At 38.0% G+C, this 68,067-nt stretch overlaps 2 protein-coding genes across 2 annotated transcripts; one reads left to right on the top strand and one right to left on the bottom strand.

Moving 5' to 3' along the window:
• The first annotated feature begins 35,699 nt into the window (after positions 1-35,699).
• On the top strand, positions 35,700-36,927 carry DRT102 (DNA-damage-repair/toleration protein DRT102). The gene has a single exon (XM_078961503.1). It carries the CDS (start codon positions 35,817-35,819, stop codon positions 36,720-36,722), a length of 906 nt encoding a protein of 301 aa, XP_078817629.1. The 5' UTR covers positions 35,700-35,816; the 3' UTR covers positions 36,723-36,927.
• Positions 36,928-47,623: 10,696 nt separating this feature from the next.
• On the bottom strand, positions 47,624-48,829 carry LOC145002639 (uncharacterized). Its single transcript, XM_078961868.1, has one exon. It carries the CDS (start codon positions 48,827-48,829, stop codon positions 47,624-47,626), a length of 1,206 nt encoding a protein of 401 aa, XP_078817994.1.
• Positions 48,830-68,067: the final 19,238 nt, after the last annotated feature.

Below are 68,067 nucleotides of genomic sequence, written 5' to 3' on the forward strand. Positions count from 1 at the left end.
TGAGATTTTAAGGGGTCACATCGTGAGTGACCATTGACACGTTAACCCATATTTTAGAGTCTCATAATGTGACAACCGTCAAATTCTGGTCAATTCAAAGTCAAATAAAGTCAACAAGTCAAACCGGTCAGCTCAACTAACCCTTGTGTACTTGGACTTACGTTCAGTATTTACTAAACAACTCGCTATTCTAATAAGAAAACATGAATCGAAAAGTACGTACAACTAGATCTCTTTAACCTAAAAACTGTAGTACATGGCGAGCCAAACCGATAAAACAATGATGCATACTCATCGGGAGTGTGTAAGATCCTTAAACAAGGCTTAACAGAGTTTACGAACCATGCATTGCGATGCCGGACACTTACAACTGTCCCACACGGAACCTCTCTCAACCGTTTTCACTCTATCTCTCTCTATGTCAAATCTCTCCCAAATCCCTCCAAGAATGTCAAATCTCTCCCAAATCTCTCCAAGTATGTGAAATCTCTCTCAAATATCTCTCTGTATTAGAAATCTCTCCAAGAATGTCAAATCTCTCCCAAATCCCTCTAAGTATGTGAAAACTCTCTCAAATATCTCTTTGTATGAGAAATCTCTCCAAGAATGTCAAATCTCTCCCAAATCTCTCCAAGTGTGAGAAATCTCTCCCAAATCTCTCTCAAAAGTTTCCCGTAACTTTTTGGAATCATTCGGGTCATTCCGGCCCTTAACCGGGTCAAAAACGGCTCAAAACGGGGCGAAAACGAGAAAAAGGGGCATTAGGAACCGAAGGTCCTCTTAGGGACCAAGAGCAAGGAGGAGCCGAACCCTCCTGAGCCGAAGGTCCTCTCGGGGCCGAACCTCGCCCAGGAGGAACCGAAACCGAGAGCAAGAACCGAACCCGAGAGCAAGAACCGAAACCGAGAGCAAGAACCGAACCCGAGAGCAAGGAATCCAAAACGAACCGAAAGTACTGTTCATCAACCGAACCGAAGGTACTGTTCATCAACCGAACCGAAGGTACTGTTCACTACAGTTCGTTCGGTTCTGACCTTCTCGCCTTCTATCTCCGAACCGAGCCTCTGTTGGCTATGGGCGCGAGAACCGAGCCTCGGTTCTCGGTCACCTTACCTATTCCGCCTCTCTGTCTCTTCCCTTCTCTCGCTCTGTCTCGCGCCTCTCTATTCTCTCTTTCCCCCTCTCGGTTCCTTCCTTCCTTCCTTCCTTCTTCTTCCCTCTCGGTTCTGCCTCCCTCTCTCTCTCGGTTCAGCACCAGAAGGCCGAGCCTCGGCCAGAATTTCGCATATTTGCCACTTTTAGCCCATTTTTGATATTTTTAACATTTTAAGCCCGTTTTTCGTGATCTTAAAGCGGGATTTTCTCCAAAAATTATATTTTAACATAATAAACTCTAAATATTCATAATTTAAACATATTTTGATGAAAATCATTATTTAAATAATAAAAAAATCAAATGGGTGAATTATTAAAGGTGGAGTGTTGACTTTGCCTTATCCAATGTCACAAGCAACCACCCCACACCCACTCTTTGACTAACCACACCTCTCCACCTTACCTAGGTCACATCAAAGTCCTTTCCACCCAATTTACACTCATTCCCACGTTTTTAGAGCTGGAACAAACATCCTCTCTCCTCATTTTCTCTCATTTGCCCTCATTTCACTAAGTATCAAACACCACTTTCTCTCAAACTTTTCCCACTCCAAACTCAAGATTCAAGGCTGATCTTCACGTGTTCTTCCACTCTTAGTAAGTATAACTCATCCTCCTTATGATTATTTCACTTCATTCTACTCAAATCATGAATATCTTACACAAACTCCATCATATTGGCGTTAGAGCTTCGAATCTTCAAGTGATTCTTCAAGTGTTCTTGGGTTGAACACTTCTCTTCTTCAACAATCATCTACTGAAATCACTCAAGGTGAGTTCATACCCCTACATTTTCATGTTTCTCAAGTCTTCAGGGGGGAATACAAGTTAAAACACTAAGAACATAACTAAAATTTTCTAACAGCCTTCATCAGAAAAGTTCAACTCCATTCACGGACTGTTTTGGGCATCTTAAACATTTTTGTTTTCAAAACTGTACAAGGTTCAAATAGTTCAAGTTTTTAGCTTTAAAATGGCTACTTGCACATCTCCATACGATTTTTCTACAATTTATGGTGATTTTTACAAAACTGCCTATCATTTCAAACAACAATCCGGACCAGTCTGTGATTTTGGACTTTTTCACCCAAGTTGGAGGTCATTAAAAATTGTGATAAAAATTATGAGAAGACTAGACACATTTTTTGAACTCTCAGAATTTACGGATCTAGTTTTCGACTTCGTATGATTTTTCTATGATTTTTCCAAAAACAGGGCAGAATGGCTAAAGTTAGCCAACAACATGTAAATATCATAACACTTTGTATTATGTTGAGCAAAGTGTATAATCATAAGTTCTAATATTTGAATGTGTTTCCTTATTAGTTTATCATTATGAACTGAAACTAAGACATTCATATTAAATATTATTCATTCATTTTGGAACACGTATTATTTAACTATAAAAAGTATAGTTTGAATATATTTATAACACTAATACATTTCCATAAAAGGGTTCATACATATTATATACATTTTAGATAAACTATAATAGGTATAGTTTATGATACATCAGTCTACGCACTCGTACAAGAAGGGTACATTCATACAAGAAAGATTTCTATTCACACACATTTCACGTAAATTTGTTAATCTATGGTTTGATAAATTCACAACACTAATACATTTCCATAAAAGAGTTCATACATATTACATACATTTTAGATAAACTATAATAGGTATAGTTTATGATACATCACTCTACGCACTCGTACAAGAAGGGTACATTCATACAAGAAATATTTATATTCACACACATTTCACGTAAACTTGTTACCCTATATTGTGAGACTCTCTGTCTCTCTCTCCCCGTACGTCCGAGTGCGGGATATAATTCCTGGTAGTTATAATCAGAATCTCCTTGAGGGAGAAAGTGATACTTGTATATAGATCTATATTGGGATTGACACCCCACACCTTGCTGCTAGCTACAGTTGGACCTGCAGGTCTACGGGTGACAAATGTCATTTCATTTTTCGCGACACTGAGAACGTCGTGGCAGGTTCACATAGTCATAGTATGATTATAACGACTCACATAGGGATATAACAATCCATAAGTTTACGGGATTTTATTTTTAAAACCTAAATGAGTTTTACGTCGATTTAAAATCACCTTTTTATCTCTATGGGTACAAATACAAAGTGTCGGGTCTGTATACAAAGTTATTATGATATTAAAACTATACTTCCTCTAGAATTGTTAGACTTCAACTATAGTCGCTGAGCGTATATGTTTGAGTCATATAAGAATTTAGTCTTGGTTGGCCTAGAATTGGTGGTGCCCGCCTCATCTCCTGTTCCTCGTTGGGTTGTGGACCTAGGGCAGACCCACTATATTCAACGTTTTATCTAATTTAAATCTTATATAACTTATATACACTGGACGATTATAGAGGAACTCTACGGGTCATTCTAGGGTTCATTAATGCATCATATAGGAATATTTCTATGCACACTTAACTAAGAAAATATTGGATTTTCTGGAAATCAAACTATATCGATTTTACAAGGAAAAACGGTTTCTACTTCAAACAAAACTCTTATGAACTCACCAACCTTTGTGTTGACACTTTTTAAAACTACTTGTATTCTCAGGAAATCAGTGAAACAGGAAAACTTCATCGCTTTGAGGATGGGACGTTAAACCGTCAACAAATTTATTTTGTCATCATAATGTAATTTCTTTTGAAACATGTAAACATATACTTTGGTGTAACTTTTGAAATTATATATATGGTGGTTGTTTTTACTTTGAACACTATTATACACGTTGTTGTGATACTGTACATGAAGTCCTCCACCCCAGACGTTTCCGCCATCCTTGGTTTGGGAGTGTGACAGATTGGTATCAGGGCATTGTTTATAGTGAACTAAGTATATCGAACCACATAAGATATACAAACTATAAATGCATTGGGACTAAGGTCTCTGATTTTAAGATTTCAAAACCACTATACCTTTAAGAATAAATAACTTTTGTTAAAAGTATACATGCATGCATACATACTAAGGTCAGCATCATTTTAGGACAAAACAAAAGAAATGATTGTTGGATATCACAGGTAAGCCTGGGGATGTATGGTCAGTCTTGGGAGTGGCATAGCCTGATCAACTATGCTGGTCCGAGGAGTGATTAGCATATGCCCAAGAATGGTTGTGATGTGGCAACAAGTCTAAAAACTTACCAACACTACCACAATGAAATACCATAGGGGTATTTTGGCATTATTAAAAATTACATATGTGAGAACTAAATAGATCTTTATCAATAGGTCAATAGTTGCTTAGTGGATACATTAAAATTTTATGTATCCAGGACGTCATAGACTTAGAATCTGTGGATCTTTGCTCTACTTCCTGTTCTCGTTGGATTGGGGATTTAGAGTTAGGGTCGCTTATTCGAAGGTCTATCCTGTCCCGAATACACATAACTAGTATGCACTAAACAACTTGTTGAAGTACCTGATAAAGATCATCGTATAATTAGCTAATTAGTACGTTTGCTTAGTTATTTCTTATATCCCCATTTCTCGCGAAGATATCATGGCTGGATTCCACCCACACGACGACCCGTACTACCCTAACCACGACAATACCAAATGGCTCGGAGAGGAGCCAGAGAATGATTACCCAACCCCTGTGGATGGTCACCAAGCTGAAGGCTATGCTGACGGTTCTGACTCCAACCTTGAAGTGGAGAACTTAACCCCGATGACTCTTGTTCCGAATCCTAACCCTTGTCCAACTTTTCAAGGCTTGACGCCTCCTTGGGTAGAGTGCTCGGAAACCTGGAGCGAAGAACGAGACCAACATATGTCGTTTAATAGAGAACGAAGTTTCTACAACATAAACGAAGGAAGCTCAGCAGATAAAAATTTTCTAATCCTGGTCCATAGAGTTGCCCGAAACGAGATTCTGGGTAGAACAACTCTCCATAGTATCGCAGAGGTTGATGCAAATGCAAGAATATATACGATCCGCACCAATCGCCTTGAGCACACTCGTGAATTGTCTAAGAGAGACCCTGAAACCTTGCTGCGAGCACAGGCTGAAACACGAACCGAAGTTATAGAACTCTGAGTACACCAGAGGGTATACAAAAGGCACCTGCCTGATATGGAGTGGCAACTAGTTGAACTGAGGGTTCACCAAAGGGATGATCGCCGCTAGTAGTAGATGCCTTACTTCCTTTTCCCTGTTAACAAGAAATTTTTCTTTTCCCTATCTATGTCCTATGTGGCATTCTATATGAAACCATCTTGTACTGTAAGTACTTTTAGTTAGGCCTTGAGGCGGCCAAAACTCTCCTGCTCCGGATGTGATGTAAGACCCTCTCCAAGGTCAATTTTCCCCAATTTGCTACATCTTAAACATCAATGACGTCCTCAGTCAGAAGAATTCCATGACACTCTTTGTTCAAATACTTCCTGATGAGTCTATCTGAAGCCCACTTTAGTCAAGTTGTTGGACTAGAGTAATTTAGCTCCGGGATCGTTCCCAATTTCTTTCAAAGGTTGAATCATGTTATTCACCAACCAATGGAACCCGGTTTGAACGACAAACGTCATTAGATCATTCTCTGATCTTACTTCTACTCTATAGGTGGACAATCGAAATACATCTAGGTTCAATGATAGCCCTTACTAGGAATTCTAGTTCATCAAGAGGGATTAATAAGAATGTTATTTGTTATGATTTCCTCACATATACATTCCCCAGTTATATACAACGAAGACTTGGTAGACAATAGAATGTGAGATTTCTAACCTAGTTTCTTTTCCTCGTTGGGATGTGAAACTAAAGGAGAATCACACATTTTACTATCCGCCCAGTCTTGGTTATATCATAATGTGTATATGTTAAGTTTTCATGTATAATAACTTATCTTTAGTCAGAACCAAAATAATACAGAGCCAACCTTAGTCACTCACAATTTCCTTGTCTTTCGTATTACAGAGTCATGTCATCATACGGAAATAATCAGCCGAACAATGAAGCCCCTAACCTTCATATCGACGCCGCAACATTTCATGCCGCGGTAACAGTTGCTGTGACAGCTGTCCTTACAAACCTCCACACTAACGATGCAACCACGACTGACAAGGGAATTGAAAATTTCGATTGTTGTATCGACCTTGGAAGCCAACAAAGGACAACAGTCTCGGACATACAAAGTCGTAAAACCGAGAAGAGGAAACGAAATCGCCGAGCTCAAAAGGAGCGTCAACGATCCCAAAGACTTGCCATGCAACAGCAACAAGTGGCAACTCCTGCCCCTTCAGCAGCAGCACGACCAATTCCTCAAATCCCTGGCATCGGGACAAATCCTGCACACAAGGTTGATGAGAAAACCGGACCCCATAAAAGGAAAGTTTCGAAGTGGATGAATGAGGAGGGCACCCGTGTCCATGTAACTCTAACTAAACACCTCACTTCCACCACCAATGCTAGTGCAAGCCAGATATGTCATCAATGCGGCGAGATTGGACACCTTAGAAAGGACTGTCCAATCATAAAGAACTCTGGTGCAGACGGGAGGATACTAAGGATCACTACCGCAGGAGAAACCACTTCGGAACCGCCCGCAAATATCAGTACGTGTTTCTAACATCGACATTTAAATCCCGAATTTCTTTATATGCTAAATCTAGCATCGATTAAAGCATGCATAGTAGTAATCATGTGACATCGGGCGAGTTATTCCTCACCATAATCAAATTCTTGTACTACGAAAAGTCATCCCCATCTTTCCCCTAAATCCCTGGATTCCCATTCGAAATGCAAATTTCGGGACGAAATTCCCTTTAACGGGGGGATGATGTGACAACCGTCAAATTCTGGTCAATTCAAAGTCAAATAAAGTCAACAAGTCAAACCGGTCAGCTCAACTAACCCTTGTGTACTTGGACTTACGTTCAGTATTTACTAAACAACTCGCTATTCTAATAAGAAAACATGAATCGAAAAGTACGTACAACTAGATCTCTTTAACCTAAAAACTGTAGTACATGGCGAGCCAAACCGATAAAACAATGATGCATACTCATCGGGAGTGTGTAAGATCCTTAAACAAGGCTTAACAGAGTTTACGAACCATCCATTGCGATGCCGGACACTTACAACTGTCCCACACGGAACCTCTCTCAACCGTTTTCACTCTATCTCTCTCTATGTCAAATCTCTCCCAAATCCCTCCAAGAATGTCAAATCTCTCCCAAATCTCTCCAAGTATGTGAAATCTCTCTCAAATATCTCTCTGTATTAGAAATCTCTCCAAGAATGTCAAATCTCTCCCAAATCCCTCTAAGTATGTGAAAACTCTCTCAAATATCTCTTTGTATGAGAAATCTCTCCAAGAATGTCAAATCTCTCCCAAATCTCTCCAAGTGTGAGAAATCTCTCCCAAATCTCTCTCAAAAGTTTCCCGTAACTTTTTGGAATCATTCGGGTCATTCCGGCCCTTAACCGGGTCAAAAACGGCTCAAAACGGGGCGAAAACGAGAAAAAGGGGCATTAGGAACCGAAGGTCCTCTTAGGGACCAAGAGCAAGGAGGAGCCGAACCCTCCTGAGCCGAAGGTCCTCTCGGGGCCGAACCTCGCCCAGGAGGAACCGAAACCGAGAGCAAGAACCGAACCCGAGAGCAAGAACCGAAACCGAGAGCAAGAACCGAACCCGAGAGCAAGGAACCCAAAACGAACCGAAAGTACTGTTCATCAACCGAACCGAAGGTACTGTTCATCAACCGAACCGAAGGTACTGTTCACTACAGTTCGTTCGGTTCTGACCTTCTCGCCTTCTATCTCCGAACCGAGCCTCTGTTGGCTATGGGCGCGAGGACCGAGCCTCGGTTCTCGGTCACCTTACCTATTCCGCCTCTCTGTCTCTTCCCTTCTCTCGCTCTGTCTCGCGCCTCTCTATTCTCTCCTTCCCCCTCTCGGTTCCTTCCTTCCTTCCTTCCTTCTTCTTCCCTCTCGGTTCTGCCTCCCTCTCTCTCTCGGTTCAGCACCAGAAGGCCGAGCCTCGGCCAGAATTTCGCATATTTGCCACTTTTAGCCCATTTTTGATATTTTTAACATTTTAAGCCCGTTTTTCGTGATCTTAAAGCGGGATTTTCTCCAAAAATTATATTTTAACATAATAAACTCTAAATATTCATAATTTAAACATATTTTGATGAAAATCATTATTTAAATAATAAAAAAATCAAATGGGTGAATTATTAAAGGTGGAGTGTTGACTTTGCCTTATCCAATGTCACAAGCAACCACCCCACACCCACTCTTTGACTAACCACACCTCTCCACCTTACCTAGGTCACATCAAAGTCCTTTCCACCCAATTTACACTCATTCCCACGTTTTTAGAGCTGGAACAAACATCCTCTCTCCTCATTTTCTCTCATTTGCCCTCATTTCACTAAGTATCAAACACCACTTTCTCTCAAACTTTTCCCACTCCAAACTCGAGATTCAAGGCTGATCTTCACGTGTTCTTCCACTCTTAGTAAGTATAACTCATCCTCCTTATGATTATTTCACTTCATTCTACTCAAATCATGAATATCTTACACAAACTCCATCATATTGGCGTTAGAGCTTCGAATCTTCAAGTGATTCTTCAAGTGTTCTTGGGTTGAACACTTCTCTTCTTCAACAATCATCTACTGAAATCACTCAAGGTGTGTTCATACCCCTACATTTTCATGTTTCTCAAGTCTTCAGGGGGGAATACAAGTTAAAACACTAAGAACATAACTAAAATTTTCTAACAGCCTTCATCAGAAAAGTTCAACTCCATTCACGGACTGTTTTGGGCATCTTAAACATTTTTGTTTTCAAAACTGTACAAGGTTCAAATAGTTCAAGTTTTTAGCTTTAAAATTGCTACTTGCACATCTCCATACGATTTTTCTACAATTTATGGTGATTTTTACAAAACTGCCTATCATTTCAAACAACAATCCGGACCAGTCTGTGATTTTGGACTTTTTCACCCAAGTTGGAGGTCATTAAAAATTGTGATAAAAATTATGAGAAGACTAGACATATTTTTTGAACTCTCAGAATTTACGGATCTAGTTTTCGACTTCGTATGATTTTTCTATGATTTTTCCAAAAACAGGGCAGAATGGCTAAAGTTAGCCAACAGCATGTAAATATCATAACGCTTTGTATTATGTTGAGCAAAGTGTATAATCATAAGTTCTAATATTTGAATGTGTTTCCTTATTAGTTTATCATTATGAACTGAAACTAAGACATTCATATTAAATATTATTCATTCATTTTGGAACACGTATTATTTAACTATAAAAAGTATAGTTTGAATATATTTATAACACTAATACATTTCCATAAAAGGGTTCATACATATTATATACATTTTAGATAAACTATAATAGGTATAGTTTATGATACATCACTCTACGCACTCGTACAAGAAGGGTACATTCATACAAGAAAGATTTCTATTCACACACATTTCACGTAAATTTGTTAATCTATGGTTTGATAAATTCACAACACTAATACATTTCCATAAAAGAGTTCATACATATTACATACATTTTAGATAAACTATAATAGGTATAGTTTATGATACATCACTCTACGCACTCGTATAAGAAGGGTACATTCATACAAGAAATATTTATATTCACACACATTTCACGTAAACTTGTTACCCTATATTGTGAGACTCTCTCTCTCTCTCTCCCCGTACGTCCGAGTGCGGGATATAATTCCTGGTAGTTATAATCAGAATCTCCTTGAGGGAGAAAGTGATACTTGTATATAGATCTATATTGGGATTGACACCCCACACCTTGCTGCTAGCTACAGTTGGACCTGCAGGTCTACGGGTGACAAATGTCATTTCATTTTTCGCGACACTGAGAACGTCGTGGCAGGTTCACATAGTCATAGTATGATTATAACGACTCACATAGGGATATAACAATCCATAAGTTTACGGGATTTTATTTTTAAAACCTAAATGAGTTTTACGTCGATTTAAAATCACCTTTTTATCTCTATGGGTACAAATACAAAGTGTCGGGTCTGTATACAAAGTTATTATGATATTAAAACTATACTTCCTCTAGAATTGTTAGACTTCAACTATAGTCGCTGAGCGTATATGTTTGAGTCATATAAGAATTTAGTCTTGGTTGGCCTAGAATTGGTGGTGCCCGCCTCATCTCCTGTTCCTCGTTGGGTTGTGGACCTAGGGCAGAACCACTATATTCAACGTTTTATCTAATTTAAATCTTATATAACTTATATACACTGGACGATTATAGAGGAACTCTACGGGTCATTCTAGGGTTCATTAATGCATCATATAGGAATATTTCTATGCACACTTAACTAAGAAAATATTGGATTTTCTGGAAATCAAACTATATCGATCTTACAAGGAAAAACGGTTTCTACTTCAAACAAAACTCTTATGAACTCACCAACCTTTGTGTTGACACTTTTTAAAACTACTTGTATTCTCAGGAAATCAGTGAAACAGGAAAACTTCATCGCTTTGAGGATGGGACGTTAAACCGTCAACAAATTTATTTTGTCATCATAATGTAATTTCTTTTGAAACATGTAAACATATACTTTGGTGTAACTTTTGCAATTATATATATGGTGGTTGTTTTTACTTTGAACACTATTATACACGTTGTTGTGATACTGTACATGAAGTCCTCCACCCCCAGACGTTTCCGTCATCCTTGGTTTGGGGGTGTGACACATAATGTGAGAGTGGCTTAATGACCCCAAACCCTAATCTTCAGGTATTTAAGGGGATGAGAGGCTAGGGTTACGCATCCTCAGCCTCTCACACCCACTAAGCCTCTGGAAACCCTAGTTTTTTTTGTTATCATGAGTTATTGAGTATTTTGCTAGTGGAAAGGAAGGAAAAAGAGAGAAAAAGAAGTATCTTGGGAAGGAAGTTACTTAGGATCATCATCATCATAAGCCTTCATCTTGTTTGGACCATTGTAAATATCAAGACTCAAGCTTTATTGCATAGCTAGATCTAGGCTTTTGGTCCATTTTCTTATGGTTTGACTTGGTTATATTGGAGTAAATCCATAAAGTTAGCAACTTTATGGATTCAAATGGTCCTTTGAGTCTTATATCATTTAGATCTAGGCTCTGGTGGAGTATTATAGCTTTCATGAGGACTTGAGGCCATATTTCACTTTTTACCTAAGATGGTGAAGGGACATGCATGGTGCATGCATGTCCATAAAGCAAGCATTTTTATGAACCATTAGGGTCCCATTTAATTTCTGGAAAAGGTGAGATTAAGGATTGAAAGGATTATGAACTTTGAAAAGAAGTTTTTGGCTTCAGACCATTTTCACAACATGAGACACAAGGTCTCATGACGTAAGCATGAGTCACCTTCTGTGACATCCCCATTTTCATGGCCAGAAAAGATCGATTTTGTTTATGCTTTATAAAAATCAGAGTACCTCTTTTAGTAAAAATGTTGCGGAATTTGTTCCTAGTAAAACATGATAAATACGTTATCAAAGCATTTCCGAAGAAAAGTATTTTTAATTCGTTTTAAAACATTTGGGATGTCATCGTCAATACAAAAACATAAGCATAAACAGAACTTACATTTATTTACACTAGTGATCTACATCTCTTTAATCTCTCAGTGTAATGTAACTTCATCTCAACACCTGTAATATAAATAAACTGAGTGGGTCAGGTTGGGAAACCTGGTGAGTACATAGGGTTTTCAACCCACAATATTATTATTATTATGTTTAAACAATCAAACAATCGACCCAATTACCCATCCTCATTATCTTCTTTACTCTTAAGGATCTATCCTAAGAGTCATGTATCTCGCATTCCTTCATTCTGAAGTCCTTTGCTTCCAGAGTTATAGGATTGGCACTAAATCCATAGCTGCCAATGCTCGTTCGTAAAGCACTAATTCCATAGTTGCTGGGTACTAAATCCATAGCTACCAATGTTTATCTAATAGGTACTAAGTCCATAGCTACCAATTCCTAACAGGTACTAAGTCCACAGCTACCAATGTTTGTCCAATAGGCACTAAGTCCATAGTTGGCCGATGTTATTTGTTAGGCACTAAGTCTATAGCTGCCAATGTTTACTCACATAATATTTTATCTCTCATCATTTATCTACCCATATCATACCCAACATACTTGTATATTTAAAATATGTATACAGTTCAAATCATTTAAAACATGTATAAAAAAAACGTTCATCCATCATAGACAGCAAGTATTCAGATAATATTCACACATAGCATGTAGTTTATATAAAATACTTCATATCTATGTGTAAGATGAAAATAACTATGCACTCACCTGAGAAGGTGGTGACTCGGTACTCAGATAGCGTTTCGTTTACTTTAAAAAAATTTTCCTTCGACGAAACCTAGTATTATTACCACTACATTTTAGTCTAATATTTACCGTGACTAATTATTAGTCTTATTATTATTATTATTATTATTATTATTATTATTATTATTATTATATAAGCGTTTAAACAATACTTTCCAACCACTATGTACAGACAGGGGCCAGACATAAAGCACCGGAGGGCAGGACCATTATGGCGTATAGCACTTCTGAAATCCAACAACCCTATGCGGCCTTTTAAACCAGATTCCCCGTACCGCAAGTAGTTAAAAAGATATTATAATGACACTTATATAAGTCATAATAATAGCTCAAATATTTATTATAAATTTATAATAACAATACTAATTTGAAATATAAACTATATTTAAAATAGGGTAAGCATAACTTACTTACAATGGGATTTTAGCTAAGAGTCGGGCTCTGCAGGGGCAGAACTTCGTCGCTGAATCTTTCTAAGAAAGATTCGTGCAGCGCTTCAGCGCGCACCTTACTATACTAAAACTACAGAAAGAGAAGTCGAATCACGAGGGACCGAAATGCTCTGGGGATAAGAAGAGAAAGACTCTTGAATCAAGATAATGGTGCAAGAAATATGAGAGCCCAAGCCTCTTATTTATACTAATTAAATTTTCAAAAACTACCCTCCATAATTACTTAATGACCTTTTAGTTATATAAACAACTAAACACCCCTTTATAATACTATTTTAAATAGATTTAATGATATTTGTACTAAACTAATGTCGAAAGAACTCAACATTAGTCTTATAATGACTGCATCGCCGATACCTTTCTAATGATATATACATATGTGTGTGCGTATATATATATATATATATATATATATATATATATATATATATATATATATATATATATAAATATGTGTGTGTACGTATATATGATTTATACTTTATTTTAATACGTAAATATGTTATTATAATTTGTAACTCGTTAATACGAACTCCGTTTTTTGACGTTATTTATATCCACGTGTAGGTGGAGACGTACTTTACAACTTTTGTTTAGACTTCGTCGGCTAATTTTGACTTTATTTTTAAAGTTATATTTTTAACAGGCCGGGACAGGATTGGTCCGTTAAAATCTCATAACTTCTTCATCCGATGTCCATTTTCGTCTGTCTTTTTATCGTTACGCTACTAATAATGAGATCTTCGATTCTCGTTTAAGTTGTGTCGGCTAAAAACCGCTCGATCTAATATTTGAATTTTGGGTTGTACACTGCTAATCCGAAACTTCGAAAATCATAACTTCCTCATACGAAGTCAGATTTGAGCATTCTTTTTATGGACACTTTCGGTTTAACGTATTGTACGAATTTCGTTTAGATTGCTAAGGCTAAATCTCGCTCTATCGTAAATTCACTATTTACGTTTGCCAGTATCGTGCCGGTTCCGTCGCGAAACTTCGACGGGTCATAACTTCTTCGTTATAACTCGGATTTCGGCGGTCTTTATATGTACGAAAACCTTGTAACATATACTACAACTTGGTTAACATTATTTATTATAAATAATATTTTGCCAAAGAGTCATTTTCGACACTTATTGCCTCTAAATTGACTAGCCCGGATCTACGGACGTTACACCTTCCTTGCTTATTTGTCTGAGTCAGGAATGAGTCCCAGAATCGGATCGGACAGGTCTCACGACATGACCAATGATTGATCATGATGCAAGGTATTGTTTAGGGATTTTGGGACTTCATGGGCCACTAGTTTCTGTGTTTGGACCCATTTGGTACCTTGGGTGTCATTTAGGAAATTGGGCCTTCTTGGATTAGGCCCATGATGGGTTTTGGGCCTATTTAGGAAGATGGGCTACTATTGGGCTTTTTGTTGTTAATGAGCTAGGCCTTAGATTTGGACCAAGTAAAAAAGAGGGTAAAATGGTCTTTTACCCTAAGCATTGAGCAAGTAACTTAAATTCTTGATTATAGATTGAGATCCAATTATTAATTGGATATTTATTTGATAATGTTAGCGCGAGGATTTACAAGACCGACAAACTGAGATTTTATCTAAGTGATTCTTCAGCTTGAGGTTAATTTCCTCACTATGTTTAGCAGGTCGAAGGAACCAATATCGGATTTTGGTTTATTATGTTAGGATGCTAGATGTTTGCATGACTCTTGCATGTGTTATGCTTGTATGCTTACCAGGCAAGGCCCGAAGTCGGGCAGGTCCCGATGACTGTATTTTATGCTATTATCTTTGTGATTATCACATGTGTTTGAATGATTATATGTTTATATGTTTATATGTATATCGGGCGGGGCCTGATGCCTGGTGGATCCCGATGACTGACAGATCTGTATACCGAGCGGGGCTCGATGTCGGGCGGTGTCACACCCCCAAACCAAGGATGGCGGAAACGTCCGGGGGTGGAGGACTTCATGTATAGTATCACAACCACAATTTCAATAGTAATTTAAGCAAACACAACCAACATATATATAATTGAAAAAGTTACATCGCTTGTATGAATTTCATGTTTCAAAATCAATTACGATATGTTGACAAAATATGAAAAGTTTGACGCCTTAACGTCCCATCCTCAAAAGCACTTGTTTACCTGTTTAGTGTTATCCTGAGAATACAAGTTGTTTGGAAAGTGTCAACACAAAGGTTGGTGAGTTCATAAGCTTTTATTAATAAACTTAGTAGAAGTCTTTCACATGTAAATGTCGCGTTTGTTTCAGAAAAATCCGATATTTTCCTTGAAATCCGAAAAATGTAGCCTTATAACCAAAGACTAATATGTATAAGAAATCATCATTTCTTAGTAGAAATGTCGTGAGTTTAAAATGATATGGAAATTAAATTTCTTTATCAACCTAAAACCTACTTAGGTTTTATGAAACCCCGTAAACTTTATGAATTGTTATCTCCCTAGGTGAGTCGCTATAATCATACTATGACTATGTGAACCTGCCACAACGTTTCTCAGGCGTCGCGAAAATGAAATGACATTTGTCACCCGTAGACCTGCAGGTCCCACTGTAGCTAGAAGCAAGGTGTGGGGTGTCAAACCCAATATAGATCTATATACAAGTATCACGTTCTCCCTCAAGGAGATTCTGATTACAACTACCAGGAATTATATCCCGCACTCGGACGTACGGGGAGAGAGAGAGAGTCTCACAACATAGGTTAACAAGTTTACGTGAAATGTGTGTGGATATAAATCTTTCTTGTATGAATGTACCCTTTTTGTACGAGTGTGTTGAGTGATGTATCATAAACTATACCTATTATAGTTTATCTAAAATGTATATAATATGTATGAATTCTTTTATGGAAATGTATTAGTGTTGTGAATTTATCCAACTATACTTTTTATAGTTACATAATACGTGTTATAAATGAATGAATAATATTTAATATGAATTACTTAGTTTCAGTTCATAATGATAAACTAACAAGGAAACACATTCAAATATTAGAACTTATGATTATACACTTTGCTCAACATATTACAAAGTGTTATGATATTTACATGCTGTTGGCTAACTTTAGCAATTCTTCCCTGTTTTGGAAAAATCATAGAAAAATCATACGAAGTCGAAAACTAGATCCGTAAATTCTGAGAGTTCAAAAAATGTGTCTAGTTTACTCATAATTTTTATCACGATTTTTAATGACCTCCAACTTGGGTGAAAATGCCCATAATCACAGACTGGTCCGGATTGTTGTTTGAAATGATAGGCAGTTTTGTAAAAATCACCATAAATTGTAGAAAAATCGTATGGAGATGTGCAAGTAGTCATTTTAAAGCTACAAACTTGAACTATTTGCACCTTGTACAGTTTTGAAAACAAAAATGTTTAAGATGCCCAAAACAGTCCGTGAATGGAGTTGAACTTTTTTGATGAAGGCTGTTAGAAAATTTTAATTATGTTCTTAGTGTTTTAACTTGTATTCCCCCCCTGAAAACTTGAGAAAACATGAAAATGTAGGGGTATGAACTCACCTTAAGTGATTTTAGTAGGTAGGTGTTGATGAAGAGAAGTGTTCAACCCAAGAACACTTGAAGAATCACTTGAAGATTCGAAGATCTAACACAATTATGAGAGAGTTTGTTTAAGATATCCATGATTCGAGTGGAAATAATTGAGATAATCATAAAGAGAATGGATCATTCTTACCAAATGTGGAGGAAAATCCAAAGATCAGCCCTCAAATCTCGAGTTCTAGAGAGGGAAATTTAGAGAGAAAAGAGTTTGCTCTTTTTGGTGAAAAGAGAGGAAATGAGAGAAATGAGGAGAGAGGGTGAATATTCAGCTCTCCAAAAACGTGGGGAGGAGTGATGATTGAGTGGAAAGGAAATTGATGTGACCTAGGTAAGGTGGGGAGGTGTGGCTGGTCATAGAGTGGGTGTGGGAGTGGTTGCTTGTGTCATAAAGTAAAGCAAAGTCAACACTCCACCTCTTTGTACTTTACCCACTTGCTCTTATTATTTAAATAAGGATTTTTATGAAAATATGATTAAATTGAGAATATTTAGGGTTTATTATGTTAAAATATGATTTTGGGTGAAAATCCCGCGTTAAAAAAATTAGAAACGGGCCTTAAATGCAAAACTATGCGAAAACCGGGAAGAAAATGAGTTCCCAGCGAGACCTCTCGGTCCTAGGCCGAGGTTCGGTCCCTAGGCCGAGGCTCGGTCCATGCTGAGGTTGGAGTCGGAAGCGAAAGGCGCGAGTCAGACGCGAGAAGTGAAGGGCGAGGGTCCGGTCCGAAGGGTCAGTAGCGAGGGTGGGGTTCGGTTCGGGAATAAGAGGCGAGAATGTCAGAACCGAACGGACTGTAGTGAACAGTAGTGAACAGTACCTTCGGTTCGGTTAGTGAACAGTACCTTCGGTTCGGTTCCTCTTGAGCAGGGTTCGGTTTCGGTTAGTGGTGAACAGTACCTTCGGGTTCGGTTCGGCTCAGGAGGGTTTGGTTCGGCTCAGGAGGGTTTGGTTCCTCCTTGCTCTCAGTCCCTAAGAGGACCTTCGGGTCCTAAGAAGCTTCTCTCTTCTCGAGAGGTTTCGGTTCCTAATGTCTATTTTTCTCGTTTTTACCCCGTTTTAAGCTGTTTTTGACACGGTTAAGCGTCGGAATAACCCGAATGATTCTAAAAAGTTACGGGAACTATTTGAGAGAGATTCGGGAGAGATTTCTCACACTTGGAGAGATTTGGGAGAGATTTAACATTCTTGGAGAGATTTCTCATACAAAGAGATATTTGCGAGAGTTTTCACATACTTAGAGGGATTTGGGAGAGATTTGACATTCTTGGAGAGATTTCTAATATAGAGAGATATTTGAGAGAGATTTCGCATACTTGGAGAGATTTGGGAGAGATTTGCCTTTCTTGGAGAGATTTCTCATACAAAGAGATATTTGCGAGAGTTTTCACATACTTAGAGGGATTTGGGAGAGATTTGACATTCTTGGAGAGATTTCTAATACAGAGAGATATTTGAGAGAGATTTCGCATACTTGGAGAGATTTGGGAGAGGTTTGACATAGAGAGAGATAGTGTGGAAACGATTGAGAGAGGTTCCATGTGGGATAGTTGTGAGTGTCCGGCATCGAAATGCATGGTTCGTGAACCCTGTTAAGCCTTGTTTAAGGATCTTACACACTCCCGATGAGTATGCAACATTGTTTTATCGATCTAGTTCATTGATTAGAACTAGGGTTTAGGAAATTTTTAACACAAGACTTTTCTCAAGTGATATTTTCCCATTAATATAGCAAGTTATACAGTATGAACATAACACAAACCCTAATACACAAGGTTTAATCGAGTTGATCGGTCTTGACTTGATGACTTGACTTGACTCAAGATTGACGATTGTCCAGGCGGGGACTGATGATGAGTGGGTACCATTATGTGTTTATTATGTATGGTATGTGGTATTTTTGGGAACTCACTAAGCTTTTTGCTTAAGGTTTTCAATTTATGTTTCAGGTACTTCTTATTCGAAAGGGAAAAGCCCGAGATGATTGTAGTGTACACACCACCTCGTTCCGCATTTTATGATTACTTTGATGTTTCATGTTGTATTTTATACACTTTGTTCTATCTTGGTTTTATGATGATGTTTGGATTAAAGTTTTATTAATTTAAAAACGAAAAAAAATTGGTCTTAATTATTGGAACGTTACACATACAGTTGCCAACTTTATGGAATCCATCCACTCAAACTTTCCCAGACTTAGAGAAAAAAGCATAGAACCCAAGATCTTGAAGAACAACACATAAAGATTGAAACTTGAGGACTTACAATGGTCTAAAATATATGTAATGAGGTGGTGAGGGAACTTATTTTTTGGATCTGTGCTCAAGGAACACCTTCTTCTCCTTCAAGACACCAAAAGTCACCACTTAAGCTTCAAGAACATGTAAATGGACACTAGGGTTTTTTTGGGATGAAAGGGAGGTGATGGAGGCTGAGGGTGTGCAAACCCTGACCATCACATCCCTTAAATAGGGGCACTAATCCCAAAAATTAGGGATTTTACATTCTGGAAGCCACCACACCGTGGCCAATACCATGCCACGTCGTGGCACCCTAAATTAATGTGTGTTTCCATCGAGTACCACCATGTAGTGGCCACCACAAAACCTTATATTTAAGTCTTAAATTCCCAAAACCACAAAATTAATTATACCTGAAACTTGGTGTTACAATTTCACCCATTTGAACTATATTTTGTCCTTAAAATCTTCAACTAAAAACATGTATGGGTAGTGTTTACGCATCTCCGCCTCAAACACCCAAATCCACTTTGAGCCCTTCTGGTGTTGGCATTGCACCTTGACCAAGGTCACCACCTTGTTGCGTAAGGCATTTTTCTTCCTATCAAGAATGATGGTCTGTAACCTCTTTCTGATCTGCCAAAGTTACCACCGTGTAACTCTTATGTCGGATCTGTGCTGTCTGTAGCCCCTGTCTGCTAGATAAGCTATGTCATATGCAGCACCACCTTAGTGCTCTTCATGACCCTACGACCGACATCTCCCTAAAAAACTAGATTCCGACACCTCCTCCTATAATGAAGCTCATAATGAGGTGTGCCAATGTTGGAAAGATAATTTTTGTTTTACAAAAACTCAACTAAAGGAAGTTAGGAGTCCCAGCTCCCACCAAAATCAATAACACAAGCTCTTAAAATATCCTCGAGCTTCTGAATAGTCCGTTCACTTTATATATTTGTTTGTGGGTGATAAACAGTGAATCGGACATCTCACTTAGGAAAAATGGAAACCGACACACCGTAGTGAGCACATTCTCTCCCACATATATCGACCAATTTCTCGATCGACGAACTCTCCCAAATAGCAAGGGAGTGTGCACTCTTGTTTAAGCGGTCGACAATCACCCAAATAGCATCAAATCTCTTAGCCTTCCTCAGTAGCTTTGTGATAAAATCCATGGTGATATGTTCCCATTCCCACATGGGAATCTACAAAGGTTATAGCTTATCGTGTGACCTTTAATGTTTAGCCTTGACCTTCCAACAGGTCAAGCACCTCTCAACAAACCAAGCTATCTCTAGGGTGAATCAAGAACCTAGAATTATTTGCATATTCTAACAATTAAGCCTCACGTCTTGATACATTTTTGTGGCTCCAGGGTGAATCAAGAACCTAGAATTATTTGCATATTCTAACAACGACTAGCAGACTGGAACCCAAATTCGTCTAAATTGGGTCAATAACCCCTGACTGTCAGCGATGAATTTATCAATCTGACTCTTACACTCCACAAATCAAAGAAATTTAAAATTTTCAAAATCAACCATTAACCAACATTGTTTACAAATGGAGTCATTGTTTCAAAAACATTATTTCAAAATCAGAGTTTTCCCAAGACCCAGTGACATAACATAGGAAGATATGCACGATCATGACTTTACTTCCCACAATCCTTAGACGTACCTGAAACAATAAACTAAAAATGTAAGCCAAAGCTTAGTGAGTTCCCCCAAAGTACCAATACACCACATAACAAGCAAGCATACAAACATGAGTGTCCAATTTAACTGGACCACCTCGCAGGGCCTACAACCTATCCGGACCACTCTACGAGCAACCGGCCTAACTGGACCACCTCGCGGAGACTACAACCTATCCGGACCACTCTATGGTCCATCAAACTGACTGAACCGCCTCGAATTGCGTGCCTATCCGGTCGTCACTGGGTGTCTTGACCTACAACACAAAGCAGGACCCCATCAACCCAACACAACATGTTGACATATATATGCAACAAATAACATAAACACACATCCAACAATACAAATAACCATACGGATCTACTAAATAGCTACAACTATCATATCACTATCATGATCGGGATAAATAATCTAGTGGACCGGCATTGGTGCCCTCGACCTACGGGTACAGTGAGGAAAACTCACACCTCAGCCTAAATACAGTATGAATAATCCCTGATCCGATAACCGACTCTACTCAACTCCTAAATATCAAAACATTTCCCATTCTAAATTAATAACAGTTTTTCCAAAATACCCTTGGTTAAAACTGGTCAAAATCAACAAATCAATCTTGTCAACCTAGCCGAGTCAACTCAGGCCTAGTAAGTGGGGCATACTCGAGGTCCGAGGTATCGGCTTAACCTGCGTATGCGCAGCTTACTATTTGGTACGCCCAATGTACGAAGTAGGTTTCCTTCTTAATGCATTAAGTGCTTAATACTTGATCTTTTACGTCCAAATTGCAGATCCAAGTCCAAAATATCGTCATTGACCATAAAGTTTCCAACTTTATGGTTTTGCATGGCCAAAAAGTGCTCAACACTAAAAACCTTATCTACTTAACCCATTAAGACATCACAACTCTTGCATGGAAGGGATAGAAGGGTCAAGATCACATTCTTATGGTTCATAACAGCTCTATAATGGATACAGTTTCCAACTTTATCCATTAGAATGGTCCCAACAAACAAGATCTAGTCTTCAAGTCTCAAAGTGACCCAAAAATGCATCTTTTTCAACTTAATCCATTAAGTCCAAGTCACTAACCTTCAGATTTGAATTAAAATGATGTTTATATGGATAAAGTTTTCAACTTTATCCATAACAAGGTCACAGACTTTCATGATTAAAACTTTATGCACTTAAAGTGACCAAAAGCTCATAACACCCAAAACTAACTGGATCTAACAATTTCATCATCAAGATTCAAACTTTATACCTTTAGAAGAAGCATCAAGGTGAACAAAGTTTGGATCTACAAGCTCCAATGCAACCAAAACTTCTTCAATGAGCTCCTTCTTCTCCAAGGTGCAGAAGAACACTCCAAAGCACTTAAAATCACCTTCTTTTTTCTCACAAGTTCTAGGGTTAGGTTTTAAAGAGAGGGTGTTAGAGAGGTGGAGGATAAGAATGGAATGAGTTTGAGAAAATTAAGGAGCTTAAATAGGGCTCAAACCACGAAAATAGGGTTTAGTCACTGATCGTGTATGCCCTGAATACTCTTAGTATGTCCATCATACTAGGGATGCCCTAGTATGCCCAGCGTACTCCCTGTACGCCATGTGTACGCGACTAACCCAAAAATCGTCCTAACTTCAAACGGTCATAACTTCTTCGTTCCAACTCCGTTTTCGATGTTCTTTATATCTCCGGAAAGGTTTTGAAGAGCTCTACAATATTATTTAAATATCTTGGACTAAAAACTTCTCAATAAAAATTCATATTTCATGAAAGAACCCGACCTATGAGTTTTCTCTTTCTACCCTTCATCCCAAAACACAATTCAAGGGTAAACTCTCTTAATTATCATTACCTCCTTCCATATGGACTCAACTTTGCCTCCTTAAGGCCCAAAACATTACACAACCGAATCACGGTCCATGGCTCATAAATAGAAGGAAATAGGATGTTACACTGACCTTGAATCTTCTTATAACATCCCAAAAATAGTAGTAAAATTTTCATTTTTCAGACACTCAAAAGATACAACCAATTGTTCCAAACCAATCATAGTATAAATATTCTCAACATTAGAGTGAAACCAAATAACAATGCGGAATAAAATCAAGGGATGCTGTGTTCCCGAGCTCTTCCCTTTAGAACTGGAAGTACATGGAATTTTTAAACTACAAACCGTAAGCACAAAGCTTAGTGAGTTCCCCAAAATACCACAGGCCATACATATCAGCGGGCCTAGGCCCTCACACAAACAGGCCTAACCCTGCATACATACAGGCCCAACCCAACATACATATTGGGCCAGCCCAACATACAAATAGGCCTAACTTTACGTGCATATAGGCCCAACCCAACATACATATGGGCCCAACCCAACATACTAATGCAAGAGTCACAAAGACAACTAACATCATACACATTATAGTGAGAAAACTCACATGAATCATGAAGTCAGCAAAACCACAACTTACTATCGTGCAACTAGTGTTACAACACACATATCAAATCATACAAGGTCTAACCTTATCCTATACCCTGAATCCATCAAATCCACTAAAAGTCAACCATGCCAAAAAGTCGACGGTCAAAGTCAAAGTCAACAACCAACAATACCACCAGTTGACCATTATGTCGTGACCAGCCCTTGGTCATGTCGTGAGAACACTCTCTTCCCAATTCCAACTCGGTCTCGCACCAACTCAGTCACAAACAACTCAATTATCAGACACCATGACGTAAACCCTCCGTAATCACGTCCTAAAATCAATAGGACAAGATAATTGCGGAATCCTCCATCATCTGAGGTAATATCTTAATGATTTGAGTCCTTAATCTACTAAGTCTTCAACACCAAGTTTACCAGAAAGCTTTAAGGGACTCTAGAGGTTCATAAAATTGACAACTTTATGGACATGCATGCTCCATGCATGTCTTCTACCCAACCTAGGTCAAAAGCCAAGAAAATGACCTAAAACTCATGCAAGGTTCACAATCCACAACCAATCCTTAGATCCATGAGATGTGATGCTCTATGGACTCTAGAAGGCCATAAAGTTGCCAACTTTATTCCATCCATTCACTCAAATCAAAAATGATTAAAACAACTTAGATCTAAGCGAAAATCCATAAAGGTAGAAGCTTGAATCCTTACAAATGGTCAAGAATGTTATATCAAAGATGAGAAGTTGTTGCTTGCTTGATCCTTGCACCAATTCGCCTTATACTTCCTTCAAAGAGAACCAAAAGCACCAAAATGACTCAAAACCACCAAGACAGATTAAGGTTAGGGTTTCTAAGGTTAAAGAATGATGGAGGTTGAAAAATGAACCCTAAATCCGAGTTTAGGGAGCTTAAATACGAAGGAAACTCTAAAAGATCATGGGCTTGGGCTGCAACCCTTGTCACGTCGTAAACACATACATGTCACGTCGTGAACAACCTCCAGATACGCACTCTTCATTTTCTTGGTCACGCCGTGACACAAGATTTTTCCCAAAAATCATGCCTTTGACTCCTTTATGCCCTACTCTGATCTAATCTGGAAAACGGGTGTTACACTTCTCCTTCTTCCGGTTCTCCCTCTTGATTCCCTAGACTTGAGTCTCCCTGCTCAAATATAGAAGAGGTAAAATGATGGTCATCCTCAAACATAAGCCTCAAATAATAGCAATATCCGCCTTGCGACTCAAGGCATCAATGACCACATTAGCCTTCTCCAGATGGTAAATGATCCCACAATCATAATCCTTGACAACGTCAAACCACTAACTTCGGCTAGTCCATAAGATATCTCATAATATTGTGATCCATGAAGATGGTAAAACGGACCCCATAAAGATAGTTTCATCAAATCTTAAGGGAAAACACCACTGCCCCCAACTCCACATCGTGTATAGGATACCTAGCCTCGTGAGGCTTCAACTGCCTGTAAGCATACATAATAAACCTACCTCAATGCATGAGCATTGACCCCAAACTCGTGATCGAAGCATCATAATATACCATAAAATCCTCAATACCCTCTAGAAGGGTCAATATTGGGGCCTCACATAGTCTCTACCTCGGAGTCTCAAATGGAGCTTGCTACTCAAGCCCCCAACGTGTGACAATCGTCAATTTCTGGTCAAGTCAAAGTCAAATAAAGTCAACAAGTCAAACCGGTCAACTAAATTAATCCGGGTACACTAGGGTTTACGTTATGTAATTACTTACAACTCGCTATTCTAATGAGAAAACATAATTTGGAAAATTCGTATGTTTGAATTTCCTTAGCCTTAATAGTGCTAAACAATGAACCAAAGCGATAAAACACTATTTCACACTCATCGGGAGTGTGTAGGACACTAAAACATGGCTTAACGGGGTTTACGGACCTTGCTTTGTGAAGTTGGACACTCAAAAATATCACAAGCGAAACCTCTCTCGATCGTTTTCACTCTATCTCTCTCTATTGGAAATCTCTCCCAAATCTCTCTCGAAAGTTCCTATAACTTTTTGAAATCATTCGGGTCATCCCGACCCTTAACCAGGTCAAAAAAACTCGCTTAAAATGGGGCAAAATGAGTAAAATAGTATTAAGGACCCGAAACCTACTCTATAGGGTCGAACCCTCTTAGAGTCGAAAGTCCCCTTAAGGACCGAACTGCTGAGAAGCGAAACCCCAAGTCCGAACCCGAAGCGTTCGGGCCCGAACCTCACATGAAGAACCGAAGCCACCTTTGGTCTGAACTCTCATACCTTCGCTCCATTTCGATTTTGGTCTATGACCAGAAGGACCGAACCTCGACCAGGACTAAGAGGTCTCGCAGGAAGCCCAATTTTTCCCGGTTTTCGACTACGACTTCATTTTAAGCCCGTTTTTCATCATTTTAACGCGGGATTTTCACCCAAACCTTTATTTTAACATATAAGGCCCTATATTTATTAATAAACCACGTTTTTGGGGGTAAATCTTATCCAAGAAGAGTGGGTGAAGTACAAGAGGTGGAGTGTTGACTTTTCTTTAGTTCATGACACAAGCAACCACCCATACCCACCCCATGACCAGCCACACTCCTCCCACCAAACCTAGGTCATGTCAATGTACTTTCTCATCATTTCTAGCCATTTCCCACTTTCGTAGATCTGGAACATCCATCCTCTCTCCTCATACTTCATTCATTCTCTCATTTTTCTACAAGAATCACACCTTAAATTCTCTCATCTTTCTCTCTAAATTTCGAGAACTTCAAGGCATAATCCAAGGATTTCTTCCTTAATTTGGTAAGTATCATCATCTTTCTTATGATTATTACACTTCATTCTACTCTAATCATAGATTGCTTACACAAATTCCATCACATTGGTGTTAGAATCTCGAATCTTCAAGGCAATCTTCTTAGTGTTCTTGAGTTGAACACTCCTTTTCCTCAACATCCATCCACAAAAATCACACAAGGTGAGTTCATAACCCTACATTATCATGTTTTCTTAAGTTTTTAAGGGGGTGAATACAATTTAAAACACCAAGAACATAATTAAACTTATCCAACAGCTTTCATCAGAAAAGTTTAACTCCATTCACGAACTGTTTTGATCAACTTAAACACTTTGTTTTTCAAAATTGTATTAGGTGCAAGTAGTTCAGGTTTATTCCTTTAAAATGAATACTTGCACATCTCCATACGATTTTTCTACAATTTATGGTGATTTTTACAAAACTGCCTATCATTTCAAGAGCAAATCCGGACCAGTCTGTGATTATGGACTTTTTCACACAATTTGGAGGTCATTAAAAATCATAATAAAATTTATGAACAAACTAGACTCATTTCCCAAACTCTCATAATTTACGGATTCTGATTTGGGCCTTTGATGATTTTTCTATTAATTTTCTAAGAACAGTAATAGAAATGTTAACACTAGAAAAATGCTATCAACTTCATTTTCACCTTGTAACTTGTTGAGCAACGTGTGTATCGTTATGTGAATATATGTTTTTACAATACATGTCATTTCGTCTTGGTGTATTGACATACATCAGAAAACAAATGGATTATTTTACCTTCATAAGTATGGTAATTAATTAGTTGTTATATTACATGTTATTTCACCTTAGTAAAAGGTGTGTGTGTGTGTGTGTGTGTGTATATATATATATATATATATATATATCGATAAACAAAAGGGTTTTTACCTTCACAAATATAGTAGTTAACCATAATAAACAAAGTTATAAGTATTACATTTAAACGTTTTGATAAACTATAATATGTATGGTTTATGTTTCCATTAATGCAACAAACACATTTCGGAAGGTTTTATTCCCACAGAAAAAGGTTTTACACTCACGCACACCACACGTAAACTTGTTAACTTAAATTGTGAGACATTCTTCTTGGTACTCCTAGAGTACGGGTTAAAATTCCTGGTAGTTATAACTAGAGTCTCTTGTAGGGAGAACATGATAGTTGTGTATAGATCTATATTGGGTTTGACAAACCACACTTGAGCTGCATGCAACAGCTAGACCGGCAGGTCTGGGGTGACAAGCATCATTATCTTTTTCGATGCTTGAGAAACGTCGTGGCAGGTTCATTAAGTCATAGTATGGTTATAGCGACTCACATAGGGAGTTAACAACACATAAAGTTTACTGGGATTTTTTTTGTAAATCAAAAAGGGTCTTATGTCGATTTAAAATCACTTTTTATATCAATAAGTATAGATATTACTGTACACTTTCGGTCTTGGTATTTAAGACTACACATCATTCTTGTAAGGAAAATATTGGATTTTTCTTGGTAACACACAACACATAACAAAGAACGGTTTCCAAACTCTTTATCTAAAAAGCTTATGAACTCACCAACTTAATTGTTGACACTTTTTGAAAACTACTTGTATTCTCAGGAAATCAACGAAACCAAGTAACCACAAGCTTTTGAGGATGGAACGCTACGACGTTGAACAACTATTTTTATATCATGTCATGATCAATCATTGAAATATGTAATACTTGAAACCATGTAATTATTTTCTGATTATATTTATGATTGGTTGTAGTTACTTTGAGCACTATTATACTCGTTGTTGTGATAGTATACATGAAGTCCGCTACCCCCGGACGTTTCCTCCATCCTTGGTTTGGGGGTGTGACACAACGACAATGCACATTCTTCTTCGTCAAGCGAGTGAGAGGAACAACAATCTTAGGAAAATCTTGGATAAACTTCTGATAATAACTTGCCAGACCAAGAAAACTATGAATCTCAGATGGAGGTTTCAGGACCTCCCACTGTATACGCCTCGATCTTGGTCGGATCGAACACAATCTCGTTTTGATTGACAAGATGCCCCAAGAACTGGACCTCTCGCAACCTAAACTCACACTTGGATAACTTGGCACACAACTTCTCCTTCCTTAACACTCCAAGTAACTCTAGCAGGTGCTCATCGTGTTGTTCTCTGGTCTAGGAGTAGACTAAAATATCATCAATGAACACAATGACTGACCGATCGAGCATCGGCTTGCATACCCGATTCATCAAATCCATGAATGTTGCAGGTGCATTGGTGAGCCCAAATGACATCACCACGAAATCATAGTGACCATATCGATTTCAGAAAGATATCTTCTTCACATCCTCCTCTCTGACTCTCATCTGGTTATATCTCGACCTCAAATCAATCTTGGAGAACCAAGATGCACCTTGTAGTTGATTGAAGAGGCCATCGATCCTCAGAAGTGGATATCGATTCTTTGCAGTCAATTTGTTTAACTCCTGATAATCTATGCACATTTGATGAGAATTGTCCTTTTTCACAAACAAAATCGGCGTTCCCCATGATGAACTTCTCGGTCGGATGAACCGTGGTTCTAGTCCAAACCTTTTTGGACCAAATGATAATTTTCAACATAACACATGGACCATTTTTTCATTTTTTTCTTAAAGTAAAGATTTAAATAATTATAAGAATACATTCATTACCTTGCGATTTACATTTCAGTAAATCTTCAAAGCCTTCAATGGATCTTTTCTTACATGCAACAAAAGGTTTTGAACTAAAGAAGATGAAACCATATTCTTATCAATCATTATACACACCGTTTTACAAAATGATGTTTTTGTATGTTCGTTTGATAGTTCCAAGAACACAAGCACTCGAGCAATATGGTTACCAACAACAAAACAGTTAATGGTTTAATTGAAACTGTTGGTGACCGGTAAAGCCAAAGCCTCGTTAATTGAAACATATACGTACATTTAATGGTAAATGGGTAAAAAAGATTTGGAACAAATTAAAACCAAAATGTTGTGGATTTTAGCCCTTTAGACTGGTGGGTATGGGCACAACCGTTGAAGGATATTGTGCCGCCAGATCATCATCTTCTTAAAGGAAACAGATTTGGTGGTTGACAAGGAAGAAGAAATAGAGCAACTGTGTTGAGGTGAAGAAAACAGAGGAAGAAAATGAGAAGAACGCCTCGTTGCCACTCATTACTGTGAACATGGGAAGCCACATAACGCTCAAAAACGCCATGTTGGGGCGGTGTGCAGCCGTGGTAACAGCGTTTTTAGCTGTTTTCCGGTGTTCAGGTCATAAAAACGGAAGTGGGCGTTACCCACTCCGATTAGTCTTAAAATAATTGGTAACCTTTTGCTTTTCCCCTTTCTCTAACAACACGTCCACATACAACACTCATTCCATCCAATTTTCCTAAATATAATGGGAAATACTAATTATCTTTCAACTTACGATCACTATAAAAAACGATGATAATTGTCATCAATTATAATTAATTTTATTAGAGTATGACATTTATTATCATTTCATGAATTAAATGATAAATAGAAAAAAAAAATAGAAGGGTATTTACTTTCTCATATCGTATATAATAATATTTTTAAATACTTAATTACTTTTTATCTTACTTTTTAAATATATTTATTAATCTTATATACATATGTATCTAATAATGTACTTAGGGGCTGTTTTGCAGGATCTGAATTTTTAAGATCTGAATTTTTAAGAGGTCTGAATTTCTAAGAGGGTCTGAAATTTTAAGAGCTGAATGTTTAACATGCTGTTTGGTTGGGACCTCTGAATTGTTCTGCTGAATTATTAAAATGACCATTTTACCCTTCTGTTTTATTTTTTTAATTAAATTCATCTGTTTATTTAGAAAATAACCTAATAAAAATTCTTAATTATGTATTAAAAAATATATAAACACCATATAAAATTCAAATTTAGCATAAATCAAAATTAAACACAAATCCAAATCAAACATAAATATTTTTAAATCCACAATATCATACTAAAATCCAAATAAAATCCTACAAATCTAATTTCATCCCAATTGATTCGCAATCTGGTCACGTAAATTATCCATGTATTCATTTCCTTGTGAACCCCATTCCATATCGTGTACGTTTTCGACATCATTTTGTCCCCCTTGTGGTTGAGCATTGTTCTCCTCGAACGCCATAAATAACTCATCATGAATATCGCATTTCCTTATGAAATTGTGGACTGCAAAACAAGCAACGACTATATCTCTTTGCACTGAAAAAGGAAAAGGAGCCATTCGCTTTAGAATTGGGAATCTCGCCTTCAAAACACCGTAAGCACGTTCAATAACATTTCTGAGTTGCGCATGTGCATGATTGAATTTTTCTTCCTTAGTTAACGGACGTCGCCGTCGATAGTCGGCTAACCAATACCTCGTGTTGCGATAAGGAGTCATAAATCCACGAGTGTTGGTGTATGCAGCATCGCAAAGGTAATATTTATCTGTACACATCAGTAAAGGAAGTATTATATATAGAAATTTAATATCGTATTTTAGAATAATCTTAAAAAGAATTAAAAACCTGGAGGAGGGAACGGAAAGCCTGAAGTCGGGTTACATGCAACTTCTTTCAAAACTCGCGAATCATGTGTTATACCCTCCCAACCGGCCCATACGAATGTGAACATCATATCAAAATCACAAATTCCTAAAACATTTTGAAATCATTCACCTTTTCCTCTTCCCCTATAGCGAGTTTGTTGATCAGCAGGCACGACTGCATGTACAAGAGTTCCATCTAGCGCACCTATTGCTCCAGGAAAGATTTCTTTTAGCTTACGATGCCTCTCTGAGGAATTCACAGTTGCATTAGAATTCGTTGGCATTATAACTTCTTTTGCAAAAATCATCATTGCATTTAGCACCTCATGAAAGCATCTATGAACTGTTTCTGTGGAGTGTTGAAACCTTCGTTTGATAATCCTGAACCGTTTATTATGTGCTATAGTAGTTAAGAACATAGCCATCTTTTCTTCAACGCTTATATGCCTACTACTTTGCAACCAATTATTTCGTCTAAAATGATTGCATAAAAGTACATATGCTTCACGTGAAAGACGCATCAGGTCTTTACATTGTGTAGAAGTTCCATGTAACAATTCTTGTGTATGTTGATGACCACTCATTTCCGAATCATTATCAATTGCCCTTCCAATTCTGTTGAATGCTAGATTCAACCAATAGCAGCATAGTAACATGAAAAATGCAATTTCTTCATCCGAATCCATAAGCAATCTGTTATTTTGAAAATACATAACAATTATATTAACAACATATAATATAAAAATTCATCAAGCCATTAATATCAAATAATCCAAAACATCAAGTAATCCAAAACATCAAGTCATTAATGTCAAGTAATCCAAAAAAAAAAGCCATCTAGTTCAAACCAAACATCTAGTTATCCAAAAAAAAAACCATCAAAACATTCAAAAAATCTACTTAGCGAAACATTCCGTAATGTGCTCCAACAGTCTTGACCCAATTCTCACAAATAGCTGGATCAATGGTTAACCACACGTGCCTCTTATCCGCACTTTCACCAAAAAGAGCAACAGCAGTAGTGTATCTTGGATCAAATATTCCCCATCCTAATTTCTCAAATTTTTCCATACACGCATCCAAATTTGAAGAAGAATGCTTTTCCACAAATATTTTAGCAACTGTGGCAATATCTTCACCGATTTCAAGCAATCTTGAGTTGGATGCATCTTTACCCTTATCTTTACCCTTGTCTTTACTTTTATTTTGACTCTTTGCCGTATCTGTAGTCTTTTGTTTTTTTGATTGAGCGGATGACTCGTCACTGAGACCTACAGTTTCTTGTTGAGTGCAATCGATGTCATCAAAGTCATGCAAACTATAGTGGCTTGAGTCTTGAGTAGGACGGGGAAGGGTAGAAGTTGGTCCCCAACTATGCATGCATGTCGCAGTCGCGCCTTCAAACAACTGTGTGCAAAGGTCGGGATACGGTAATGGTGTGCGTCTCAAAGAATCCACATGTTTGTTTGACTGTTTGGAAAAAAATATTTTATTATTTAAAAACATGAAAATCAATTTTTTATAAATTAACAAAATACCTTCGCTTCTAGTTCCCATTCTTCTTTGGAAAGATTAAAGGTGTTGGTTGTTGAATTGTACACATTACCGGTTTTGTTTTTTAACTTCAAAAAAGCACCAAACTTTGACTTTAGGTAGTCATAACGGTTCTTCATTTGTTTTTGGTCGGCAATAAAGTTATGTTCAATTTTTAGTGTTTCGGCTACATTTCTCCAAGAAAGTGCTTTCAAACTACTCCCTTCCCGTCCATTGATCGTAACTTCACGTAAACAAGCTTCAAGAAATGTTTTCTCTACACCTTCTACCTTCCAACTAATCCTATCCTTCTTTTCTCCCATTTCTTTGATCAATTCAACAAAAAAAATGCATGTTTTAACAAGTTAAACATTGCAAAAACACATTTTCAACAACAATTTAAGCAACATAAAAGCACCTTGTCAAGAACTATTTCAACAACACAAGTGTACAATTTCATGATATAAGCAATAATATATATGATTTCACTGTAATATCAAACACAAATATGGATATTTCATGATAACAACAACATAACTAATGCACATTGTCAACAACTATTTCAACAAAACAAGTGTAAAATTCAATAAAACTAATGGATATTTCATGATTTAAGCAAGAATATATATGATTTCACTATAACATCAAACACAAATATAGATATTTCATGATAACAACAACAAAAATAATGCATATTAAAAATCCAACATCAACATTCGATCATATAACATTAAAATTGAACATATTACATCAAAATTTCATCATATTCCTTAAACACAATCAAGCCTACCATCAAAATTGAACATATAACTTCAAATTTTCATCAACGTTCGATCATATAACATCAAAATTGAACATATAACTTCAAAATTTCATCAACATTCGATCATATAACATCAAAATTGAACATCAAAATCAAGCCTAACATCAAAAATAGCTTTTGATTGAACAAAGCTATTTAAATCATTATTTCAAGAAAAGCTGTGAACCTACCTTCATTGAAGGCGGCAGACAAAAGAATCGGCAGAAGGAAAAAAAAATACCTTGATTGAAGGCGGCAGACGAAATCGAGATCCTGTCGATGATGGCGCAAGCAGTGAAGTGAAGACAGAAAATCGAGATCCTGGCAGACGAAATCGATGCTGGCAGCGACGCACGAGATGGAGATGGCGCCGGATTGATCGACGATTGACGAACGCACGAGATGGAGATGGAGTTTTCGTCGATACCTTCGTTTCACGAACGCAGTGAAGTGAAGACAGAAAAGGAGGCGGCCGATTAATGTAGGGCAAAATAGGAAGAGTCCCGTGTTTTTTATTTTTCAGACTTCTTTTTATATCTGAAAAAATAAGAGGCATTTTTTAGTTTAAGAGGTAAAAATTAATACTCAAACAAACACTCTGAATCTGAAAAATTAAGACATTACCTCTTAATTTTGCAATTAAGAGGTAAACAAACGGGGCCTTATGTTATTTGAGGTTTACATGCGTCTAATAAGATTTTAGTCTCGTATTTGTTATCTCAATTTAAAAATAAATCAAAAAACCCTTATTTGTTTTTATACATCAAGGATAATTTCATGAAAACTTATAATTATTATGAACCTTTTATTTTATTAAGGCTCAAGGGAGTGGAGTGCGGTTTTGACCGCACTCAATGTCACATAGGTAGGAAAACCGCCCCTTATACGGTTTTGGGTGCAATTTGACGGCACATCTCCCAAAAACTATCACAGACTTTTTTTTCTCTTTTCATTCATGTGTCTTTCTCTCTATTTTTCTTTATTTCATCTTTTTCTTTCTTTACCATAGTTTCCACATTCTAGGTGCAGTAAAGAACCGTACAAAATGTGGTATAAATAATATAACTTCTGTCTGTCAAAGAAGAAATAGATCTTAGATCATCCGTTATACTCACCACATATGTGAACATACCATATATGTGGTGAGTGACACATCAACACCATATTCTTCTACCACTAACATGAGATACCTACCACTAACACACAGCTTCATCTCATTTTTTTATTTAAATTTAATTCAAAAATACAATAAAAATATATTTTTTTAACTAAATTTAATTCAAAAACACAATAAAACATATTCTTTTTAATTAAATTTAATTCAAAAACACAATAAAACATATTTTTTTTAAACTAGTTTTTTAGTCAATGAAACAATATTACATTAATTTAAAACATACAACATACAATTAAATAAAAAACAAAAAAAAATACACTTAAACATGCAACCACAAACAATTTAAACTATTTTTTAAACCTTATTTTTAATCACTAAATTTGGGCACTCTCTCAATTTTCGTCAAACATTGACGTGTTTAAACTTTGGAGTGGGCAAAAACCGAACCGATAAAAGAAAAACAACAATAAACTGCAACCGAAAAACTGAAACCGACGCAAAAACCAATGGTGCGGATTTTATTTTTTTGAAAAATTGAATTTATTAATGCGGTGCGGTTTTTATCTAGAAACCGGACCACCAAAATCGAACCGCACCGCAAGCTAATTTAGAATAAAATAAATCACTAATTGATATTATACAATTATACATATTATTTAAAAAAAAAAAACTAATAAATTCTAGTTTATACATATATTATATATTGAACTTGACGGTAATTAGTAATTAGGTATTAGGTTTAATGTGTGAGTTTGTCACTTTGTGTTTATGATTTAATGATTATGTGTAAAGTGTAAACATTATGTGGGCTATAACTTGCACGTTTGTAACTTCTAAACACAAATTAAATAAAAAAAAATGAGCTTGAGAATATAGGTTGCAAATGAAGTGATCAAGTAAACAACATAAAAAACTCAAAATTACAGTTTCTAAATATGTGGAAATGAAATGACATCATCTCATACAATCAAAAATCTTCACATGAGTACCACGGTTAAAAAAATTGTAACGGTGAACATAAAAAATCGCACCATATGTTTGACTCGATTTAAAACCGACATCGAACCGGTACAAACTGAAACCACACTCAAAAACCACAAAATCGAACCATTGAAAAACCGCACCAAAGGTTTCTAGAATTCAAAAACCGCACCTTGCGGTTTGCGGTTTGGTTTGGATCTAAAACCGCAACGGTGTGTGTTTCGTGTCTTCATATTGGTGCATGACCACAACAAACAGACCGCCTTCGTGTACGTTGTTTATAACAAAGTTATAAATACGATTGAATTCAAAACATTTAACTCTCATATCGCGATATTTCACACATATTTCATCAAGACTACGACTTTGGTAACCCATTAAATCATGGAAAACGTTTCCAACTTTTACCCAAAAATTTAGAAGGCGTTACTAGGTCTTTTGAAGCCGTTACCATGCTCGTACTAAGTTATCTTCTTCATTTTCTGATCAATTCATCTTTTTAGGAGTCATTGGTTTTGAAAGAATGCAAAAGAAATGTGAGATTGTGTGAGAAACGAAAGAAGAAATTGTGGGTGTATGTTTACTAGAAAGTATGGTATTTATAGAAGAAGTTTAATATGTTTGAAAAGTTAAAAAAAATCGTTACAAAAAAAGTAGTCGTTGCAAAGCATCGACCAATATCCATTTCCGTTTGATTTCGTGGAACACACAACGAGCAAGTACGACCACGATCGACCATGACCGGCCGGAATGATGTTCACGATCGTTATCGTGGTCCACGTAACCACGAGCTTTCTCTTGCTATGTATACCGTATGACCTTATTGTAGCACCACTATCTCCACCCTATACATTTAAAAGCCACGTGGTATCTATCACTCATCAAGTAAACTTTATTCACAGTGCACACGCCTATCCAATCTTCAGGCTCCACTGCTGTACACAAACCGCCTCTTACTATGTCACAAAACTCTCACCGCCGTCTCAAAATAGTCGCCGGAGCAGACCCTTTTGGTTCCGCCATGAAGGATGCCCTCGTCTCCCACCTCCAGTCCCTCGCCATCGAAGTCGAAGACCTCGGCACCGATAACTACTACTCCGTAGGAGAAAAAGTCGGCCGCATAGTCAGCTCCGTTACAAATTCCCCAGACACCGAAACCCGCGGTCTCGTCGCCTGCGGTACCGGCGTCGGTGTATCAATCTTCGCCAACAAGTTCCCCGGTGTCTACGCCGCCACCTGCCTCACTCCCGCTGACGCCGCCAACGCCCGGTCAATCAGCAACTGCAACGTCATCGCCTTTTCCGGCATGTCCACGTCTCTCGACTCCGCCATCGAAACCCTTGATACGTTTCTCAACACCCCTTTCTTATCCCCTTGCCCTGCTTCCAAATCCGAACCCTGGCCTGAAAATATCCAAACGTTTCTCGATACTTCACTCACAGAAATGTCTAAAATCGGAACTACTCCCCCGATTTCCGTAATCTCTTGCTCCATCTGTAACTTAGCCGCCGGGCGTGAGTTTTCTCCGATTGAAATCATGCCGGGTGGATCTATGAAGATCGTTAGAGAAACACCCACGTCGGCTATAGTTAGATTCACAGCTGGGAGCATTGAACCGGGTCATCATCATACTCATGGTCATGATTTGGTGGTGATGAAAGGAAGAAAGATCGTTTGGAATTTGACTAAAAGTGAGAGGCATGAACTGGGTGTCGGAGATTACTTGTTTACTCCTGCCGGAGATGTTCATCGGGTTAAATATTTGGAGGATACAGAGTTCTTTATCCGGTGGGATGGAAATTGGGATATCGAATTTGATGAAGATCTTGCTGCTGCTACTTCTCAGTTGGAGAAAGAAGCATAATTGGTATATCCATACACTGTTCAACAGTTGTAGTTAGACTTGTGTGGATGAATAAAAGCTTGCATTAAGTGTATATGATAGTAAGTTTGTCTACATGTTTGATTACATGCTGATCGTGTGTGGTGTAATCGTTTAATGAGTAAATTAGATACTGATAATGTGTGGTCTAATTGTTTAATGAGTAAATTACTGATGTTGTATTGTAGTCGGACCATCATTTGGTATGATTTTGTTGTATACCACCGATATATATATATATATATATATATATATATATACTATCTTATAAAACAAATCTAACTATTTCTAAAAATAGATTGATTATAATAATAATATTTTTTTAAGACGTCCAAATGATGAAGCTGATAGTACAAGTAATCATTAATAAAATAATATTAAATTTTAACCATATTTTGAATTCAAATATTTATTATCAAATCTCCTTATATTTCTCAACAATTTGATATGGTTTCCTCAAATCTCGGATTCATTCAAATTTTGAACCCTTTTAGATATCCTTAAATTTAGCATGTTGATTCAAATATCCCTCCAATCGCATATACCTCTTTGCTCCCTCCTCTACTATAAAGTCCACCGTCCAGGAACAAAAAATGACTTCATTTCCCAAATAACATCATAGTTTGATTATTTTGTCTTCGACGTGTACTTTCTTTTGTAACATAACATTTTTGTAGAGGAAACATATCACTGAAAGAATTTACACGCCCCGCCGCTTTGCGCGGGTGCACTGCTAGTATATATATATATATATATATATATATATATATATATATATATATATATATATATTTGTATTTTAATTAATTATGTGTTAAAGAAAAGTTATTTAATTAAAAAAGTTATTCGATAAAAATAACTTATAGCATTGACAAAACCGTTAACAAGTCATTTTTCTATAAGATAACTCTCTCTAACTTCTTAGTTTATAGGGCAATAAGTAAGGAAATGGATTTAATAGGGTAATTAACTTTTCGGTTTTTCACATCTGGGTAACTATTTTTTTTTTTGTATACATCTAGGTAACGCACTTTTTGGAAGTGTTCATATATGACCATTATGACTGGCTGTAGTAGGTTACATCCGGTCATAACCAGTCATAATGATCGTATGTGAACACTTCCAAAAAGTTCGTTACCTAGATGTGTACAAAAAAAGATAGTTACGCAGATGTGAACAAACTGAAAAGGTAATAGTAATGTATATTGGGCTTAGAATAGACATTCACATTCCTTTGAGCCTGGAAATAATAGAAATGTATAGTGGGCCTTAGTGGTCCACTTACATGTTTATTGGGCCTGGGAATGAGTTTTATATGCGTTCTTCTTTTTATGTTATTTTAGTGAATACGTGAGCCAAAACCAGTGATAAACCAACAAATGGATATAATTTGATCATTTTCTCAGTTATTGGGCCTTAGTGGCCCATTCTTATGTGTGAGAGGTCCTGTATATGTTTATTGGGCCTCATTGACCCATTAACATGTGCGATGGACCTGGGATACTATTTGTGTGCCATTTGGGCCTGTAAATACTTTACATGTGAAATGGGCCTTAGTTGTCCTTTTATATATATTTTGGGCCCATATTATATAATCTCATTCCAATTGGGTCTTGAAATGATTTACATGTTTAGCGATGCCTTAGTGGTTCACTTACATAGATCATTGGGCCTGGAAGGAGTTTATACCTTTTTCTTCGCGTAAATTCGATTAAGGATCTAGCGAGTTTTTGTCGGTTGGCACCTATTAAGTGTACGATCGTAGCCTGTAGTTATAACCAGAGTCTCTTGGAGGGAGAACAGGGATTTGTGTATAGATCTATACGGGGTTGACACCCTACATCTCAACTGTTCGCTACAGTTAGACTAACTCAATCTAGGGTGACGAAAACCTTATAATCAAAGTCAAAACCGGCGTCCAACGACGCCAAGACAGGTGAAATTGTCATTATTTAGTATGTTTATGACGGCTCGCTTAGAGGAATTAACGTTATGAAGTTTACGAAAGACCTTTTTTTTATAGGCAACATCGGGTTGTATGGGAACATTCTCTTTACATGCTCTTACATTCTCTCTTCATTCTCTTTACCTTTTTAGTCAAATAAACAATAACATACATGCATTAATACAAGATTTAACACAAACACACTAAACAATTTTCAGAAAATATCGGATTTTCTGGTGGTTTTCAAAGTTATACAAATAATTTTCACAAACATGCTTATGAACTCACCAACATTTTTATGTTGACCATTTTCAAAATAACTTGTATTCTCAGGAAACCGTTGAAGCAGGATGAACAAAACAAACTAATGGATATTGTGTTATATTTTGTTTCATCATACTCTTACTATTTTGGGCATGTAATATTCAAATACAATACTCGATTTAAACAATGAATGTTGTTATATTACATGTGTGATGATGATGATGTTATGTTTCAATTATATTCACTGTAATGATATTTCAAGATGAAGTCACGTACAAGCTCCCAGACGTTTCCGCCATCTGGTTCGGGGGTGTGACAAACACCCTTAAGAGGTTTGATCCCAGTAGTGCTTAATAGTCTCCTTAAGCTCAATCTACGTATCTTGACATGTGTTCAAATTTGAAAACTTAGTTGAAGACCAATACGAACTTAGAAATTGGATATTAAAAGTTAAATTATTTGAAATTTAAGATGTATATAAGGATGTTACTTTACCTTTGTTTATTGATTATGTTATTACAACCTCGTATGTCTCGACACTTTAAACTTTTTTATAAGGTAAGGACTTAACTAGTTAAACCTTTATCCGCAAGTAGTTTCATAAAATGATTCTTATTTTTCACATTAGAAGTTGTTTTTTGACTATCTGAAAAAGATATGTATGAAATGTCTTGGATATTTTTCAAAAAATAAAGTTTTCGATTATGGATCTTAATTAACATGAATAATTTGCTTTAGGATTAGATGAGTGATATTCATATGGATATCACTTCTATAACCCACTTATAACCATATATAAACATGAAAAATATGTAAAATTCATTTTTATGAAATATGTTAGAAAAAGTATAAATTGCAAGTTATATATATATATATATAAAGTGTAAATGTTCCGTTCAATGTTTTTATCAAAAAACTAATATGAGATTTCTTAATAAACAGATTCAAGAATTTCACTTCTCCGATTTGTGTTTTTCTATACATTTACAAGAAAAACGGTTTTACATTTTTCAGTTTCATTACAGTTTAATCTCCACTAGTTCTATGATCTAGCTCACTAGTCCTTTCAAACTCGTTCGACTAACGACCATCCACCACACAAATAAACGATGAGTGAAAACGATTATCATTTAACATTTAATAATTAGTATTTGAGCTATGATTCAAGAATTATCTATTAATTAGAAATTAAATTAATTTTCTTAAATCTTATTAGGATAATCATATTATCTTATAATTGGTAGTTATATTATTTATCTTCCTTTCATATTCAAATTAGAAATCTAAATTACCTAGTTGATATATTCATATTTTATACATGTAAAATAACATGGATTAACTAGTTATTATCCTATCTTTTGAATTAATGTAAAAAAATTCATAAATCACAATCCAGACTGTCTTCACGTCATCACAGAAGGTTGGTCACGACGTGGCAAATATTTTTTTCGTTTTTTATTGTTTATTTCGATTTTATCTATTATGTACCGTTAATGCGAAAATAAAGTTTCTGTTACCACTAATGAAAATTCTAGGTTACAATAACAATATACTTGCGGAATTTCACTTAACACTTAAGGGTACATGCAACCTAAATTAGATCTATGCCTTTTCACATCTAATAGCAACATACCTTTGAAATACACAAACTAAAACCTATGAATCAAAATTCAAAGTTAAGAAGATTTGAATGATTAAATAATATATTTAATCTCAATTCAAATCATTTTCTTTTTAGCAACTATCAGACTTCTAAAAACCCTAAGAAAGGCTCCAAAACCGTATGTGCCATGTATTATTATAGAATTGTCTTTTTTTTCAACTATTGAACAATTACAAATCACCCTTGAATATTTAATTAATTCTGATTAAGAATGAACCAATTTTGACTATTTCTAATTAATTTATTATACTTATAATAATTTAACAAATCATCAATTAAATATTTCTAATTAATATATTAACAAATCATTTGATCAATCTAATCCATTTCCTGGTTATAAGGGTAAACCAAAAAGGATTTTATTTTTATTCATCAACATTATACCAATTTAGATAGGACCTTAGACACTTAATCCAACAAATTCAATGTGAAAAAATGGATTCATTATCGACAAGATCTTGAAGGCAATCGATTTTGTATTATTTTTCTTGAAGGTCATTGTTTTGACTCTACGAATTTTGTGGTGGATAGCAGCGGTGGATTTTGGTGGTAGTGGTGATTAACTTCTTTTTTAATCTCGTTATTTTAAGTTCCAGGCAATAAAGAAGAGATTTCATTAGACATTTTGTAGATATACAGGTCCACCATGTTTAAACCAAGACCATGGTAGACGACAAAGCACATGAAGTTGATTTTGACGACAAGAATCAAACATATCTGGGTCACGAGATATTTGAGTGTGTCTAACATTAGTCACGTCACAACTATTATACCTCGAATAAGGTACTATTGAGGGGATTTAGATATGAGTGGGATGATTAAAAACACAAAATGAGAGAATGGATTGATGAAGCAATATACTAAGGTCCGCCATGTTCGGAAAATATAAGCTATTCTGGCGAGGATGGCGATTTCGGTGAAGAAGAAATAAATATTAGACATTCCGACCATACCAAGCTTCGATTGTCCGACATGCTTGGTGGCGAGGATGAACATACAATGACCAATGCTAAATCCGGTGAGAAAACGAAGGACATAGGTTAGTAGTAGTATGAAGAGAGTGATGTTAGTAGTCCAAAAATGGCATTAAGTATGCCAACTACTGTGAGGGATATTAGATGTCCTTTCAAAAATATATAAAGATCTAATTTAAAATGCCACATCACTGAAGTAAATGTCTCTCCCCACATCAGGTCATATGATATTGTAATTGACACATAAATGTTAACTTTAATGGTCTATTGTGCCAAAAAAAAACATAAATGGTCGATCTAAGACTACCACAAAACTTGATTGTTAGTAGAATGTCATTTTCCCTTACATTTTCTTTGAATTTGTTATTTTGTGTTTGTTAATGTTTCTAAATATTTATTTACCTTTAATATGTTTCTTTCCCTAAACTATGATCACTTATTATGCTTTTATGTTTTAAAAACCTTTCTATAGGTTTTTAACTTTTGGCTTGGATAGTTGACTGTATCAAACACCCTTAAGAGGTTTGATCCTGATACTGCTTAATAGTCTCCCTAAGCTCAATCTATGTATTTTGACATGTGTTCAAATTTGAAACCTTAGGTCAAGACCAATATGAACTTAGAAATTGGATATTAAAAGCTAAATTATTTGAAATTTAAGATGTATATAAGGATGTTACTTTACCTTTGTTTATTGGTTATGTTGTTACAACCTCGTATGTCTCGACATTTTAAGTTTTTTAAAGGTTAAGGACTTAACTAGTTAAAACCTTTATCCGCAAGTAGTTTCATGAAATGATTCTTATTTTTCACATTAGAGGTTGTTTTTTTTACTATCTGAAAAAGATATTTATGAAATGTCTTGGATATTTTTCAAACAATAAAGTTTTTGATTGTGGATCTTAATTAACATGAACAATTTGCTTTATGATTAGATCAATGATATTCATATGGATATCACTTTTTCTATAACCCACTTATAACCATATATAAACATGAAAAATATGTAAAAATCATTTTTATGAAATATGTTAGAAAGAGTTTAAATTGCAAGTTATATATATATATATATATATATATATATATATATATATATATATATATATATATATATATATATATATATATATATATATATATATATAGAGATAATAACGTGTAACTATTACGTTCAATGTTTTTATTAAAAAACTAATATGAGATTTCTTAATAAACAGATTCAAGAATTTCACCTCTCTGATTTGTGTTGTTCTATACATTTACAAGAAACACGGTTTTACAATTTTCAGTTTCATTACAGTTTAATCTCAACTAGTTCTATGATCTAGCTCAATTGGTTCTCACTAAATGGCATGTTTAGATGCAAGCTAAATTATTATTCATGCAACAAGATTATATAATGGTTAGGCCAATGGATGTATAGTAACATCCTAAAAATGTGACCCAAAATTTTCATTTTTCATTCAAGTAAAATCAATATTCCAAATCATTGTTCATACAACCCAAATAAAATAAGTATGCCAAACATCATAGAAATCAGAGTGTGTCCCATAAACAGAATCCATATGGTGTGTGCGATGTAGTCAACTCGAGCTCTTCCCTTTGGAACCGGAAGTACGTGAAACATAAACTAAAAACCGTAAGCACAAAGCTTAGTTAGTCCCCCAAAGTACCACATACTAACATACATAACATATAACGGGCCACACCCTAACTCGCAAAACAGTCCCCGCCCAATGAGTGTAACGGGCACCGCCCTAACTTGCATATCGAGCCATGTCCAATAAGTATAACGGGCCCCACCCTAACTCGCATAATGGGCCTTACCCACATACAAATCATATAGCAACTAATTACATACATGATAATTATCGGCCCCATCCAGAAAACATACAAGCATATATATATATATATATATATATATATATATATATATATATATATATATATATATATATATACACTAGTGTCACACAAACAATGAGTATCCTTGTTAGGAGTGTCAAGCCCAACAAATAAAGGGGTACGATATACTCCAAAAATAACACTACTATATTGCACTAAAAGGTAGTAAAAGGCAAGCAAGGTCGATCCACAGAGACATAGGACAATCAGTCTATACCTATTTGCACAAGGTATTATGATTACCAACACTAAAGATGGGGGTTTTGAATGCAATGATTAAAACAAACAATTAAAAACACAAGTAATCAACTAAATGAATGAATTAAATTTAGAATTTGTAAGGAGTCCAACTCTATGTATGACAACTTGGCAATGTGATTCAAAGATGATTAGATATTGGCTCAATTCTATCTAAGTTGGTACTTGAAAGTGTTAATAAGTTCTAACACTTCCCATTCACTACATTAGTTAACCAAAAGAACCTCTTTGATTAACCCTAACCTTACTAACCTAATCTAAACAAGCTCTTAGAATTAGATTAAAAGGTTGCATTAAACTTTATGTGAATGTTCCCAACAACACCCAATACTCCTCACAAGCTCAGGAGTGTAAGAGTGTGTAAATAAGATTTACACTAAATTCATTCAATCGAAATAAGTTTAGTGCTTGTTACTTAGTCTAATTCACAAAACAATTACGGATTTTGCAATTAGATAACTTGAATGACCTAACCCTAATTTAAATGGCCAATAAGAATCACAATTAGATACAAACATTTGATTAAAGCAAAATCAAATTCACTAGATAGAAATTAAAAGCAAACATCAAGTCATATGATTGAAATCATAACTCAAGAGGTTAAAACATAAAGTTGTAGAAACTAAGGTTCTAGCCACACATGACTAGAACAAGATTAACAAGTCTAGAAAGGAAATTAAAGTACTAAAGTGCTTACAAAGATGAAATTCAAATGTTTCCAAATGAACTTCTTCAAGCTACAAACTAAAAACTACTTCTATGAGTCATCCTTGGTCGGCTGGAGTCAATGAGGGTCTGTGTCCCCCCTAAAAATCCTAAAATTAAATCATAAAAGAAAACCGCCCCAGGAAGTTATGCGACAGACATGGCCCCGTGTCAAATTGTGAAGAAATGACACGGCCTCGTGTCACTCAAAAAGTTGGAAATTTTTTAATCCGCAACCAATATACGTTGATAAACCATTTGACATGACCTGTGTCAAAAGAGACATGACCCGTGTCAACTCTTATGTGACGATTTCTTGTTTTCTTCAATTTTGCTCCGAAAAATCTGCATCTTTGTTTACAGCCCTTTTTCACCATCCCGATTCATCTACAACCTCCAGAACCACCTGGAATGGCATAAAAAGTGTGGAAATAAAGTGTGCCAAGTTTTGTCCCAAAACAAGTAAAATGCATGGATTATTACTAAATTGAAATGCAAAAAAGTAAATTAAACATGCTTCAATGGTCCATAAAATGCACCTAACAAATCTCCCCAAGCTTAGACCTTTCTTGTCCTCAAGAAAGAACATAAGATATACATAAAATGGAGAGAAGAAAATAAGAAAATAAAAGTATAGATCTTTTTTTACAATGCAATGAATCAAACAAAACACATCAAAACAAAAATGATCCAACCCAATTGACCTTGCTTTTTTTTTCACATAGTTGAGAATATACCTATCATGCCTTGAGCTAACTTGGTTTTGGCCCCACAAACACATTTTCATTAAAAACAATACTTTAGGCACTTGTTAATACAACTCAACAGAATCGAAGATTACAACTTATTTACTTTTAATAGCATCGAGTCAATTCATGGAACAAATTATGATCTTACTCTCGTGAAAACATATGTGACAAAAACATGATCAATCATCTTTGTTGATTGGCAACAATCTTTTTCTAAAAAAATATTTTCTAAGAATTCCCTAAAATTTACCCAGATTTGTTACAAATTTTAAACCAGTTACACCAGTCAAAGTAATTAACATTCAGTCCTAACGTCATAAGTTCAAATCCAAGTCCAAATGAATCTTTTGGTAGCCAAACATTTTTCCTAAATATAAAATAAACTATAAGAATAAACATATACACCATCTAATTATATTTTCCTACAAATAAAGCTCATGGCTTTTTTTGAAATCCTTGTAACGGGCTTCCAACCAACACATCCATATCATATGACCTTGGTGTGCTAGATTTAAAGAGATCCCTCGGGTTACTTGGTCGAACCCCAAAGGCCATAGATTAGCTTTATTTGAATACCTATACATATCTATTTTTTGTTATTATTAAGTTCATGACTTTCTATGGAATCCGTATAACGAACTTTCAACTCAATCAGTCCCAAACAATTCAGCTTTAGGCGATTAGATGTAGAACACCCCTCAGAGTTTACTGATTCGAATCCCAAAGGTCACATATTAACTTAATAATATATATTTTTTTATTTTATTTTTTTAATTTTTTTTAACAAAAGCTAACACTCTTATCAATTTATTTGCTAGGCCTATTCTTTATATTTTTGTCCTTGACTTTTCTCTTGTGGGATATCTCACGGTCTATTACTGGGAGAGGCTTCTAGACATTTTTCGGGAGACTGAAGTCAACACACCAAGACCTATAAGTATAGTTGGAAACTATGTCCCCAAGCAAGGTATATAAAAGGGAATAAGCAGAAAGGAATTTTTCGAGTGCTGGAAGGCTCGGGTCATTGAAATTTTATCTTCTTTTATTATTTATTGAATTTGGCATTTTAGATTCAATTGAGCACTTACTACTCATAAGACCGGTCACATGTCCCAAAGATTGAATCATACCTGTCGTTATGCTTCAGTGTTGAAAACCTTTTCATTTTCTGTTTTGCACGAATAGGTTCAGGAGGTGTGCACGTGTGTGATTGGACCGCTTTAAGGTTTTAATGAAGAACGAGCAAGTTTAATCTCAAAGCATACGACTCACTTATCAACTCAACTATTTTAAGAAGATTCGGTTGTTTGGGATTGGATCAAAACAATATATATATATATATATATATATATATATATATATATATATATATATATATATATATATATATAAGTAAAACCATGCAACATGAAATACCTCATACCCTTCCCCAAACTTAAAAATAAGCATCATCCTCAATGCTTGGAGAGGGGACTCTACTCTCTCTTTTGTTTTTTTGAAGTTTTTTGAAGTTTTGGGTGTCATGGGATTCAAATGCACAAAGGTAATATATAAGTAATTCCAAATCAAACTACCAACCAATAACTACCAATAATCACACAAAGATACATACTTTGAACAATTTCAAGCAACTAAATAAGTATCGGAAGGAATATACTAGATTTATGCTTAAGTGTGTGACTTTTGTGGTGAATATTCCTCCTTTGTCCTCCCCAAGCTTATCCTACACAACAAAAGCAAATTAACACAATTGAAAGCCAATTCTCGGACCTAAGGTTTGTGAGAAAAACCCGAATTCACCATGAAAGGACCAAATAAGAGCTTCAAGGTGAAGAAGATGAAGTGTAGGGAAAGAAATTTCATACCTTGGGAGAAGATTTACTTGGAATTGAGGAATATAAGGTGTTTTAAGAATGAAATTGGTTTTGGGGAAGAAAAGTGGAGAGAAAAACGAGCTCAAACAGTGGGTGAAGTGAAAGAATGAGCAAAACCCGAATTTTTTTTTCTTAAAAACGTTACAGCACGTCGAACACGGCCCCATGTCAAACGAAGGCAAGATGACATATCCCGTGTCATTCCTAGACTTGGATAATTTTCAGCAAAATTTCGGACACGACCCCGTGTCAAATATGGTTAAAAATGACACGACCCGTGTCAAACGTTCTGTGAGATTTCAGGATTTTTTTTTCGGCATCCTCCGACAATCAAAACTCATTTTTTTCTTTTTTGGTAATTCATTTTTAATTATTAGAAAGCTAAAAAGTCATTTGGAACAATTAAAAACGATGAAATACAAAAAATGAAAAAATGACGAAAATACCCCCGGGTTGTCTCCCGGTTAGCCGCCCTTGTTTTAAGTAGTCGGATCGACTTGACCCCTAAATGTGATTCATTCTAAGTATGTGTGCCTTTCCAACACATCAACCTTCTTGTATGCTTCTATCACCAATAAACTCCAAAATCTCCAGCACATCGTTATTTATATCGAACTCCTTTGCAAGTTCTTCGGCTTTGCTCCTGTCTAGTTTTTGTGACAAAACTAACTCTAGAAATTCATTGTTAGACAAGTTTAAATTTTTTTTAGTTGAGGGTTGGATCATATTCACAAGATTGACAAATTGAACATCGGAAGGAACCTTTTTTGCTTCATGAATATTGAAGTTGATAACTTCACCATCAAATTCCGTAGTTAAAGTTCCGTTGTAGACATCAATTTTTGTTTTAGAAGTTTTAATAAAAGGTATACCCAAAAGTATGGAACTTGAACTTGGAGAGTCATCATCTCCCATATTTAGAACATAAAAATTAGCCGGGAAAACAAATTCATTGACTTGCACCAACACGTCCTCTAGTACACCTTTTGGGTGTACTATTGACCAGTCGACAAGTTGGATGATCACACCGGTTTTGCTCAATGGTCCTACACCAATTGATTTAAAAATAGAATATGGTAGGATATTTATGGATGCACCTAGATCGAGCATGGCTTGAGGTACATAAAGATTCCCCAATTTGCAAGGCACGGTAAGGACACCGAGATCCTTGCACTTCGGGGGCATCCTATTTTGCAAAACCGCGGATACATTTTCCCCGACTCTTATAGTTTGGTTTCCTATTATTTTCTGTTTAGATACACAAAGATTCTTAAGGAACCTTGCATATCTAGGTACCTGCTTAATGGCCTCGAGGAGTGGGATGTTTATTTGAACTTTTTTGAACATTCGCATGATCTCACTCTCCTCCCGTTCTTTCTTTGTGCTCTTTAATCTTTCAGGGAATGGAGCAGGTGTGGCTTTAGATTCAGTGACGAAGGGTTTCTTTTCGGTTGTTTTATCTTCCATCTTCTCTTCTTTGGTTGCATCTTCAACCACTATTTCTTCTTCCTTTTGATAAACCAACACTTTTAGACCATTGTAACTCTTTCCGCCTCTCAATGTGATGGCACACATGTTGTGCCTTGGGTTCGTTTCAGTTTGGGTGGGCAAATTTCCTTGAGATTCTAGTTTGTTTCCAGAAGTAGCAAGTTGTGAAACTTGCTGCTCTAAGTTCTTTATGCTTGCTTTTGTCTCTTGCTGGAAGGTTTGAGTGCTAGTGGCCAAACTCTTTACTATGTCCTCTAAGGACATACTTGATGAACCCGTTTGTTGGGGATGGTGTTGTGGCTGCCTTGGCTAAAAGTTTTGTAGCAGAAAAGGTGGTTTTAGTTGGTATTTGTAACAACGTAAATTTCCAAAACAATTTTTCGCATTTTATAAAAACATAATTCATTTATTATTCATAAATACATCATTGTTTAAAAACTCAATTCATAACATATTTCAATCCCAAGATCTCATAGCATCAAAATCCCGTGTGTGTACTGATCAAGTCGGCACCTTCCCGCGATCCCCACTAGTACCTGAAACACATAACACAAAACACTGTAAGCACAAAGCTTAGTGAGTTCCCCAAAATACCACATATAATACATATTAGCCACTCGAGGCTATAACTCTGTGGGTCCATGCACCCAAACTCTATGAACCCTCAGGTTCTAACTCTGCAAGCATGCACAACATAAATCACATAGAAATAATGCAGTACAATACAACATACATAGCATACAATTACTCTGTCACATAAATCTGGTTACCTACTCAAGGTAAAGTATAGTGAGAAGACTCACCTCGGATATCTCAGTAAATCTCTGACTCGGTAACTCTGGTCTAGCCTCTGCCTAATCACATGAAATAAATACTCTAATTAATACAACCCTCAGGGCTAGGCTAACCTCTTCCTCTCAATACATCCACTAGGAAGGGTAAAAGACTATCCTACCCTTCCGATGACTCTAAGGTCCAAACATTGACTAACCCTAAAAGTCAACGAAGTCAACGGTCAACCTTGACCAGACTCGCTAAGTGCGCAACTGTGACTCGGCAAGTCCACACATGCTCTTCACTCTCCTAGTCCTCATTCGACTCACTTAGTCAACCTCAACTCAACAAATCATCATTGATCACCATCTGTGAAATGTCCTGACCCAACTCGCCGAGTCCGGCTTCTGACTCCGTGAGTACCAATGTGCACTCTGTCCTCTAGATTCCCTCTGACTCACCGAGTCACTTCCCCAACTCAGTGAGTCACCAACTGTGTGATTATCGGGAAAACCCTCGTCCTACTCGTCGCGTCGGCTAAAGGACTCTGCGAGTTCATGCCATGCTCAAGCTGAACTGACCTCTTGAGGTCAGATCCACTCCTCTAAACCATAGATCCAGCTTTCCAAAGCCTTATAATCACGTAAATCTAACATCTTGGTGCACATGCAAAGGCTCAAAGGCCTTATTTGAAGATATGGCCTCTAAAATGACACCCTAAGTTCATAACCTCCATTAATACCCATAAAGCTCAAGGGGAAAGGGTCTCTGGACCTCTTTGGGTCCAGATCTACAACACCAACATGAGAAGGGACCAATCACTCCATATAACCATTCCATAATGGGGCTAAAAAGCCCTAACTCTAAGAATTACATCATAAACTGAAGAAGGGGTCGAATGAATACCTCAAAATGAAGTCTCTGAGCCCTGTAATCACTAGATTAGCACCCTCTTCAGCCTCCTCTTGTCTTGGTCCTCTTCTATTTGCAAAAACACCAACAAAGATCAAGAAATTGCCTCTTTCCTCTCCCAAATGCTCTAGCTCACTTAGAGTTTCTCTCTGGGGTCTAGTGGCCGCAAATGACGGCCATAAGGCCCTTTAAATACGCCCCAAACCCGAGGAATTAGGGTTTCATTAAACATCATGGACTCGCCGAGTCCAACCGTCCACCCGGATAGTGATTCGTGTCTCTACTCAGCGAGTCTACGCATCAACTCGCAGAGTCCTTCCACAAAACTTGAAATTCAAGTGAATAAATATAATACCTGAAATTCCGGATGTTACAATTCTCCCCCACTTGAATCAGACTTCAACCTCAAAGTCTCATCCCTGAAATAACTCCGGATGCTGCTCACGCATCTCCCGCTCTGGCTCCCAAATCGACTCAGATCCTCTCCGATGTTGCCATTGAACCTGCACCAGAGGCACCTCCTTGTTCCTCAGAACCTTGATCTTCCGATCCATAATCGCAACTGGTCTCTCCACGTAGTTCAGGCTCGCATCCACCTGAATGTCCTCTAACAACACTACTACCGACTCGTCGACTATACACTTCCTCAGCTAAGACACGTGGAAGGTATTATGAATCCGCTCCAACTCCACAGGTAGCTCCAAGCGACACGCTACCATGCTCACCCTCGCAATCACTCTGAATGTCCCAATATACCGGGACCCTAGCTTGCCCCTTTTCCTAAATCGAATCACTCCTTTTCTAGGAGATACCTTCAGGAGAACATAATCACTGACCTGGAACTCAAGCTCGGATCGTCGCCTATCCGCATAACTCTTCTGGCAACTCTGAGCGGTCAAAAACCTCTGCCTGACCTGCTGTATCTGCTCTGTCGTCTGAAGCACGATCTCCGTGCTACCCATCACTCGTTGCCCTACCTCTCCCCAACAAATGGGAGTCCGACACCTCCTTCCATACAACAGCTCAAAGTGTGGCATACCAATGCTCGAATGATGGCTGTTGTTGTAGGAGAACTTCGCTAAGGGCAAATACGTGTCCCAACTTCCACCAAAATCCATCACACATGCTCGGAGCATGTCCTCGAGCGTCTGAATCGTCCACTTGCTCTGACCGTCAGTCTGAGGATGGTATGCGGTACTAAAATGCAGCCTCGTACCCAACTCCTCATGGAACTTCTTCCAAAATCTGGAAGTGAAATGCACATCTCGATCTGACACAATCGATATCGCCACCCCATGCCGCGATACCACCTCTCTCACATATATCTCTGCTAACTTCTCCGCAGAATAACTCTCAATAATGGCAAGAAAGTGAGCGCTCTTTGTCAAGCGGTCTACTATCACCCAAATTGCATCGACACCCCTCGCTGTTCTCGGTAATTTTGTGATAAAATCCATGGATAACTGTTCTCATTTCCACTTTGGGACTTCCAGTGGCTGCAACTTACCATGCGGTCTCTGATGTTCGACCTTAACCCTACGACAGGTTAGGCACCTCTCAACAAACTACGCTATATCTCTCTTCATACAGGGCCACCAATACTCCCTTTTAAGATCCAAAAACATCTTAGTGGCCCCGGGATGGATCGAGAATCTCGATCTATGCGCCTCCTCCTTCAAGATGGTACGCGTTCCTCCAACAAACGGTACCCAAATCCGACCCTGGAAGGTCATAAGCCCTCTGCTATCGGTCACGAACTCCAACACCTGTCCGATAACTCGCTCTCTCTTGCGGTTCTCCGGTCTCACTACCTCAGCTTGAGCCCCTCTGATGGTGTCCAACACCAGAGTCATCACCGTCAGTCTCATACAAATATCCCGAATCGGGGCGTTCTCTACTCTACGACTCAGGGCGTCGGCTACCACATTGGCCTTGCCCGGGTGGTACAGGATCTCGCAATCATAATCCTTTACCACATCCAACCATCTCTTCTGACGCATGTTCAGGTTTGGCTGATCCATCAAATACTTCAAACTCTTGTGGTCCGTGTATATCGTACACCGAACCCCATACAAATAATGGCGCCAAATCTTGAGGGCGAACACCACAACCCCCAACTCTAGATCGTGGGTGGGATACCTTGCCTCATGGGGCTTCAGCTACCTCGATGCGTACGCGATCACATGCCCTCTCTGCATCAACACTGCGCCCATCCCAGATATCGATGCGTCACAATACACTACGAAATCCTCCATCCCCTCTGGAAGAGTCAACACCGGGGCTTCGCACAGTCTTTGGTGAAGAGTCTCAAATGAGGCCTGCTGCTCTGGGCCCCAGTTGAACACCACACCCTTCCGGGTCAACCTGGTGAGAGGAACAACAATCTTGGAGAAATCCCTGATGAACCTCCGATAATAGCCGGCCAACCCTAGAAAACTCCTGATCTTAGAAGGAGATTTTGGCACCTCCCAATTCATCACCGCCTCGATCTTGGCCGGATCGACCAAAATCCCTTTTTGGTTAACGAGGTGACCAAGAAACTGCACCTCTCGTAACCAAAAATCACACTTGGAGAATTTGGCGTAAAGCCTCTCCAATCTCAGCATGCTGAGGATCTCTCGCAAATGCTCCTCATGCTGCTCCCGGGACTTCAAATACACCAAAATGTCGTCAATGAACACAATCACTGATCGATCCAGCATCGATCTGCATACCCTGTTCATGAGATCCATGAATGCTGCAGGCGCATTGGTGAGCCCGAATGGAATCACCACGAACTCGTAATGCCTATAACGGGTCCTGAATGCGGTCTTCTGGATATCCTCCTCGCACACCCTCATCTGATGATATCCATATCTCAGATCAATCTTGGAAAACCAAGATGCTCCCTGCAGTTGATCGAACAAATCGTCGATCCTCGGCAAAGGATAACGGTTCTTAACCGTTAACTTATTCATCTCTCGATAATCTATGCACATTCGATGTGAGCCATCCTTTTTCTTTACAAAAAGGATCGGCGCTCCCTACGGCGAGCTGCTCGGCCGTATAAACCCCTTCCCCAACAGCTCCTGAAGCTGCGAGGATAACTCCCGCATCTCTGGAGGTGCAAGGCGATAGGGCGCCTTGGCGATAGGTGCTGCCCCCGGAATCAAATCAATGCGAAACTCAACCTGCCTATCGGGAGGCACACCCGGTAACTCCTCGAAAAAAACATCCGGGAATTCACGCACTATCGGGACCTCCTCAATCGTACTCGGTCTCTTTGCACCGACTCTCGTATCCATCACATACGCTATAAAACCACTACAGCCCTGCTATAAACTCTGCCTCGCTCTAGCAACCGAACAAAACGCTGAATCGGGATGGGTACCCTCGCCGTACACCGTAAGAACTCCCCCACTTGGGTCTCGTATAGTCACCAGCTGCCGCTCGCAGTCAATAGCTTCTCCAAATCTGCTCAACCAATCCATGCCTACGATGACACAGACGTCCCCCATCGCAATCAGGACCAAATCAATAGGAAACTCTACACCGAAAATCTCGAGTACACATCCTCGAATCACTTCCATGGCATACATTGCTCTCTCGTCGGTGATGGAGACTCTCATAGGTTGACTCAACGCCTCTCGACTAATACTGATGTGCTGACTAAAAGCCAACGATATAAAAGATCGACTCGCACCCGAGTCAAATAACACCAAAGCAGGTACATAACTCACAAGAAAAGTACCTACACATATCATAATATAAGCACAAAATCTTAAACATTAAAATAAATAAATGAAAGAATACATACCAGCCACGACATCGGGCGCTACGTGGACCTCTTCCGCAATCAACTGGAAGGCTCTCTCCCGAGCCTTCGGCGTCTCGGTCTTCACCGGCCGACTATCAGAAGCTCTAACAGCAGCAGGGGCAGACCCCTGAGAAGGTCTCTGTACTGTCCCTCGCAGCAGCGGACACTTGGCCTTCCGGTGTCCGGTCTGGTTGTAGTGAAAACACACTGCAAACCCCTTGGGGAAATCGTTGGCCATATGTCCCTCCTTGCCACACTTGTAGCAAGATCCTGCTCTGCAAACTCCATCATGACCCTTGCCGCACTTTCCACAAGTGCGGCCCTTTTGGCTCCCTACTCTGGAATCAGCGGGCTTGGACCGCTTGGCTGCCGGCTGGGACTGTGTCGGTCGCCGATCCCTCCCCTGCGACTCCGCCTCCTCCCTAGCCTGAGTCTCTAGCTCGATCTCCCTCTTCCGGGCATTTTCCTGAAGCTCGATAAATGTCCAATACGAGGAGTTCACCACGAACTCCCGAATGTCTCTCCTCAAAATACTCAAATAACGGCTCATACGTGCCTGCTCAGTAGACACGTGCTCAGGGCAGAACATCACCCTCTCATGAAACATCCTGTTAATAACCGTAACAAACTTTGTACCCTGCTTGAGGGTCGAAAACTCATGTGCCAACCGATCTCGTTCCACCGAGGGAATGTACTCATCACGAAACATGGTGGTGAACCTCTCCCAGGTCACCGCAGTAAGCTCTGCTGGAGAATAGTGTGTTGTCGTGAACTTCCACCAGTCCTTCGTCCCCAGGCGAAGCTGGTTCAGCGCAAATCGAACCCTCAAGTGCTCCGGGCACGAGCATGTGTAGAAACAACCCTCAATATTAGACACCCATCTCATCGCCGCAATCGGATCCTCCGTCCCATCAAACTCTGGTGGCTTCGTGTTGCTGAACTACCGGAACAACAACGCATCACCACCCTACGGCCTAGCAGCAGCGACGGCTGCAGTGGCCGCTGCAACAGCAGCCTCAGAAAGAGCGGCATAAAGCTCGTCAAAAGTCTCAATCAACGTGGTCTTAATAGACCCGAACATCTCTGGTATCTCTGCCCTGATGGCCGCAGCCACCTCCACATGGATGATCCGACGAATCTCCTCATCACTAGTCTCGCTGCTCTCTGGCATAAGACGTGTCCTCACCATGATCTACCTCTGAAATACAACATACGATATATTTGAAACTCATTCGAGCATACTCACACTCGATAACGCATCCCTCCTTGATCTCTGGCATCCCGAAGATTCTTACTTGAACTGTACACTGCCCCGGTGTTTTCAGTAGTACGGGCCCAATACTACTGTCCGCACCGTATCAGTATACACCCCAAGTCCTCCTCTTAGGATCCCAAGTCCCAAGTACTCTATTATGCATAATCCACTCTCTAACAGATCTCTCATAAGCTCCTCACTACTACCTACTCACTCTCAAGCATCTCATAGAAGCTCACCTCCCCCTAGGCTAAGGCATCACAAATCAGGCCACCCTAGTCCTAATAGGAATACCTAGCCCACTCTAGCACGAGAATACATCATATCAATATCATAAACATATAACATAAGGGTATTTTGGGAAATCACCGTTCGGGCGCTGACTGATCGTACACACGACTCTGCTTTGTGTTTTCTAAAAATCTTTTACTCTTTTTAGAAAACTTGGTTCTCTTTTGAAATTATTTTTCAAATCCTCAGTTTGAGTTCAAATACGCCCGAAGGTGTACCCAAATCCCTCAAACTAAGGCTCTGATACCAACTTGTAACAACGTAAATTTCCAAAACAATTTTTCGCATTTTATAAAAACATAATTCATTTATTATTCATAAATACATCATTGTTTGAAAACTCAATTCATAACATATTTCAATCCAAAGATCTCATAGCATAAAAATCCCGTATGTGTACTGATCAAGCCGGCGCCTTCCTGCGATCCTCACTAGTACTTGAAACACATAACACAAAACACTGTACGCACAAAGCTTAGTGAGTTCCCCAAAATACCACATATAATACACATTAGCCACTCGAGGCTATAACTCTGTGGGTCCGTGCACCCAAACTCTGTGAACTCTCATGTTCTAACTCTGCAAGCATGCACAATATAAATCACATAGAAATAATGCAGTACAACACAACATACATAGCATACAATTACTCTGTCACATAACTCTGGTTACCTACTCAAGGTAAAGTATAGTGAGAAGACTCACCTCGGATATCTTAGTAAATCTCTAACTAGGTAACTCTGGTCTAGCCTTTGCCTAATCACATGAAATAAATACTCTAATTAATACAACCCTCAGGGCTAGGCTAACCTCTTCCTCTCAATACATCCACTAGGAAGGGTAAAAGACTATCTTACTGTAACGCCCGGGTTTTCAGGGCTAAGCATTTTGTCAATGTAATAGTCTAGGTCAACTATTGTAACTCTTTTTTGTGACAATCGTCAATCTTGAATCAAGCCAAGTCATCAAGTCAAGCCGGTCAAGTCTATTAAACCTTGTGTATTAGGATTGTGTTATGTTCATACTGTATAACTTGCTATATTAATGGGAAAACATCACTTGAGAAAAGTCTTGTGTTAAAAATTTCCTAAGCCCTAGTGCTAATCAATGAACTAAACTGATAAAACAATGTTGCATACTCATCGGGAGTGTGTAAGATCCTTAAACAAGGCTTAATAGGGTTTACAAACCTTGCATTGCGAAGCCGGACACTCACACATGCCACACTCGAAGCCTCTCTCAATCGTTTTCACTCTACCTCTCTCTATTTGAAATCTCTCTAAGTATGTGAAACTTCTCCCAAAACTCTCTTTGTATGAGAAATCTCTATAAGTATGTTAAATCTCTCCCAAATCTCTCCAAGTATGTGAAATCTCTCCCAAATCTCTCCAAGAATGTGAAATATCTCCCAAATCTCTCCAAGAATGTGAAATCTCTCTCAAATATCTCTCTGTATGACAATCTCTCTAAGAATGTCAAATCTCTCCCAAATCTCTCCAAGTATGTGAAATCTCTCCCAAATCTCTCTCAAAAGCTTCCCGTAACTTTTTAGAATCATTCGGGTCATTCCGACCCTTAACCGGGTAAAAAACGGCTTAAAACGAGATAAAAACGAGAAAAAGGGGCCTTAGGAACCAAAACCCTCTTATAAGAGGCGAAGTTCCTTAGGACTCGAAGGTCCTCATAGGGACCGAAAGTGAGAGGACCGAACCCGAGCCCAGGAGGAACCGAACCCAAGAAAAGGAGGAACCGAAGGTACTGTTCACCCGAACCGAAGGTACTGTTCACCACTAACCGAAACCGAACCCTACTCAAGAGGAACCGAACCGAAACTACTGTTCACTAATCGAACCGAAGGTACTATTCACTACTGTTCACTACAGTCCGTTCGGTTCGCACAGTCTCGCCTCTTATTCCCGAACCGAACCCTCGCCTTCTCTCGCTTCTCGCTCTGTCTCTTCGCGCCCTCTGTTCTCTTCTCCCCTCTCGGTTCCTTCCCTTCTCTCTTCTTCTTCTCTCGGTTGCTGCCTCCCTCTCTCTCGGTTCAGCATAAGAAGGCCGAGCCTCGGCCAGATTTCGCATATTTGTCACTTTTAGCCCATTTTTGATATTTTTAACATTTTAAGCCCGTTTTTCGTGATTTTAAAGCGGGATTTTCTCCAGAAATTATATTTTAACATAATAAACCCTAAATATTCATAATTTAAACATATTTTGATGAAAATCATTATTTAAACAATAAGAATCAAATGGGTGAATTATTAAAGGTGGAGTGTTGACTTTGCCTTATCCAAAGTCACAAGCAACCACCCCACACCCACTCTATGACCAGCCATACCTCCCCACCTTACCTAGGTCACATCAATGTCCCTCACACTCAATTTACCCCCATTCCCACGTTTTTAGAGCTGGAACAAACATCCTCTCTCCTCATTTCTCTCAATTGCCCTCATTTCACTAAGTATCAAACACCATTTTTCTCTCAAACTTTTCCCACTCAAATTTCGAGATTCAAGGCTGATTTTCAAGTGTTCTTCCACTCTTAGTAAGTATAATTCATCCTCCTTATGATTATTTCACTTCATTCTACTCAAATCATGAATATCTTACACAAACTCCATCATATTAACGTTAGAGCTTCGAATCTTCAAGTGATTCTTCAAGTGTTCTTGGGTTGAACACTTCTCTTCTTCAACACTCATCTACTGAAATCACTCAAGGTGAGTCCATACCCCTACATTTTCATGTTTTCTCAAGTTTTCAGGGGGGGAATACAAGTTAAAACACTAAGAACATAATTAAATTTTTCTAACAGCCTTCATCAGAAAAGTTCAACTCCATTCACGGACTGTTTTGGGAATCTTAAACATTTTTGTTTTCAAAACTGTACAAGGTGCAAATAGTTCAAGTTTGTAGCTTTAAAATGACTACTTGCACATCTCCATACGATTTTTCTACAATTTATGGTGATTTTTACAAAACTGCCTATCATTTTAAACAACAATCCGGACCAGTCTGTGATTATGGACATTTTCACCCAAGTTGGAGGTCATTAAAAATCGTGATAAAAATTATGAGTAAACTAGACACATTTTGTGAACTCTCAAAATTTTACGGATCTAGTTTTCGACTTCGTATGATTTTTCTATGATTTTTACAAAACTGGGCAGAATTGCTAAAGTTAGCCAACAGCATGTAAATATCATAACACTTTGTAATATGTTGAGCAAAGTGTATAATCATAAGTTCTAATATTTGAATGTGTTTCCTTGTTAGTTTATCATTGTGAACTGAAACTAAGTTATTCATATTAAATATTATTCATTCATTTAGAACACGTATTATGTAACTATAAAAAGCATAGTTGGATAAATTCACAACGCTAATACATTTCCATAAAAAGAATTCATACATATTATATACATTTTAGATAAACTATAATAGGTATAGTTTATGATACATCACTCAACACACTCGTACAAAAAGGGTACATTCATACAAGAAAGATTTATATCCACACACATTTCACGTAAACTTGTTAACCTATGTTGTGAGACTCTCTCTCTCCCCGTACGTCCGAGTGCGGGATATAATTCCTGGTAGTTATAATCAGAATCTCCTTGAGGGAGAACGTGATACTTGTATATAGATCTATATTGGGTTTGACACCCCACACCTTGCTGCTAGCTACAGTGGGACCTGCAGGTCTACGGGTGACAAATGTCATTTCATATTCGCGACGCCTGAGAAACGTTGTGGCAGGTTCACATAGTCACAGTATGATTATAGCGACTCACATAGGGAGATAACAATTCATAAAGTTTACGGGGTTTCATAAACCGAAGTAGGTTTTAGATTGATAAGAGAAGTTTACTTTCCACGTCATTTTAAACTCACGACATTTCTACTAAGTAATGATGATTTCTCATACATTTTAGTCTTTGGTTATAAGGCTACAGTTTTTTTTCGGATTTCAAGGAAAATATCGGATTTTTCTGAAACAAACGCGACCTTTTCATGTGAAAGACTTCCACTAAGTTTATTAATAAAAGCTTATGAACTCACCAACCTTTGTGTTGACACTTTTCAAACAACTTGTATTCTCAGGAAAACACTAATCAAATTATCAAGTGCTTTTGAGGATGGGACGTTAAGGCGTCAAACTTTTCATATTTTGTCAACATATTGTAATTGATTTTGAAACATGTAATTCATACAAGTGATGTAACTTTTTCAATTATATATATGTTGGTTGTGTTGCTTAAATTACTATTGAAATTGTGGTTATGATACTATACATAAAGTCCTCCACCCCCGGACATTTCCGCCATCCTTGGTTTGGGGGTGTGACATTTTTGAAGTAATAAATATGAAATATTTGAGTATTATGTGAACTATGTATTTATTATAAATGTATAATTAACAAAGAATAAAAATGAGCGTCAAAACTAAAGTGTGAGATAATCCCGATATCTCTACATAAAGTTGTAGAATATGTCTCAAGGTTTCCATACATATAAAGAATGCCGAAATCCGAGCTATAACGAAGAAGTTATGGCCCGCCGAAGTTTTACGGCAAAACCGGCACGGCACCGGAAGACATAAAATAGTAAATTTACGATAGAAGACTTTTTAGCCCTAGAAATCTAAACAAAAGTTGTAGAATATGTTAAACTAAGAACATCGATAAAAAGAACGCCCAAATCCGACTTCGTATGAAGAAGTTACGCTTTCTCGAAGTTTCGGACTAGCAGTGTACTACCCGAAATTCGAATGTTTGATCGAGCGGTTTTTAGCCGACACGACCTGAACGAGAATCGAAGATCTTGTTGAGAGTAGCGTAACGAGAAAAAGATGGGCAAAAACGGATGTCGGATGAAGAAGTTATGAGGATTTAACGGACCAATTGTGTCCCGGCCCGTTAATAATATAAAATTTAAAATCGAGCCAAAATTAGCCGACGAAGTCTAAACAAAAGTTGTAGAGTATGTTCCCACCTTCGCGTGGATATAAAGAACGTCAAAAACGGAGCTCGTATGCGAAAGTTACGAATTTTTGAAGTTTGAACTCGAAAATGCGAAACTGATGCGAAATCGGATGACGTGGCCGCTTCTGAACCGTCGCTTGCTGACCACGGCTTCGCTCCGGATCGTGCCACGACACCTCGCCTTACGCCGCGCGTACGAAGCGAACGCCCCGCGTCCAAGTACGCCTCGCGCCTACCGGTGTTGCGAGCCAGCTGGTGCGAAGCTGGCACCCTTATCCGAGCAGTACGCCCAGCGTACCCTCGGTACGCCCCGCGTAGAGGCGACCTTCGGCCCCTATAAATAGGTGCGAACTTCTCCGGATTTTTCACACCATTTCTCATTCTCTCTCTAAAATCTTTCTCTCTCTAAGGTTTTGAAGCCTCCCTAAGGTCTAGGTGAACCCCTAGCACCCTAAGGAAGCCCCGAGACTCCCGGAGTCCCGAGAAAAAGGAGTTTTTCGGTTTCAAAACGCTGCTCCAATTGAGTCCCGGTTTTCAATAAAATTCGCTGTAAGTATGCTACGCTTACGCAATTTTTAATATAGCTTTCAAATAATTATAGGAATGTTATTAGGTCCTTAAAATAATTATTTGGGCTATTATTATGAGTTATATTGAGCATTATTAACGCTTAATAATAGTCAAACTAATTAATGTGTCGCGGTTATCCTTAAACTAAACCCTAGTGGTATCGATACTAGGTTTTATCGAAGGAATATCATTTTAAGAGTATCGAAGCGCTGTCCGAGTGCTGAGTCACCACCTAATCAGGTGAGTGCATAGTTACCTTCAACTTACACATAGATATGAAGTATTTTACGTGCTATGTGTGCATATTATCTGAATACTTGCTATCTATGCTAGATGAACGTTGTTATACATGTTTTCAATAATTTAAACTGTATATGTATTTTATATCTACGAAAATGTTGGGGTAAAACATGGGTAGATGTAATAGGTGATGTGTGATAAAATGATGAGAGGCCTCGATGTTGTTGTTGTTGATCCAGTCATCTAGCGGAGTATAGATGACGACCACGGACTCTTCTAGACAGTCCAGTGGAACACTAGCAGGCTCGCAACCTGTAGGTGTTGTGAACGATGTGTTCACCGGTGTACTCCATCCCCCACATGGTTGCCTATTAGGACATTTATTGCTGAGGAATCCCCTTAGCAGTAGTGTCCGTCCCGATGATGATCCTTAGGCTAGGTCCCTTATGATAGGTGTTTAGGGACGTAAAGTGAGGATAACGGGAACGGGTAATCGGGTTATTGTTGATTGATGAAATTAATAAACTTATTTATTGTGGGTTGAAAACCCTATGTGCTCACCAGGCTCCCAAGCCTGACCCACTCAGTTTTATGTATTACAGGAAGTGGCGCATGAGCATAGGTGTGATGTTTTGGACGAGGGATTACGGATATAGGCCTGTAGATATGAAATAATGTAGTAAGGCTTATATTGTACTGTTTATACTTTTGATATGTACGAACATGACATCCCGAGTCTTTTAATGAAATACATTTCTATGGAAATGCTTTTGATAAATCTTTATCATATTATTGTTTTGGGACAAATTCCGCAATTCTTTTATTAAAAGATAACTCTGATTTTGAAATAAAGTATAAACAAAACCGGTCTTTTCTGGCCGTGATTTTGGGGATGTCACACTTACCCTTCCGATGACTCTAAGGTCCAAACATTGACTAACCCTAAAAGTCATCGAAGTCAACGTTCAACCTTGACCAGACTTGCCAAGTGCGCAACTGTGACTCGACGAGTCCACACATGCTCTTCACTCTCCTAGTCCTCATTCGACTCACTGAGTCAACCTCAACTCAGCAAATCATCACTGATCACAATATGTGAAATGTCCTGACCCAACTTGCCGAGTCCGACTTCTGACTCGGCGAGTACCAACGTGCACTCTGTCCTCTAGATTCCCTCTGACTCACCGAGTCACTTCCCCAACTCAGTGAGTCACCAACTGTGTGATTATTGGGAAAACCCTCATCCTACTCGTCGAGTTGGCTAAAGGACTCGGCGAGTTCATGCCATGCTCAAGCTGAACTGACCTCTTGAGGTCAGATCCGCTCCTTTAAACCATAGATCCAACTTTCCAAAGCATTATAATCACGTAAATCTAACATCTTGGTGCACATGCAAAGGCTCAAAGGCCTTATTTGAAGATATGGCCTCTAAAATGACACCCTAAGTTCATAACCTCCATTAATACCCATAAAGCTCAAGGGAAAAGGGTCTCTGGACCTCTTTGGGTCCAGATCTACAGCACCAACACGAGAAGGGACCAATCACTCCATATAACCATTCCATAATGGGGCTAAAAAGCCCTAACTCTAAGAATTACACCATAAACTGAAGAAGGGGTCGAATGAATACCTCAAAATGAAGTCTTTGAGCCCTGGAATCACTAGATTAGCACCCTCTTCAGCCTCCTCTTGTCTTGGTCCTCTTCTATTTGCAAAAACACCAACAAAGATCAAGAAATTGCCTCTTTCCTCTCCCAAACGCTCTAGCTCACTTAGAGTTTCTCTCTGGGGTCTGGTGGCCGCAAATGATGGCCATAAGGCCCTTTAAATACGCCCCAAACCCGAGGAATTAGGGTTTCATTAAACAGCGTGGACTCGCTGAGTCCAGCCGTCCACCCGGATTTGACCCAGAAAAGCCTCCCATATCCCCTTTGATTTGACCCAGAAAAGCCTATGGCTGCTCATATCCCCTTTGATTTGACCCAGAAACGCCTCCCATAGATTTTTCTTCTTCATAATCCTCATCCTGAAGTTGAGGGCACATATCAGTTGGATGCCCTACTTGAGTGCAAATACTGCAAGGGCGGGGTGTGGGTTGCACACCTTTATCTTTTGCTAGCATCATTACTACTTTTGTGAGCTCGGACAATTGAGCTTCAATTTGAGGAGTCTGGACTTCTTTTATACCCCGGGGTGCATCCGTGTACCATTCTTCATCATGACTTGAATGCTTAGAATCTTCAGCCATATTTTTGATTAAGTTGCGGATTTCAGTTGGAGTATTGTCGGGTAAAGAACCGCCACTTGAGGCATTAAGAAGCCTTATTTCCATTGGAGTCATTCCTTCAATGAAGTATTGGGGGAGCTGGTATTCGATGATTCCATGCTTGGGACAATGAGCATAAAGTTTCTTGAACCTCTCGCAATATGTGTGAAAATTTTCTCTCTTATGTTGCTTGATTCCAATTATTTCCCTCCGTAGGGCTAAAGCTTTCATCTCTGAGAAGTATTTATCCAAAAACAACCTCGCAAGATCTACCCAAGTAGTTACCGTCCCCGGTGGGAGGTCATAAAGCCAGTCTTTGGCCGCGTCTTGCACTGCGAAGGGGAATGCCCTAAGCTTGATTTGATATTCCGTGACATTATGTGGTTTCATGCCAACACACACAACATGGAATTCTGTTAGAAACTTGTGGGGATCTTTATTTTCCAAACCTCTAAAGGTAGGGAGTAGGTGGATGAGTCCACATTTAAGTTCCAGATTTGTGGCTGCCAGATATGTGATGCAAAGAGGTTGTTGAGTAACCTTTTGCCTCGACCATTAACAGAGAGTTTGCTCGGGTGGTGGGTTTGGAGGTGGATTCCCTCCATGGTTATCAACCATGGTGTGAGTTGTGGTTGAATTTTTTGTGGGTGTAGTGTTTGGGATATTATAAGTAGGTGAAGATGGTGGAGTGGTATTTTTGGGTGAGGGTGGTTGAGATGAGAGTGACAGGCTTTCTGTTTCGGACGCAGACACACTTGAGAGAGGTATGTCCTCCCAAATGTTGATGACAGGAGGGGTAGAAAATGAAAAAGTCCTGGAAACTGGTTGCCTCTTACGAAGCTTGGCTTGCTTCCTTAACCTCTTTGCAGTCTTCACTATCTCCGAGTCAATTGGCAATGGTGTACCTGTACGGAAAGATCTTGGCATAAACAATTAGTAACACCGTGTCCCCGACAACAACGCCAATTTGTTAGGAGTGTCAAGCCCAACAAATAAAGGGGTACGATATACTCCAAAAATAACACTACTGTATTGCACTAAAAGGTAGTACAAGGCAAGCAAGGTCGATCCACAGAGACACAGGACAATCAATCTATACCTCTTTGCGCAAGGTATTATGATTACCAACACTAAAGATGGGGGTTTTGAATGCAGTGATTAAAAAAACAATTAAAAACACAAGTAATCAACTAAATGAATGAATTAAATTTATAATTTGTAAGGAGTCCAACTCTATGTATGACAACTTGGCAATGTGATTCAAAGATGATTAGATATTGGCTCAATTCTATCTAAGTTGGTACTTGAAAGTGTTAATAAGTTCTAACACTTCCCATTCACTACATTAGTTAACCAAAAGAACCTTTTTGATTAAACCTAACCTTACTAACCTAATCTAAACAAACTCTTAGAATTAGATTAAAAGGTTGCATTAAACTTTATGTAAATGTTCCCAACAACACCTAATACTCATCACAAGCTCGAGAGTGTAAGAGTGTGTAAATAAGATTTACACTAAATTCATTCAATGGAAATCAATTTAGTGCTTGTTACTTAGTCCAATTCACAAAACAATTACAGATTTTGCAATTAGATAACTTGAATGACCTAACCCTAATTCAAATGGCCAATAAGAATCACAATTAGATACAAACATTTGATTAAAGCAAAATCAAATTCACTAAATAGAAATTAAAAGCAAACATCAAGTCATATGATTGAAATCATAACTCAAGAAGTCAAAACATAAAGTTGGAGAAACTAGGGTTTAGCCACACATGACTAGAACAAGATTAACAAGTCTAGAAAGGAAATTAAAGTATTAAAGTGCTTATAAAGATGAAATTAAAATGTTTCCAAATGAACTTCTTCAAGCTACAAACTAAAAAATTCTTCTAAGAGTCGTCCTTGGTCACCTGGAGTCAATGAGAGTCTGTATCCCCCCTAAAAATCCCAAAATTAGATCATAAAGAAAACCGCCCCAGGAAGTTATGCGACAGACACGACCCTGTGTCAATTTGTGAAGAAATGACACGACTCCGTGTCACTCAAAAAGTTGGAAAATTTTCTAATCCTCAACCAATGTATGTTGATAAACCATTTGACACGACCCGTGTCATTCTATGACAATTTCTTGTTTTCTTCAATTTTGCTCCGAAAAATCCGCATCTTTGTTTTCAGCCCTTTTTCACCATCTTGATTCATCTACAACCTCTAGAACCACCTGAAATGGCATAAAAGTGTGGAAATAAAGTGTGCCAAGTTTTGTCCCAAAACAAGTAAAATGCATGGATTATTACTAAATTGAAATGCAAAAGAGTAAATTAAACATGCTTCAATGGTGCATAAAATACACCTAACAATCCTAACATATCCTATCATGGGTTGACATTGGTGCCTTCGACCCGCTATACATGGTGAGGAAAGTCACCTCGAATGCTGAATCTCACGAAAGATCCCTAGTTGTTGTCCTGACAACTCCTTGGGCTATCAGTACAAAATAACACCCTATTAACACTTGGGTTCCAGACTATAACTAATGATCCATACTTGGGGTGAAATGATCATTTTACCCATGGCCTAGCTTGATCCAAGACTAAGGCCCAAATCTAAAATCTAAAAGGCCCAATATCGAATAATCCTTTAAGGCCCACTTATGGCTCAATTTTCCAAATTGGGTCCAATTCCTTCTTATGGTCCTTAGCCCAAGGCCTAATAATATTTCTGGCCTAAAAATCCCAAATTCAGATGACCCAACTAAACCCTAACCTTCTAAGCCCAAAATGTGGCCCAAACCTAAGGCCCAACTTTGAAATGCCACCTAATTGAGTACGGGGCGTACTCAGCTTGTATGCTAAGCGTACTGGCTCGAAGGCTTGTACACTGTGTGTACAGGCTTGTACGCACAACATACTCATCCAGATCAACCATCTTCTAGATTTAGCTCTCAACCCATTAAGACTTCACCCTAGAATGCATATTTGACCTCCTTGAGTTGGGTTATCACGTAAAGTTGCCAACTTTACATCCATGCATGAGTATATAAAGCTCTAAAGCTCAACAAGGAATTAATAAGAGACTTAATGAATGCATAAGGCCCTAAACCCCATAAAGCTGGCATCTTTATGCCTAAGGAGCCCATGATAACCTTAGATATGAAAGAATAAGTCTTTGGGACGTTCTAATTCCATCATTCACCCAAACCATGGCTAAACACATAACAATTTAACCCAAAAAGAAATCTAAGCAACTATTAATCAAGATAATACTTGATACCTCAAACTCCTTGCAAAATGGGTAGTGGTTCTAGATAAAAGACTTCCTCTCCAAGCTTAGTAACTTTAAGATCTTCTAACTCCTTCACAATGCACAAAATAAACACCAAACTCTCTTCAAACGCTCAAATGCTTTACAATGGAGGCTACAACTCGATTTAGGGTTTTTGAGGCGTTGGATGCTGGAAATGAGGCCAACCCTAGAGAATAAGGTGGCTTATATATGGTGCAAGACCCTCAATCAGGGTTTCATTAAAGTCCACGTACGCCCGACGTATGTGACCTAGGTCCCGACTCGCCAATAAACTCAGTACGCTAAGCGTACCAAGTAGTACTCCCCGCGTACTACTTCAGGGACCAAAATGCATAATTTCAAAATAGAGGGGTCATAAGGTACATGCCATGGCATAAGTGTTACATGTACCCTCACCACAACATGTGGCAGGGGTGTTGTGGTATTGAAGGGAGGTGGGAGAACATCACACCACTTGGTGTGATGAGTATAATACCTTTCACTATGAGAACCGAAACCACTACATAACCTCCTTTTTTTTTCTCCATTGTTTTGACACTTACAATACAATATCCTATTGATTCATATTTATTAAACAATATATAAAAATTATGAACAAAATAAAGGAATAATGACAAAAAAATGAGGTATGGTAAATATAAAGGAATGAGATGAATATACATTTTGACCTTATTATGAATATTCACTTCTATACCTTGTCTCTACTTATATCACATCCTTGTTTCCCAAATCATTCATATAACAATCTATTGGATGATTCGATCTTGAGGCCTTTACTGAAAGGGTTATTGTCACTGTAGCCCAATAATGTTTCATATATTGGTTTAAATGGTCCTTCATGACTTTTTTTTTGCCTTTAAAGGGTACGAATTCATGTTTTTAGGGTTTAAAAAGTCCTTTAAAAAAAATGAAGGGGTCATCCGGTGATCCCCTTCCTAGTCAGCAGGTTTAAGGTTAAAAAAATGCCACCTATCGGAAGTCTCTTATCAATTAAGATCTCTCTCTCTCTCTCTCTCATCCCCACATCGCCGGAAACCCTAATTCCTCGCTTCCTTCCATCGATGACCGCCTCTATTATTCCCTTCCACCAATGATTGCCTCT

This window comes from Lactuca saligna, chromosome 6 (genome assembly GCF_052625555.1).
Source record: "Lactuca saligna cultivar CGN05327 chromosome 6, ASM5262555v1, whole genome shotgun sequence".
In the NCBI taxonomy this organism is placed as follows: Eukaryota; Viridiplantae; Streptophyta; class Magnoliopsida; order Asterales; family Asteraceae; genus Lactuca; species Lactuca saligna.

Coding starts and splice junctions, on each gene's coding strand:
- LOC145002639 (XM_078961868.1), bottom strand. CDS start 48,829: ATGTCCTTAGAGGACATAGTAAAGAGTTTGGCCACTAGCACTCAAACC.
- DRT102 (XM_078961503.1), top strand. CDS start 35,817: ATGTCACAAAACTCTCACCGCCGTCTCAAAATAGTCGCCGGAGCAGAC.